Below are 72,089 nucleotides of genomic sequence, written 5' to 3' on the forward strand. Positions count from 1 at the left end.
CCCTCAATCTAGAAGAAAGTTTGCAAAGCTTCAGTGAGAAGATAATTGGCTTCTCTGACCCTGTATTCTATCGTTGCCGACCTTGCACACTCCTTGATATTCCTTAAATATGCCACACAAGCTTCTGCCTTAGGGCCATTGTACCTTCTGTTCCTTCTGCCTCTGATGCCCTTCCCTCAATCAGCCACACCGTTTTCTTTGTCACTTGGCTCAGATGACGTCAGTCCTTTGTCAGAGATTCCCTTGATCATGCTCTCCTGCCACTGGCATTTTCTATCCCTGTATCCACTTTTATTTTTCTTCACAGCTCTTACTCTCTGAAATACCAAGTTTTACTTCCTTATTTCTCTATTGCCTTCCCCACAACCCACCATGAGAGCAACGATTTTCTCCCATATTCACTGTCATATATCTGGGATGTGAGACAAAAAGTGCCTGGGAAGGAGTAGGTGCTCAGTAAATAGCTGGTGAATGAATACCTACGTCTGAAATAAAGTGGACAATTCACCCAGAAAAATGCCAGCCAACCTGCATTCTATGAAGCTTCTTTTTGGAGAAAAACCGGGGTCAGCAGGAGGGAATGGGCTCTTCACCATCAGGTCCTCCAAGCCGGTCCTTGGAGGGCCACTAAGTGCCATTGGGTGTGCACGCTGTGAAGAGACAGCACCCAGAGAGATAGGGAGAGAACAAGAGGGACAGAATCATGGGGCCAAGTCACACAGAGGGAGAAAGAGCTAGGGAGACCCAAAGCAAGAAAAAAATCAGAGAGATGGAGCAGAGGTGAAGAGGGAGCGGAGGAGGGAGGGGAAATGACTCGTGGGAGCACCAGAGGGAGAATCAGCTGGAAAGTCTCCCTCTAGTCCATCCATCCAGAGCCTGCCTTGCACCTGAGTGCAGGGAGAGCTTTGCATCATCACCCTTGGCCCTTGGGAAGCCAAACTCTGTCCTATTTACTCAGCTCTGCTGGTCAGGGCTGAGTTCCTCTGTGAGCACAGCATCCCTGAGTGCTCCCCTGGAGGCTGGGAGTCCCGGCGGTACCAGGTTGGGGACAGCTAATTAATATTGGAAAGGTCTTAGTGGCTCGTGCTAATTGCCATGGCCTCTGCAGGTCTTGATGTGCTGTTACCTCTCCCCAGCCCGAGCTCCCAGGGGCCACATCCTCCTCCAAGCGGAGGTCAGTGAACACCGGAGTGAAAGGCTCACCACATGTTTGCATCAGGTCTGGAAGTCATTACGAAGAGCAGGCAAGACGACAGACTGCCCTTCAGGGCCCAAATAGCCCTTGAGCACATAATCCCTATACACATAAGCTCAGATCAACCTCACAGCAGTACTGCAAGGGAGGTGCTCTTGCTAACTCCCCTTGAAACTGGGGAAACCGAGGCTCCCACGAGCAACGCGTTCTGAGGATGCCACAGGCAGCTGCATAAACCAGAATCGAGGTTGAGGTTGATCTGATCTCAGATGCCCACACCTGCCGCGACCCAACCCGGTCTGCAGGACAGAGCTCTGAGGCAGGATGCCCCATTTGATCTACAGGCCCACGATCCCTTTGCCGAAACTCATGAGGCCAGATGTAATTCAGAAATCAGAATTTGGTACATTTTAGGAGGTTACTATGTCTCATATACATATATATGTGTATACTATGTAACATCCCCCTTAGGACTCTGGGGCAGCAAACTTGCATTAATATTTCTGCGGCAAAATGTATGAATAGTCACACTGCATGGGAAAAAGAAAGACTATAAACAGCCCTATATTCCACTTTGTCAGCTCAGGTCAGGTTTTGCTGCCAGATAAATAATGAAAACGACTTTTGGTTTATAAGGAATTTTTGGAATTGTGACTATAACACTATGGGCCGGTACAGGCTAGGAGGCAGGAGAGAGTATCTCTTATTTTTCCACCTGACAGACGGCACCTACGGCAACCCGAAGGCCGTTCACAGTTTCGGTTTATCCACTAGATGTCATTTGCAAGTAGAACACATGTGCAGAGCGGAGAAGGTTCTGTAACAGAGCAGTGGAGGGCAGGCTGCCGCCAGCCTGGCCAGGTTCAGATGGTGCTCATGTGGGCACATCACCCAAAGTCAGTGTGCACGAGGGCTTACCCTGACCCCGCGGAGAGATAGCTTGGACCCAACAAATACCCGGCACCAGGTCTGATGCTCAGTGAACGTTCTGCACCTGGTGCCTATGATTGTCATAACCTGGAAGAGCCTAGGGACGCTCCAACCAAACCTCTATTAGATGAGTAGATGGCACGTACCCTGGACATTCCGTCAATGGCCACTCATCTCTCAAAGCCTTTCTCCAATCAAGGTCTTTGTTGGCCAGGTGGTGCATTTAATTTGGAGCCGCTTCCAGATGTGCGCCGGCCCCTGCATGGCTGTCTGCCATCAAGACTTATGTACCACCCTTGTTACGAACACGGAGGGTGGAGTGAGGCAGAGATCACAAGGACATGGTGCTTTTTCCGACTCTTTAAGTCAGAGCATCCTCTCCAAAATCCGGAAGAATCTGTTACCCGACGCAAGGCAGTTTACAAGAAAGGAGTAAGCGTCTCTCCATATTTAGACCAGCGATCTTACCGCAGGTCTGCACTCGCGTGGGAGACAGGCTATTTTGTCAAAGCCCCAAGAAAACTTCTTCCTCCTATCTGATAGGGTTGCTATTTCCTTTACAGTGTGAAGAGCAGAGGTGTGGCTCCCACCCCACCCACCCACCCCCTGCCCCTGGCCACGTGGCCGAGGCGAAGAGCAAAGGAATAGGCCGGGTTTTCAGAGGAATACCGAGGCTGTGATTACGTAACCAGGTGCAGGGCATGCCAGTTCATGCTCATGGGTGGGTGGGAAAGAAGGCAATCCTGGGGCCTCGAAGCAGGCCTCTGCCTCCCTCCTGCTTGTCTGATTCCAGCTGCTGCTCGGAGCCCAACTCCCTGCAGAGTGAGCGCCCTCTTAGCCTTTTCTGAGATGGATGAGTGTGGAGTCTCCCTGCAGAACCCCAGCTCAGAAAGGATTTGCCATCTCAGTTTGCTCATCTATCAAGTGGGCTCCTTACGGCCACATCACAGAGCCTTGAAGATGTCAGGATTTCAGGCATGGAAGGAATCTAACATATAGCAATGGGGCTAAGGAACGAACAGTTATATTACAAACATTATCTCATTCGATCCTTTCCCACTGTGGCTTTGATCATTTTTTACCTCCTTGTACCAACAGGGAGACCAAGACACGGCATCTTGAAGTGGTTTGCCCAAGATCATAGGGGTAGCAAGTGGTGGAAGTCAGGCCAAGCCTCAGGGCTGTCTGACTCTACACTCACATTAATTCCACTCACTGGGCCAGTTTTAAAACTAAAGCAACTACAAATCAGCCAATCCCTGATACATAGCAATAGAAGCAAGGAAATAATTATTCCTCAGATCAAAATGTCCAGCTTTGCAAAGAGTGGCATAGGTACATATTAGATGTTCATATCTGTTTAAAGTATGCACAGTTTTCAACCCAAAACAGACTACTAAGAAATAACTGCTGGCCTAATGTGCATCCAGATCGAAACGTTTCTGGTTGGCAGTGGAGGCTCGGAGTGCAAAAATGGACATGCCCTGAATCAAGACAGGCAGCACGGCCCCAGAGCATCTCAGGTTCTCCACCTGGTGTGTCCCTGGGGCCCGGAGGGGAGAAAGTTGACCTCTGAGACCTTGCAGAATGGGCACCTGTGTCTTTAACAGAGTCTTTGGCTCCAGCCTTTCCAGGGCTGAGTGCAGCGGCTGCCCCCTCAGGCCCAGGCTGCCTGTTTTGCACAGCCTCTGAAGCCAGGCTGGCTGCTGCCCTGGGAGTCTCTCGGCCACAGGTGAGGTTCCACGGCCCCAGCAATGCCCAGGGGGCCAATCAGGCTGGGCCTGCATGAGGTAAGATGGAGAGTCGCCCCGTGTGCCCTGGGCTCCCTCGGAAATCTCAGCAGATCAATGTCACCGTGGCTTTTAATTACCCCTCCTAGGCCTCATCATTATTTCATGGCCTCTAATACGCCCAGCGGGCAGCCCTGGGCCCAGAGATAAACAGCCACCCAGCATGACCTGGCTTCCGAGGTGGTGCCCGCCCTGGGCCCCAGCCCGGGGGACGGTGGCCTGACAAGGTCCTGGCCCTGCTTAGTGCTGATTGTGTTGACACTTCGAGCCTTTGAGGATCTTAGAGTAGCCTTCCTTTCTGCAGCATTGGTCACTAAGGACCTACTGCGTGCCAGGCATCGGACCCGAGCCTGGAGGTGCTGCACTGGGTGCCCCCGTGGCTGCTCCAGACGCCCTGCCTGCCCGGGTCCCTCTAGTCACCACCAACTCTCCCTCCATGCTTGCAGCCATTCGCCTAGAGCAGTGTTCTCAGCCCAGGATGATTTTGCCTCTAGGGGACATTTGACAATGCCTAGAGACTCTTCCGTTACCACAACTGGGGGAGTGATGCTACTGGCATCTAGTGGGTGGAGGCTGGGGATGCTGCTAAAATCCTACAGTGTGCAGGGCTGCCCTGCAGCGGAGAATGATCTAGCTATGAATGTCAACAGAGCCCGGGGCAGGAACCCTGGCCTGGAGGTATCCAACAAGCCCCTGCACCTGGTCCACACAAGGCTTCTTGTATCACCAGTGACCTGCCAGGCCACTCCTGCCCATACTGATGCTTCATGGATAGAAACCGCTCATGGGTCACCTGCTCACACCCACCACTGCCCTCCCAGAGCTCGCCTCCTGCTCGGCCTACTCCCCCCTGTGAATGCCCACCCTGGTTTGCTTCCCAGCTGATACCCATTCATGCTAGAGCCCCTGTGCTTCTCCAGGCCTGCCAGCAAGCACACCTGGCTCAGCAATCGGCCCCTCTGCTCGGGGTACCGCACGGGTTTCTCTTCCCCCCCTCTGCCTCCATCCCTCCAGCAAACCCACAGCCCACATGCTTAACCCTACGTGTGGTTATGACCATGGTTGAAATTCTGGAACTTGGGAATGGTGTGGATCTTCAAATAAATAGTATGTCAACCCTGTAAGAGGGTCTCTCTGTCTCAGGAAGGTGCTGGTACACTTCTTGGCATAAGCAAAGACCCTGTGGCGCTGGGGACGCAGGCACACTCAGCAGCCTGCCCGCTCCATCCTCCCTGGGCCCATAGAGCCATGTGTCCAGATCCATAGTTGGGACCAGTAGTTGCTCAAGAAATATCTGTTGCATGGACATGTGGACAAGCCCATCCTGTGGTCTGTAATGGGAAAGAAGAATTCAGACTAGCTGGTGCAGGGTCATCTCCCAGACGTGGGGGACACTGGCTTCTCATTCTTCAGCCTTGGCCCCTGCCGCAAGCTGGATTCAAGGACATGAGCTCCACTGACACGGGCTGTCAGGCGTTGCCCTCAAAGATCTCATTCTCACGTCAGGAGGTTGACCAGAATCACAGACACCAACTGTCCAAACTCTCATTGAAAGGCTTAACCGAGATGATCTTGGAAAACTTACTGAAGGAAAACATTCTTATTTTTCTCCAAAAGAGAAGGAAAGGGGTTAGAGGATTGGCTGCAAGTCACCCAGCTAAGAAGGGATGGGACCAGGCATCTCTGATGACATGTGAAAACTCATCCAGACCTGCCCCTCTTTCTGCATGGAGGTCAAATCAGTATATTTTTTATAATGCTCTGCTCTGCTCAGGGCCAGGCCTGGTCCAGGACACGGGGAATCAGGCCTGGACCCTGACTGATGTCAGTGTGTCAGCTCCCCTGTCGTTGAGGCCCATTTGAGGCCCCGACAGGTCAAGGCCCAGGAGGGAGCAGGATGGCCCTGCCTTGGATGCCCCCATGCAACCATCTTCCCAACCATCTCCTGAGGGTGAGAGGCTGGGAGTCCTGTCAGAGCAGCCCGGGGGCCACCATCACAACTTCTTGTTTAATTTTGCTACTGTGTCAATTAATGGATGGATGCTTGGACGTCTCACTTCAGCACTTGGATCTCAGGCACATGGGCCTCAGAGTGTGTGCCCCTGCTCTCTGCATTCGGCTGCTGCACAAAGTCCAGAGTCTTCCATGGGACTTGTCATTATCTGACCCATCCCCTGAGGCCCCCCGCTGGGGGGCCTTGTACCTGGCCTTGTGGGGGGGGGGCGTATGCACAGATCTGTCATGCGGGGTGCGTCACTTATTCCATTGAGCTCCGTGATCTTAAATGAGCGAGATGGGTAAAATAAAGGACCCAGCTCAGGATGCTGCTGGGAGGGTCGTGGCCTGGTGCCCAGGAGGCACAGAGCACAGTGCCAGGACCACTGCAGGCTTGGGATCTGCAGAGCACAGCAGCTTCTTCCTCCTTCCACACCTTTGCACACAGGATTCCTGCTGGATGCCTTTTGTTTTGTCCAGGTACTTATGGCAGAGGTGTCCAGGAAGACCGTCGCGGGGCTTCTCTGTCCCAACCCAGAGTTCCAGTGGGTTCTAAGAGCACAGTAGAAGAGATCTGAGCCAAATTCCAGGCAGGGGTTCCTCCTGGGGGCTGCTGCTGGGAATCCACCACACTGCCCCCGATAGCACAGCAGACCCTGCTGACGGTAGCAGACAGTTCCAGAAACCTTGTGTTAGACCTTTCCAACTCTCCTTATCACAAGCTTATCTTCTCACATAATCCTTGTGTCAGAGGGAACCTGGCCCGTGTGGGGCTTCTCCTGCGAATTTTAAGACTGAGGTTGTCTCTGAACATGATCATCACTGGGTGGCTGTTCCTTCTGGTTTCCAAATGGAAACCGAAACCCTGATATTTTTTATTTGGTCAGTAAGATAATTAAGTAGCTAGCTGATCCTTGATTAGTTAGACTTCTGAAATGGGGGGGGGGGAATCGTTTGTATTTATTTAGGAAAGATTTTGTACATAAAAAGCTTGCTACAAATTCAGTTTTAAAATATTTGGATTTACCTAAGGCAAATATCATTTCAGGAAGATATGCTGGAAAATTTGGAAAAACAATGTAGGAGTTTTAGATGCTAACCAAGTGTTTTTATTAAGTTTTCTTCCTCCCTTCCTTCCTCCTTCTCTCCATCTCTCTATCCCACCTTTCTGCATTCAATGTCAGAACTTTGTGCAATATTTAAGGAAGAAAGGACTCATATTTGCTGATGGTTTACACCAGGGTTTCTCTCAGGAACTTTATGTGTTATCAAATGTCATCCTCACAATAGTGCTCTGAGAGAAGTACTACTTTTCCCACTTTTGCACAGGTTTTCTGACTTGCCCAGGTTCATGGAGCTTGCAAGTTAAAGAGCTCAGTCTTGACCCAGAACAGTCTGACCTCAAAACTAATGCTCTTTCCTTCAAAGATACACTCCTGAGGTATCCAAAATAAATGAGGAGCCCGAAGGTGATCTGCTTGCTCAGTGTTCGACTGTGCTAATGGAACATTTTGAACTTTAACCTCAATTTGAAGTTTGGATTATGGAAGGATACTTCTGGAAGTTTTCCCAGAATGGGAGTGGCATACATGGTGTGTCATTTGAAGCTAGATAATCAAACCCTTGGATATTTCTTGTGGCTCCTCAAAAAAATAGAATCTCCCTTTTGCTACAAAGAGTAGAGATTGAATTCTGAGAGTCTCTGGTTGCACATGAGGGTCTCTGACTGAACTCTGGAGGGTCTCTGGTTGAACTCTGGGGGCCTCTGACTGAACTCTGAGGATCTCTGACTGAAATCTGGAGACCTCTGGTTGAACTGTGGGGGTCTTTAACTGACCTCTGGGGGTCTCTGAGTGAACTCTGGATGTCTCTGACTGAATTCTGAGGGTCTCTGAGTGAACTCTGGGTGTCTCTGACTGAACTCTGAGGGTCTCTGAGTGAACTCTGGGTGTCTCTGACTGAACTCTGAGGGTCTCTGAGTGAACTCTGGGTGTCTCTGACTGACCTCTGGGGGTCTCTGAGTGAACTCTGGATGTCTCTGACTGAATTCTGAGGGTCTCTGAGTGAACTCTGGGTGTCTCTGACTGAACTCTGAGGGTCTCTGAGTGAACTCTGGGTGTCTCTGACTGAACTCTGAGGGTCTCTGAGTGAACTTCTGGTGTCTCAGACTGAACCCTGAGGGCTCTTTGACTCACCTATGAGCATCTCTGACTGAACTCCAAGGGCCTCTGACTGACTGACCTCTGGGTGTCTGACTGAATCTGAGGGTCTCTGACTGAACTCTTAGGGTCTCTGAGTGAACTCTGGGTGTCTCTGACTGAACTCTGAGGATTCTCTGACTGAACTCTGGGGGTCTCTGACTGAACTCTTTAGTGTCTCCTCCCCTGCCTGGAGCTGAGCACTGTGTGTGCTCCTAGGCATTTGCCTGGGAGCCCTTTAAGGCCTCTCTCCTCTCCTTTCTTCTCAAGGTCACCCCTTCACATTCTGTATGTTTTGATAACACCTTTATAGGAACCCCTCACACCCTCCCACCACCCTGCAGTTTAGTAATGCTCACACCTTGTTCCCACATCTGAGCTTCCTCATGAGGCAGCAGGTCAGCAGCAATTTCCCCAGCTGACAAGCGGGCAAACAGCCTTTGAGACCCTGGGTCACTTCCTTCTCTCCTTTTATAACATTCAGCCTCTCAAAGGACTTTCTCTTTTCCACTTACTCATGTGCATTTGTTTATCTTTGTCTGATTTTGATTTTTTTTTAACATGGTAGAAGTGATGGGAGTAAAAAACACCTCTCACCTGCAGACTATAGGAAAATATGTCACCATCACTATCTCTCTCCCCCTCCCTCTGTCTTGGAGACCATTACTATTTTACATCCCAGTTAGTCACTGATGTTTACTTTCAGTTAGTCACATCCTTTGCGGATAGAACTCCTGGCCTGTGGCCTGTCAGGTTGGTAGACTCACCCTAGAATGCTCTATTTAGGAGGAAGCTCTGGCAGAGCAAACCATAAGCCATGGTGTCAACTGGCTTGACATGGTGTCAACCCCCAAGTGTCTGGGGAGGTGTCTCTTGGGCAGCCACCTGCACATCTGCTCACAGCTGGGGGTAGGCGGTCAGCAAACCTGAGTTTGAGCAGGAAATCCAGTCGGGCTTAGGAACAGAAGAAAAATGGGGGCCTGGTGCCAGCAGCCACGGCCGTGTGGCTAAGGTTTCTTCCATGACAATGTACCCAGAGGGACAAGGGGAAAACAGCCACTGTGCTCTTATGCTAAACTGGCATTTTTAAACATCAATCGTCCTTGACGTAACTCTTGGAGAGACGTCTGGATGCAGAAACAAATACTTTAAAATGTTAGGTTTATCAGGGAATTTGGGAAAGGAAATCCCCTTGAAGGTCCTCCCCAGGGACAAGCAGTGGAGCACATTGACCTTGACCCATGTTGCCCAGGCAGCAGCTGCCTGACCCTGGGTCTCCTCCTGTTCACAGGGAATGGTCCTTCCCCAGCACAACCAGCATGAGGATCAAGACAGAGGCATCCATGGAGGTCCCTGATGCAGAACAAGTGCTCTGCGAGGAAGAAGAGACAAAAATGCCATCAACTGAGCTCTTTTGGAGGCAGAGTGGTGGGAGTTCTGGACAGTAAGTACTCCTTCTCTGGTCGGATTTTCTAGACAATTTTGTATTCATTTAGGGATGTAAAAGTCAAGGCTCATGTTTGTCTTCTTCCGCAGGCTTGCTAAGTGAGGACCAGAGGGTGGCCATGTGGGTCTGGTTTGTAAATGCTTGAATCCCTCCATTCCTTGTTCTCTGTTGCCTTCTGAAGGCTCCGCCTTCTCTTGGGGTTCAGCAACTAGCCTTGGCACCTGCCACATTTGTTTATCAATGACTGCCATGGAAAAATCATGAAGAAGCAAACTGCTTTTCTGCAGAAGGGAGTCAAGGACCCATCTGCAAACCCTACTTCCTGGAAGCCAGCATTGGCCAGGCCTTTGTTGGAGGAAGAGAACAGGAGAGTCCGGAAGTCTCCAGGGTGGGTGCGGAGAGCTGCGCCACCAGCTGTTGGGCCTCTCAGGCTAGGGTGGGAGGGGGCTGGCCATTCAGAAACACTCAGCAAGTGTGTGTCCAAAGTACCCCACCCAACAGGTTCCCACTCATTTGAAATAATTAGGCTGACATCTGGGGGTGATTTATAACTATAGTTTATTTGATGCAACCATAAAACTCCACAGTTTGGCAGGGTGATGAAGGCTGCCAAGGCCGAAATGTGAACGTGACATTGTTAAGCTAAAGAAGATGCGTCTATAAATCACGTTGTACATCCTTATGGGGATTTCAGGTTAATGTTCTCAAGTTGACAGCATTTTGGACTTCAAGACCAGTTTTATGAAATGGTCATAAGGAAAAAAACACTGCACAAAGACAACAAATTTTTAAAATTGGGAGGGGCAGGAAGAAAGGGAACTTAATTGAGGGTCCCTGTCTCTGCATGTGTGAATTCCAATTGGGGAATGAAGCCAAAAGGAGAATGTTTTGGCAAGATGGATTTTAACAGTAGTTCGGGTTTGTTGAGCATTTATTATATGTCAGGTGTAATGCTGGGTACTTTTAAGAAATATCTCAGCTGATTCTCACCTTAGTGCTGAGGGGTAAGTTCCACATTGGTGAGACAACCAGAGCACAGAGAATCACATAATCCCCCCCCCCCCCCAGTTGCCAGGCTTTGCAGGCAGTGGAGGTTATACTCATTCTGGGGCAGGCTGGCCCCAGAGCCCTGTATATCTCCTTCACTGTCTGGACTGAGCAAGCAGATATAATGGAAGGGATCTGTTCCACAGGCTGGAGAAACTAACATCCTGTCTTCTCCACCAACCTCCCAACGGGGCCTCAGTGTGAGCATCTGTAGAATGGGGATGATGATACTTACGAAGTAGAGGTGTCATTGGGATAGCATGTGACTTAATCTGATAAAAGTGTCTGTCTACCAGAGTGCTTAGTGTCTAGTAGCATCTCAAGGTTTGCTAGCTCTTCCTTTTTCCTTTTTTTTCTCCTATAGTAAGAGAGCTGGGGGCTCTTGGGTGGCATTGCCTTCGGCTCAGGTCATGATCCCAGGCTCCTGGGATGGAGCCCTGAGTGGGGCTTTCTGCTCAGCTGGGAGCGTGCTTCTCCCTCTCTCTCCCTCTCTCTCTCTCTATCTCTCAAATAAATACATAAAAATCTTTAAATAAAAGAAAGAAAGTGACTGAATTAGATTCAACCTAAGTTGCTTGCAGCAATCCAGGAATTATTTTACATAGGAACACTAGCTTCAAGTGGGGTCAAGAAGTGACCGAATGCATGGGGTGGTTAATTCCTTGGCTAGTGCCCAGTTAGGCAATGAGTGATGTTTGAACCATTACACTGTGGCAGCCTAGGACCAGTGGCAAATGTTCACTTGCCAACACTTTTTAAACTATCTGGAAGGTCATTCATCTAGGGGTCAGCTAAGGTCAGTTACAATGGTCCTGCCAACTGGCCTCCATCGATGATCAGAAATTGCCCTGAGTGACCGGCAGAAAGGGACTGGGGTATATTTGCTCATTGCTTGCTGCTGCAAGCAATGTGTGTCTTAGCCCAGAGCTGGCTAGACCCAGGAGAGTGAGTTCCCAGTTGTGTTCCCAGCCTCTGCGAACAGGCTGGGGCACCCAACTTCTCCCAAACCTATCGTTTGGCCATGGAGTAGTACATCCCCTCTGCTGATACCAATGGCAGGGCACATTGCCATTCCCTTGGGATGGCCCCTGGGATTTAGTAGAGCACTCAAAATAAAATTAACTCATAATTTATTACAAATAATGTGTATGCATTATAAAAAAAAAGATCAAACAATGTAACATAGGTATATAAGGAAAATTCTCTTTCACATCAGGGAGGACCACTGTTAATTGCATTCATCCTTCCAGAAACAGACTATACATTCCCAAGAATATGTGTTTTTCCCTTTGTGTGTTACACTGCCACACCTCTTACTTCTCTACACATTTAGCAACTGATTGTTGACCCTTCTGACTCAGCACATGTACGATGACCCCATTTTTGTCACGACTGTGTAGTTCTTTTTTGAGTGGATGGATTATTATAGTAGTTAATGACTCCTGTTCAGCTGAACATTCGGGTTGTTGCAGATTTTTCCCAATATAACCAGTGCTTCAGTAAACACGCTTTTAGGTATTTTGCAGAAAGGTGTGAAAATATCTATAGAATAAAGACTGAAGCTCTGCACACTTTTAATTTTGATCGTATATTGCTGCAATGCCCTTTAGAAAGTTTGGTGAGATCTATTCTGCGTACCCTTGCCAATACTTTTTGAACTCTATGGCATTCTCCATTCTGATAGGTGACTTGTTGATTCCATTGCTATTTTAATTTAAATTGCTTTACTTCTTGGAGAGAATTAGGAATTTATGTCCATAAGCAGTTTGTGTTTCCCTTTATGTCAGTTGCCTATCCATATCCCTCGTACTTATACACGTCCTCCCCTGTTCTGTGGTTGTTAATATGGAAATCTTGCATTTTCAGGTTTATCAAACATTTCCTTTGTAGATCTTTCATGTCTTCCTTAGAAATAAGGCCTTTCCCATGACAAGATATGAAAACACACTTTCCCATATTTTATCCTATACTTCTCTTTTTATTTTTTTTATAAACTTTAAATAATTGATTTTATTTTTTTTAAACCAGTGACCCACCTCCTAAATTGTGGCGCCCTGGGTCCAAGTGGGCCAAGAGAAATGAAGACAGGCTCTAGCATTTCACTGCTTTTCAGAGGAAAGCAGGATCCCTCCTTTCTGGTCCCAACAGGATCAGCAGTGAGAAGTTTCCTGGAGAGAGGGCTTGGGTCTGCAGCAGACTCAGGATATGCCGATTGTTCCACCACCCTCCTCCCACTCCTCCTTCCCACCACCTCTGCTGAGGCTTTCTCCTGGGGAGTTATTCACGCCTTGCATTTTAGAGAGTCTTTATTTGTTGGCTGGTTTGTGAGAAACAGACTTCATCAGTGGTAGGAATCACTTGAGACGGAGTCTTGACAAAAATATGGTGTGGATGGCCAGAGGCTGATGGGCCTTGGGATTAAGGCTGAGCACCCTGGCTGGGGTGACTCAAATGTCTGCGGATGACTGGGGAGGTAGGCCCTTGCAATGGGAAGAGATAGTGCCTGGAGACTGCAGGGCTCTAGGACTCAGTATTCGCCTCTAAGAAAGCAGCAAGGCTGGTCCAGGAAAACTGAATCTGACCTTGGAAGTAGGACTGGAAGATTCAGAGGAGGCACCTGTGGGCTTTGCCATGAATTCATGGAGAACAGGAGGCTGTTGGGGTGGGTGGTTCCAGGGTCACTCTGGGAAGCCATGGAAATCAGCACCAGCTTCCAGATTCACCTCCGACCAGCCCTGAATCCCAAGCAATTCCCAGATCCTTGAGCCCTGCTTCCAACTTCACCTTAAAACCACCTGCAGACCAACTTTTGCACGGAAACACCATTCCGTCCTCTAGAGAACCAAAGGCTCTTTTATATTTGATGAGAAGGCAATTGTCGTGGCAAAGAGCAAGTCTTCCTTCCATTTCGGGAATGAGGGTAGAACTGTACTTTAGGGTCAGACCATCTTTTAGGGGCGTTGTAAGGTTACTGAGGGCTCAATGTGTATAGAAGGTGCTCAGCAACTGGTGTCTGATCATTTTGGAGTGGCTGGCATGCAAACAAGTGCTGTATAATAAAATGTAGTGAAGTGCCATTACAGAGAGATGGGGAAAGTTCTAGGGTTTTTTTAATGCTTTTTGAGGGGTAAGTGGAGATTGGCCAGAGGGGCACAGGTTTTGAAGGATGAATGGGAGTTTGGCCTGTGAGAAAGAGAAGAGAAAGAGTATCCTGGGTGAGGTGACATCACAGGCAGACAGGTAAGTTTGTAGGAAGAACAGAGAGTGTGCGAGTGTTTTGTGGGACATGGTGGGAGGTGAGAGGAAACCCAAGCCTGGGTGCCAAACTAGGGCCACAGGCCACTGCGGTTTCAGGTGGAATTGTGACAGTATACAGGGAAGAGGGGACCAAGACAACATGATGTCCCCAGGCACCATGGCTCCTCCAAAAGTTCTGCTGTGCCAGAAAATTAGAGAGGAAGACAAACCATAAGAGACCCCTAACTCTGGGAAACAAATGAAGGGTTACAGAAGGGGAGATGGGTAGCAAGATGGGGTAACTGGATGACGAGCACTAAGGAGGGCGTGTGATGGGATGAGCACTGGGTGTTATATGTTGGCAAATTGAATTTAAATAAAATATTTTTAAAAAATTGTTTCAAAACCTGCCCTATCCCTGTCCCTTCCTATGCTTCCTGCCATCCGCAAAACAGAACCATGCTTAAGAGCAGAGACTCTTGCTGGACTCAAACTGAGACCTGTCATTGTAGCTGTCTGACTTTTGGCAAGATGCTAAACCCTCTCTCTGCCCTGAATTCGGTTATCCATAAAGTGACAATATGAATAGTGCCCTGAAACAGCTTGTTGGGAACCCGAAATGGGCTAATCCAGGGACAAACCATGGAACGCAAAAGAGGAGCTGCAATTCTCCTGGCGGACATTGAGAAGCCCCCTGAGCACATGATGCTACAATGGAGAGTGAGCCTCTGCCCCGGAGAAGCTCACAGACCTGTGGGTGATGCAGACCCGGGCCTGACACTTGTCATGTAAAATTCCTACAAAGCGTGGGGAGGAGGGACGAATCAAAGGACACTCCCCATGGAAAGTGATCTGACCTGATTCTTGAAGGAAGGGGTAGTCTTTATCAAGCCTGAAAGAGGGTATCCTGAGGCCAAGTCCTTTCTGGATCTTTCTGGATCTTTCCATTATCTCCCAGAAGGCGGGGAAGGCTGAGCGTTCACGACGGGCATCTCTCCTAATCCAGATGCTTCCCCTGCCTCAACTGGCATTTAAGTAATGCAGCTTTGGTGGGAGGTGGGATGGGTGGTAGGAACTTCCGGCCTCTCCGTACCCCCTGCATGCTGGTGCCACCTCATAATGATCTGGGTTGGCTCAAAAGCAGGAAACTTGGTTCAAAATGTATGAGTTCATTTTTATGTTCTACTGAGAAAATTTATTCAGTGTGATGCTCAGTAGCGAGTGCCGTAAAACACCTTAATCCCTGGTTGAAGAAAGGTAATACCTTGACAGATGTGCGCCTCCTACTTTCCTCCCGGCCATGTTTCAACAACAAACCTTTATTTCTGCTTCTCGGCTGTAGCAGGGAAGGGAAAAAAAATGAGAAGAGCAATAAAGCAGTCAGAAATCTCAGGAGCCAGGCGGCAATGCAATCGTAATGACAGATTTTTAATGTGGCGGGAGAGATTGACAGGGAAATGTCTTCAGAGCAAACGCTCGCCAGATGGAATGCAAACGGTTTATTGGAGAAGAGAGGTACACTGAACCGAGGAGAGAGCGGGTATAAGGTGGTCTTTCTGGCTGCTGCAAGTAAACACACCAGAGAGAGGGACAGGGAGAGGAGAGAAGACAATAAATAAATAAATACGGATCAAGAGGGGGAGCAAGGCATCGGGATAGACCCCGGATATGCCTCGCAGAAAGGGATTGGTGTGTCATCAAATTGCAGCTGAGCCAAAGGCCCCCCGAAGCCCAGGCCGGGGGAGGGCCGCATCTGGAAGCAGGGAGCCCTGGATTCAGGGCCAGGGCTGCTTAAACTCATGAAGTTCTACTGAATCTTGAGGCTCAGTTTTTCTGGAACTCTGAGCCCTTCCAATGATGGGGATGCTGATTTGGGTTCTATGAACATTTTCAGCATCTATTGGGTGCCTGGTCCTGGATCAGGCCCTGTAGATGTAAGGGGAAGGCAGCTCTATTCTTAAAGGAGTCCAAAGAAATGCATGTGTATAGCATGGACTATCTGATCTCTGTAAAAAGAGTAATTATTTATTATTAAAATATCAAGTGTGAGTGTATAAATATGTGTTTACCTATCCATCCATTTATTTGTCCATACTATCCATCCATCTACCTATCCATCCATCCCTTTTCCTTCCTTCTGCGAGTTTCCAGTATATGGCTCATAATTCATTTAAAGTAGTTAAAAATAGCAGCGTTCTCCAATGGACAAATCAACAAAACCATATGATACCACTTAAAATAGGAAGAGTGGGGAAACGATTTTAGACAGTTTTGCAAGATAATCAAAGATTAATAATATGTTTGAGTCCAAAAAGATAGTATTATATGCTGGGGCCAACTTTAAAAAAAAAAAAATAGAGATCCCTGGGTGGCTTAGCGGTTCAGCGCCTGCCTTCCGCCCAGGGCGTGATCCCGGAGTCCCGGGATCGAGTCCCATATCGGGCTCCCTGCATGGAGCCTGCTTCTCCCTCTGCCTCTCTCTCTCTCTCTCTCTCTGTGTGTGTGTGTGTTTATCATGAATAAACAAATATTATTTAAAAAAATATAGAAGTTGTGATATGAAAAATAAATGACTAAGGCAAAACATAAAATTAATCAATAAGGCGTCCCGAAGAGCATGTCAGTGATGCCAATGATCAGCAGTCCTGGCTCAGGTTTAGGGATTCCAATGTTGTCATGAACCAGCTCTCACATTGAACAAACCACTTTTCTTTTCTGGCATCAGTTTCCCCAGCACGTAAAATCAGGTATGGTATATTGAATAGAGACACCACAATTTACAGATGACGCGATTCCCCACATCCTTTTGTTGCTAACATTTTAGGGCGCTGAGTGCAGGTTTCTGCCAGTGGATATTCTCGAGGCTAACAGTAACTTGAAAACAAAGCGATGGCATGACGTGCACATGCGGAATGTGCTTTTATAGCATATAATACAATAACAATACTTTTCTTAAATAATCCATGACAGATGAATTCATCTTCTCTTTAGAAAAATCTAATCAAATGTTAAGACGCCTCTTTCCAGCACCAAGAGCTACAACCCTCCTTGTCTTCGGAAACAAACAAATGAAACTTCGTGTTCCCAGGGATGGCGAGTCAAGTTGAAACCTGTTGTCACAGCCCTGCGGAAAATGTAGATCCGTAAGATTTCATGCCAGACGTTGGGTGCCAGACATCTTGCAACGGAGAGAGGAGAGGGGAGGGCAAGAAACCTAGTGGTTAAATGGGAGGACGGAATGGGAGAAAATATGATTGTACTCCTAGCCACCCAGACGGCATTCTTCTCTGACACATTTGTGATATGGATCTCAGCCCAGAGGAAAGTCCAGGATGAGAAGCCAGGCACGGTGAGCCCCCTGGGGTAGAAGCGTCAGGACTAGCGTGGTGCAAAGGGTGTTCTTAATCACTTCGCGTACGACTCTATTTTCCAGCTCCATAGAGTGTTGGGGGGGTTGCTTTAGCGTCCGAGGAAAAATAGAAATAACCAAATCAGCATGCCACAGAAAGTTGTATCTGTGCCGTGTGCATCTGGCATGTTTTCTATTCACGTTTCATCTTGCCCGGTCTTATGGTGTCCTTGGAAATAGCCTGAAGCCTCTACTGATCTGTTCAGCCCAGTGCTTTTTTTCACTTTTGTCTTAAAACAAATGTCCAGATAAACAAATGCTTTGGTTTTCATAAGCTACTGTTCTTTGGAGCTCCCACATTGTCCCGTTCAAATTTACTTCTTAAAAAAATTAAAATCCTGTTTGGCATGAGGATGTAGCTGAGTCAGGCCTTTTTTGGTTCAAGAACCGAACAAGGTGAAAGGTTTAGAAGACAGGTAAAACAGACAGCTGGAGTTTTGGAATATATACAGTGGGTTTCTTGGGGTTCATTAAAAAGCAGAAGCAAAAAGCAAAAAAAGAGGAGGAGCAGCATAATAACTTCTCTATTTGCTTTTGTACCATGTCTCCAAATTTCTGACAAGAGTTTTGAGTTCAAAACCTATGCTAAAAAGCCTTTCCCCATTCTTTCCCACAAGAAAGTACCGTGACTTAGTGTCCATGGTTTGTTTAGGCTCTGCTCCATTTCTGAGATGTGACTGTAGGTTAGCTATTTGGGTTATCAGAGTCTTGATGTGCTCTCCTAGAAACCGGGCACAGCATTGAGGTATCATGATCCATGAGAAGATCACAGGCAAGGGGCATATGGATGGGCTCTGGGAACCACAATGTGCCCTGAGTGACATCCTAATAATTATCCTAAACAATTACCCTAATATCATTGACAAGGAAGAGGACATTCTGTAACTTGCTGCTTTCCAGGTAACTCAAATGACTAATTTCTACAACACCATCTTGCTCCATACAGGGCTTGAATAATTTTCATTTGGAAATAAACTACCTCAGTCGTGGAAAAAGTTCCTACAGCCTGCAGGCTCTCATCTTCCCTCTGCCAGCATGCGGGACCCAGGAGCTCCAACTATTCTAAGGGGATGAAGCAAGAGTTTACTCAACTTTGTCCTGCTTTTGTTTAGAAGTAGACTGTCTCGTGGAATGGATAATAATTTTGAGCAGTAGTTTTTTCTACTCCTGGTGTTCTCCATCATCTTGAGACAGTGACGCTGTAAAGTGAAGTCAGTATGGGTTGAACAGGGCTCAGGTCCTGCTCTACCTCCTAGGGCAAGTCCCTAGCCCGTGGAGACTTCAATTTCCTTCACTGTTGCTGGAGATCATTTCCAAGGTCCTCTCCTTCCAGAGCCTAGGACCGAACTCTTCTTTGTCAGGAGAAACAAAATTTAGAAAACAAGGCGGCACTCATTTTATTTTAATGCTCCTCATTGTTAAGAAATCAAATCTTGAGGCTGCCACTATGGAGAGAGCAACTGATTTTTTTTAAAAATTTTTATCCACTTATGATAGTCACAGAGAGAGAGAGGGAGAGAGACAGAGACATAGGCAGAGGGAGAAGCGGCTCCATGCACCGGGAGCCAGACGTGGGACTCGATCCCGGGTCTCCAGGATCACGCCCTGGGCCAAAGGCAGGCGCCAAACCGCTGCGCCACCCAGGGATCCCGCAACTGATTTTTTAATGTAATCAATAGCTTGAGCATGAACCTGCCCTGGGTATCAGCAGTCTTGGCTTTAAATTCTAGTTTGCTTGGTTGTTGTTGTTCATTTCTACACACGCAGAAAATTTAGGAAAAAATATCTGGAAATATTTACTGTCTAGAAATTGGTGTATATCCTTCTAAAATTTTAGAAATGCATATGTGTGAATAATTTTTCTTATTTATACAAATGGCTTCACACTGCGTGCCCTGTCATATAACCATTTTCACTTCTTATAACCTGTTTTTCCCCCCGCATCATTAAATACACTTCTGCAGCATAATGTTTAATTATACATTTCTGATCTTGCCAATTAGAATGTAAGCTCTGTGGGCACAGAGATTCGTCACCTTGTACACTGTCATATCCTCTGGGTTCAGAACAGTGCCTGGAACACAGCAGACTCCAGAAAAGTAACTTGAATAAATGAACTCACAATAGTCCATCTTGTTCCTTTACCATAGCTCGTTCACTTTGGGTCTCCTTGAAGACCCATGAGAATGGGACCTGGTCTACCATATTCATTGCAACGGCCACAGAAGTTGGACTAAGGCCTGGCACTGAGTAATTTCTCAGTAAATGCTATTCAGTGAAGCCCCCAGAACTGGACTCTGTCGCTTCCATTATTTTACCATTATAAATAATAACCCGGAGAGCCTAGGGGGCCTCAGTCAGTTAAGCGTCTGCCTTCAGCTCAGGCCATGATCTCAGGGTCCTGGGATTGAGTCCCATATCTGGCTCCCCGCTCAGCCGGGAGCCTTCTTCTCCCTCTCCATGACCCCTTCCCTCTGCTGGTATTCTCTGTCTCTGTCTCTCTCTCAAATAAATAAATAAATAAATAAAATCTTTGAAAACATAAACAACAATGCGATGAACATCTTTGTGTTAAAAATTTGTTAATATCCCTGATTTTTAAAGGATAAATTCCAGACCAATATAATTGGTGGGTCAATGGGTAGGCACATGGCAAGCTTTTGAGACACACTGAAATTTGTCAAAAGTAATGTTTGTTTATTTGTTTTTGCCGATCTTCATTCCACCAACATTATAGAAAACACCTCTGTCCCTGGAGCCTCAGCCCCAGAGAAGTCTGTTTTTCGAGCCTTATTAATTTGATACATGTAAAATTGTATCTCCTTGATGTCACCTCACATTTCTTTGACTCTAAGGAAATTTAATATTTTCATATGTTATTTTAGTGTTCCTTTTTTCATTTGTTTATTTTTACTTGGATGTTTTATTTTCTTGTTAAATAAAATACGTGAAGCTTTTAGGATGACTTGGCAAATAGTAAGCCTTGTTCACCTTATTATTATAGCTACTATTTTATTTTATTTTTCCTTTCTCCTTTTTACTGATTTATGAGAATTTAATATTATGTGTCATATAAGCATATTTGTATATTATTGGTTGACACATATGATAAAAATATTTTGTCCATTTATTTTATTTATTTCACAAATATTGTATTTTTATAGTGCCACATCTACCTAGTGTTTTTTTTTTCTTCCTCTGCTTTTGCAACTAATTTGTCTTTTGAACTGTGTGGGCAACGTTTAATATACTTTTCAGACACATGAGATATTTATAGGATGGTTTGAGTTTCTTAAAAAAATGCTGGTAGGCTAAATTATATTACTTTTTAAAAATCCTATTTTGTTTGTGATCTACAATTTTCAGAGCAGTTTAATATATGTTTCTTCTGAGTCTTGCGGTGACCCTTACAGTGGTGGATAAAACATTAATACGTCCGTTGTTACTGATGAGGTAAGTGAGCTTTGGGCACGCAGGGGGCAGCATGTAAAGCCAATGAGCGAGGACTGGTGATATTCTGAATGTCATTCCAGGCTTCTGTACATTTTGGCTTTTTCTTAAGAAACCTGAGAAAACTGATGATGATGGGTGGGGGAGGAAGGAGGAATGTAACTCTAGGGCTTTATGGTAGCATTTCGGTGATCTCTGCTCACCTTACGTGTCCTCCATCCACAGCCCAGGAGGACAAGTAAGATAATGAAAGTTTCCTGAGTGTCTGTTATGGGCCAGGTGCTTCCACATGCACAATCTTAGCTAATCCCCACCACAAACCTAGGCAGTTAGAGTTATAATTCCAGGTGTCTCTTTTTCCTTTATAAAGGACACAAATGTCAGACTCCCAGCCCGCCAACCTGAGTGCCCCAGGACACACCAAAAAACAGCAGCAGAGCCAGGATTTCTGCCCAGAGAACGTTTGTCCAAGGCCTCAGGCTCGTCCCCATTCACTCCACAGCATTAAGTCTGACAAAACCAGCCCCTGACTTTGAGTGGCAAATTATAGCCTGGTTGTATAATAGCTCTCGATCTTATTTATTCACTTTTTTTTTAATTCCTAAAAAATCACGGCGAGTACATCAGCATGGCCCCCTGCCCCCCGCACTGTGGAAGTTTGATAATGTATGTCCTAACCGCTTAATTGATTGATTACCTCACTGCAGCTTCCTGAGGTACGGAATTTATCTCTAATAGCCAGAGTCAGGCTCTGCAGGCAACCGTGGGGGGGACCGGGGTCCCTTGGTGTCGATTTGCTCTTAACTGGAAAGTCATTACCACTTAATACATGTAGATTGTGTTGAAAGAAAATTATGTGTAATGAAATGAGGGAAAAATTAGTGGAGTGTTATGGGCGAAAGCAGATGTTAGGGAGGAATTATGCTAGCAGAGATAATCACCTTCGTTGGTATTGTGTGTGCTGGGGTGTTAACTGAGGAGGAGGCGGGGATAGAGCCAAATGAATGCCCTGATCGGCACAGATTCGCCCCTCAGAACCTGCAGCCAGGGGTGAACCCCCAGGACTAGGCGGCTGGGCCTCTGGAGCTCTGCTCACCCATACCTGGGGCCCTTTCTCCCCACTGTCTCCTCTTGGGATGTGGACGCAGGATGTCTCCCCGAGGGTCTGGTGAGACTTGGAGTGGAGCAGCCCAGGGAGAGGCCTCCTGCCAACCAAGGCTTCCAGGGAAAATCATGGAGCTCTAATTCTTACAGCATTCATTGAATCTGGGGAAAAGTAAAACAGAACAGTACCCCCACACTAAAAAAGAGAGAGAGAGAGAAACCTGCCACCACCCTAAACTAAAAAAATTAAAAAAAATAAATAAAGCTTAGCCTGTAAGAGGGTAAGGCTGTTGGAGCTTTTTGCAAACAGTCTTATCTCAGATGGAGGCATTTAAGAGCCTGTGCCTGTGTGTGAAGCCAGGGGGAATAAAACCTCATTGCTTTTATGTCTCAAGATCCTTGGGTACAAGAGCTCGGCATTCACAGCCCAGACCTCTTGCTTGACTCATTTGCTGCTGAAGAAGCTGAAGCCAGAAGGAAAGAAAGAAAGAAAAGAAGAAAAAGAAAGAAAGAAAGAAAGAAAGAAAGAAAGAAAGAAAGAAAGAAAGAAAGAAAGAAAGAAGAAAGAAGGAAGGAAGGAAGGAAGGAAGGAAGGAAGGAAGGAAGGAAGACGGAAGAGGAAGGAAGGAAGGAAGGAAGGAAGGAAGGAAGGAAGGAAGGAAGGAAGGGAGAGAGAGATCCTTGCCCACAGTCACAGACATGAGTGAAAGGGGAAGCTGACCATCAGCATGGGGGCAGTGAGAAGTCCAGCAGACCATGCTGCTTCTTCAAGGGTGAGCGGGTCTCACTGCCTATAAGATGTTGCAAAATGAAGGGATGTTTCCAACATTCTGGCATCATACTGATTGTTGCATAGATCATAAAGGGATGAGAGGTCTGGTTTTAAGGCTCCATTTTCTTCAAGTGGTCACTCCCATAAGTCTGTACCAACCAAAGAGTTTTCCCCTAGAGATACTTGAATTGACCCTATTTGTAGGAATCCCCAATGTAAGAGAGCTCATTCTCTGGTTCTCAGCAGCATGGAATGGGCTTTGAGAAACTAGAATTGTTTGCCCTCAACCACGTGGGATACACTCTCAAGAGTCAAGGTTAAGTTCTTATCAGGGGGGATCCCGGGGATCCCCGGGTGGCGCAGGGGTTTGGCCCCTGCCTTTGGCCCAGGGTGTGATCCTGGAGACCCGGGATCGAGTCCCACGTCGGGCTCCCTGCATGGAGCCTGCTTCTCCTTCTGCCTGTGTCTCTGCCTCTCTCTCTCTGTGTGTGTGACTATCATGAATAAATAAATAAAATCTTTAAAACAAAAAAAAGTTCTTATCATGGTCTCACGGAGTTGAAAACCTCTCAAACCAGGGTCCCATCTGTGGAAGGGGTGACTGCAGAACTTAGTTTTATGAGTTTTATGTAAATATTGGCAGAAATAATATTTACAAAGCACTGGGCACAATGCCTGGTGCATAGAGTAACTGCTCAATATTTGGTTTTCTTTATTCACATGAATAACTGTTAGATTTTGCCTGGAAGTGTATTACATGTTTGTGTGTGTGCACATGCGTGTGTATATCTATACACAGGCATATACCTAGACTCTACTGGGTTTAAAATATAGTAAATCATTTTAAGACTTTACTGAATTAGCACATCAAAATCTTTCATTCGTAAGTATGCCTTAATTAATATAAGGAACACTGTAATCAGACATTGCAGACTTTCATTTTATTGTTAATAATATAAATAAGCTTTAATTCTTAAACTGGTTGAAGGTGCCTGTTCTATGCACAAAGTAAATTAACCCTGTTTTTGGAAAAAAATCGAGCAGAAAACCCAACGACCAAGAGTTTGAATAAGTAAAGCCATGCTATCTATACCAAGGGTCCTTGGGTAAAGCCTGTTTTATCACAAAAACCATTGCTGTGCCATCTTCACAGCTCAAGTAAGGATTTTTCCTCCATCTCCTTGTGGATATTTAAGACAAGTACACTTTGGACTTTATTATGGAGACTGACATCACGGTTTTATTTAGAGCTGACAGCATTTACCAGATAGCCCCTGCTACCAAGGAGACTATGCAGTTCACCAGGTCTATGAAGACAGACAGGTGTTCCAGGACGTTTGCTTGAATTATAACAATGCTTCTGGTTAGGAGCCGGGCTCGAGTATGCCACAGGGTATTCACACATGGCCCTTTATTTGTGAATTACTAAAAAAGTCACACTCAATAAGGAAAACTTGGCAAACAGAAAGAAGCTTAATAAACACACACATGCATTTTGTGTGTGCAACCCCCCTTCCCCCCAGAGCCTAAAGAGAAGTCATAGGCTGGAGTTTACACCCTGACCACCTAACTGAGTATCTGTAGCAGGCAGACCCAGAGACACACACACAAAATTGCAAACACATCCATGATCCTTCTCCTCAGCCAACCTGAATCCACTGTTCAATTGTTTTGGGGTATTCTTTGGTTCTTTGTCTATATGTGTATACTTGTGCATATGCATGTGTCTGTACACGTATGTATCATTCTTAAGGACTTCCTGGGATGCAATTGAATAAATACACTATAATTTACATAACAATCACAATCTGTAGGATGTTCCCAGTTTGAGGGTATTTTTTTTTCCTAGCAATGACCATCCTCATGTAATATGTGGCATCTCTCAGATTCTTTGCTTAGAATAAATTCCTAAAATGCAATTCCAATGCTGTAGAGTATGATTATTTTAAGCTTTGAGAAATATTGCAGTCAGCAGGAGTAGAATGGAGTCCAGGTGGAAAGAGTCACTACTGTAGCTCACTTCCGTCTAAAAATTACATCTGAGTCTTTGCCATGCTGACTCATGGCAGCCTAATGTTTTAGATGCCACCGTTTACCCATAGTTATGCGTTCATTATATTATATGCTATGCATGACTTATAAACATATTTGAAATATCATAAAAACCCAATCTTATTTGAAACATCACAAAAACCCAATATACTAAGGATCAAGCCCTTTTGCCAAATAAAGGGGGTAATCTTTGCGCACTGACTAATCTCTAGAATCACCAGTGAAGAATTTGATCCCAATTCTATTAATGTCAATGCACAGCATGAGGAATTTACAATTACTTTGAAGTTAGACCCCAAAATGAGCCCTGGTTCTGTACTTTTTCTTTGCTATCCTTAGCACATCACTCAACTTCCCTGGGTCTGGTTATTTATTTGATATTAAGGAAGTCAAACTTGCTAGGTTATTTGAAGGATTCATACAAATAATGAATGTGAAATGCCTGGTATACACGGTTCCATTAGCAACTATTATCAGGGTTCTTACAATTATCTACACCTCTTATGTCCCTGGTAAAAGTTTTGGGCAAACCCATGTTCAGATCCTAGCTAGATGTGTGGCCTTGGTGAACTCACTTGAAGTCTCTGGCACTTTGTTTTCTCACCTGTAGAATGGGAATAAAGCTTCCTGCCTTCTTGGTTTTCGTGATAATTGATGAAAACATTTAAGTAGAATAGCCCAATGCAAGAACCTGGAACATAGTAGGACCCACAGTAGCAACATAATAAACCTTTTAAAAATCCATGACAAAACCATAAATGACTCTTTGAAAGGTATCAGTCCTTTTCCCCCAGATTCACAACTGAATGGATTTCCAAGGGGAGGCCAGCTCGCAGTCTCTATGTTAATGGATTCAAGAGGCAAGTGGGCTCTTTTGGAGCCGCTGGAAAACTATGATGAATGTTTCAGTGACTAAAAGAATAATTAAATCACTCAGAGCTGGATGTCATTAAATGAAATGACACTGCATTAGTGGCATGTAGCTGTTATTCTTTATAAATACAAAAAAGCAACCTTTCGTTAATGCTCTGGGTCTGCCTGCTACAGATACTCAGTTAGGTGGTCAGGGTGTAAACGCCAGCTTATGACCTCTCTTTAGGCACTAGGGGGAAGGGGGTTGCAGCCACATGGGCAGTGAAGAAAGGGCCCTGGGTGTGCGACTGGTTCTGCAGGTGACTGTGTGCACACAGTTAATAGGTTCCTATCTTCATCACCAATATCTCTAATACCAGAACCTCAACTTACTTTACTTGTGCAGGAAATGAAGAGTCCCATACAAAGATGGTCCAGTCAGCTCACAGTATGGGCTTTGGAATAAATCCTCCCTGAGTTTGAAACTCAAAGTGTGACTTTAAGTATGAGAGTTGCCCTTAAACCTCATCTCTCCATTAATAAAAGCAAGATAAAACAGATGTGAAAGGTTTTTAATGGTAACTGGAGGAAATAACCTGTAGGATCTCTCAGCCTTCATAGAAAGGGGGGTTGCTTTCCTTCCCTTTCTCCCTCCAAAGGCAAATTTGTTTCTATTGTCTCAATGTTTTGTTTGTTTGCTTTATTGTAAACATGGGAGTAAAATTTTCTAGTGCATATTCAGAACTATTTAATTATTCCCCAACCTTCATTTTGTATACAGTACTACCACTTGAGTAAGCAATTGTGACCTTGAGATCTGTGGGACTATTTGTCCTTACACCCATGCCCCCAGAATGCCATGATTCATCTTTCTTATGTTTATTAATTTCTTTAAACATTTTTTTCTTCTTTCTCTTTCTGTTTGGCCTCTTAACAGCCAATTCTGTAAGTAATAACACTTTGATGAGACACTTCGTCATATATACCCTTTTAAGTAAACTTAAAACCAAGTGATTCTTATCATATTTATTGGTACTGAATGGAGACCAGTGTGCAGGACTAAGTCTTTCAGTCTCCTAAGAAACTCTTTTGGTTTCCTGGCTGTGCTGTGGTGAATTGTGGCCTCAAGATGAGTGATCTACAGATAAGGAAGGTCAAGCTCTGGCTGCCATAGGGAACCAGGACACTGACATTAAAGGTTCTTTGAATTCCAATATTGGATGACTCGTGGGACCTGGTTACTGGATTATAATTAATGACAACAGTGATGTCTTCGTTGGATTTTGGATAATGAATTTATCCATATCTACAAGAGTGCTTTGTAAACCACTAAGAAATATATAATGGGAAGCATTAGATCACCTTGCTTGTGGGTGAGATGTGTCTGTTTATTCTAACTAGAAGAGCATGTTCAATGAATGAGTCCTTTCTTCTACACTATTGTTGGGGATCTGCAGTGGCATAGAGATTCTGGCCTTGACTAACACTGAGGTCTTTTAGGAATGAAAACATTGATCTGTAAATCCAGAATTTAGGCTCAGTTCAATTAGAAGACAAGGCAAAGTTTACTTCTCTTAGCATCAGATTACCATTCATAGAATTTCTTAATAAAAATGAGTATTTATGTAGAAGATCACAAATACAGATGTTTGTGTTCAGACACACACACTTGAATGACTGTTTCACATGCATTTGAACATGAAATATAATGATCATGATATTTTCTCATATGTCTATGACTACATGGTTTATATTTAAAGAATTTGTTCCAAAGAAGATTTGGAGATGTGTGTTTGGGAATCTGAAACCTTTTGCTTGCTACTGTATAACCTTAGGAAAATCATTTAACTTCCCCGAGGCTCAGTAGTCTCACCCCCAAAATGAGACAGTTATTATTCATATTTGATATTATTATTTTGAGGAGAAAATAAGGTAACACCTGTAAAACTATCTGACGCAAGGGTAAGTGCTCTCTCTACTCCCTTCTTTTCTTCCTTCCTTCCTAGACATAGATATGACATGTATGGAATTTCTGTAGTTAAACAAGCATGTGTTTTAAAATCTAACAGCATTTAGAAACTAGGAAGAAAACAAATGTCTCCCTCATTATCAGAAAGCATATATGCATGTTTAGGAAGTGTTCTATCATTCATGGTTCTTACTCCTTCAACATCTCTAACATTGGGAATGCCCCTGTCCATTTCACATGGCCTTTGTTTCATATGGGTGGTGGTTATTTGAAACATTGGGGAGGGGCAGCAGTGTGGGAAAGCTCAGTGGATGGATCTGCCTGCAGTACTGATGGATTTCTGAAAGGTTCTTCCCTAAGTGGAAGATGAGAGTTGAAGTGAAGTTTGAGGCTCATGAGGAGGGATGGAAGTAGCCAAAATCCCTGAATTTTGTTTGATAATCAACTGGCTATTCGATCTAGAGTGGCATTTCCCATCACCAAGTAACAGGTATTACCTGAAAAGACTGGCCTTTGGTCAAGTTTGTTTGGTAAAATGCTGAGATAAAGGAAAAATTCTTTATAGCAGGAAACCTCAGAGGTTTTCATATGTTAGTATCTTGATTTATTGAGTGTTGGATTCTAGCATCTCACTCTCTTTCTCTTTCTTCTTCTTCTCTCTCTCTCTTTCTCTCTCTCATGTTCTCTTTTTCATTATATAATTCTCAATGACCATATTTAATTCCAAAACAAAACAAAACACCTCTGAAGTAGTTATCATTGATCCATATTAGTTTGTCCTTAAAGACGAGGAAATGGGGTTATAGGGAAGTAAATAAATGAACCGACAGGATTTTGATCAGCACGACTTTAACCGCTTTCAAAATTTTCTGTTGTTTAGTTTAGAATTTAAAATTATTTTTAGGAATATGCACACACCAGCTTGGGAAGCTTGGGTGTTAGAGATAAAGAAGATGATAACATTTTACACTGTGGACCAAAAGGAGTCAGGTTCCTGACTGAGGACTCTAGTTACAGAGTCTGCCTGAGGCAACTCACCAACTGTATCATAAACCCAAAGATTTAGTTTAAAAATCTAAAGTAAGGGTAGCAGCAGACGGGATACCCTGTTGCAAAAGCCTTCAGTTGGAAGAATCAGTTTTTAATGCTGGAACCTAAGAAGGTGCCTTGTCCACGCTGAGCTCCTGGTAGAGAAAGCAAGTAGACTGGATGTTCAGGGTTTAATCATGGGGTCTTTGTAACCAAGCACCAAATTTGTTTTAATGATTCTCTTAAGAGTGATTCATCAAGGATCCTCGCCTGTGTCCCTTTGTGCCTGGGTACAGATGTGCATCTAGAACACATTTAGTTCTATGTTTTCAAAGAGTGGCCGCCCACTCTGTGCATATGATTAATTCTACATGCAGCTAATTATACCCACAATTGGCTAATTGTCAGTGCAATTAGCCAATTGCAGGCCCAATTGGCCACTTGTCCCATAATTTGAAGGTGCAAGTGGACAATTGAAGGACCTATTAGATGCATGCAGAGTTTTACATATTCAAAGACAAGGCTAGGGGAGTAACAGCCTTTAAAAATGTGGTCTTAAGTGCAAAGTAAAAAATCCATATGTGTAGGTCTTTGAGAAAGAAAGTTACAGTTTCATTGGACACTTTTTCAAACTTAGTACTTTGGCTGGTTTTTGTTTTGTTTTGTTTTGTTTTGTTTTTGTCTTTGTTTTCAAAATGGAGCAAACAAGGAGCTTCTATGCTGAATTGGATATTTAAAACAAATTGAAATGTTTAGTATTTTAAGTCAGAATGACCACATACCCCAAACCACCCTATAACTCTTTATTCTTATGGAATGTTCAAAGTCAACTTTTTTTCCTGAAAAAATTATAAGAAAGCAAACAGAGAAACCATCACATTTCTAGGACACACACAGCTGAAGTCAAGTTTTAAATCAGAAGGAACTCCTCAATTTCAAAGCCTATGAATTTGAAGGGTTAATAGTAAAACAAATGTGTCTCTGAGAACAGCAAACATTACCAAGCTGTGGGCCTAATATCCTGTACTTTTCTCATTTCTTTCCTGTTATTCTTAATATTCTTTATTATAAAAAGTTCTGTTCATACCAAAGGCCCTCATTGTTGGTTTGTCTTTTCTCTTTTCTGGTAGGTCTATTATCGAGGCCACCTGGAAAGAACGGCTGAGGTCACTTCTCATTTAATGTGATCACACTCAGGGATTACGACTATTGTTAGTGATTATCTGTGCAAGTGCAACTGTCTAATTCAGAGCCCCAAACCTATAAATACTCACCCTTCTGTGCATGTTTTCTTCTCAGGTGCCTCACCACAGGAAGCCCCAATCCAGAAGTAGGAGCCTAAAATAACAAGCAAGTGTGTGAAAACTGGCACATCATAGGCACTCGGTACACAGCCCTGGAAGACGAGTGTCACTGATGAGGAGGTTTAGGGCCACCAATACGGTTTGGAACTTGTACATATAGAGTGGATTTAATTACCTGGAAAGTCATTGAAGTTAGAATGAAATAAGATTGGGAAGGCTTCCCTTATATCTGCAGTTCATATTTTTAGGGACTTCAACCCTCTATAAGTTGGCCAGAGACTGAGAAGTAAACCCAGCAGACTTTTATATATCAGGAATAACTGCTACAAAGCAAATGCACCAAAACCCGGCAAAAAATGCCACTGCGCCAAAGTGTCCCAAACTGATCTTTTGGATATGAGTCTCAAGAGATTTTCTGAATGCAAAGGATTTCACGGTCAAAGATGGATGGGAACACAGCACACTATTTGCATATTTAAGGTAAAAAAACAAAAAGGTCAGCAATAAAAATGTATCTGTTTAATTCATGTTTTAACCCAGAATATGTCAATGTAATTGACCACGAGAAATCCTCTTTTTCCACAATAGTTAATATTACGTTACTGAATTAGAGTTCAATAGGACACATTTTTGGAAATGCAGCATTTGACCGTGGTTTAGAGCTAAATTGATAAGTTAATATGCACCGTTAACAAATTTAATTATTTGATTTTCAGCTCACAGAAATTTTTAAAAAGATCACTTTCAGAATTTAAGACTGGGACCTCATAAAGGAACTGAAATAAAAAAAATCAATTTGGAATCTGTATCATAGATTATTCATTGGAGGTAAGTCATTTTCCTCATTTGTAGGAGAAAGTTGCATTTGATGAACACTGAGCTCTCTCCTGCCCTGGCATCCTGGGGTACCAGTGGTTGAGCCAAGCAATGCTTTTTATTTCATGAATTTATTTTTCCTCTCTCAATCTCCAGGCCTTGCTACACAAGTAGCCAGAAGACAGACTTTCTAATTCCAGACTTTAGCATATCAGCTTGTCACCTGGGCTAAGTCTCAATTGCCTGAAACCTCAGTTTCCCTAAAGAGACACTAAGGATAATAATATAACCAAAAGAAGACTCAACAAGCTAATGAATGTAAAAGCCATTTAAACAGTGTAAAATATTCCCTGTCGGTGTTGCTGGTCTGTTAAATAGTTTACTAGCAGTTTATATTAACATAACTAGTACTTATTTTAACTACTATAGCCCAGATTCAATTATTATTCATATTAATTGCCCCAGAGCTACTACTAATATGCTAATCGTGATAATTAACCGATGCTGTGCTTGATGCATTTCAGCACCAGATTTTGTTCTGCTAAACTTGGGGTTTTGCTTGGAGGGGAGAATAGCAGTGCTGGCCTTCGGGCCGTGCCAGGAAAATGTGTGGGCCAGATGGCAATCCAAGTTGGTCTGATAGAACATTTCTATTTCTGTGGATTCTCAAAAATGAACTGACAGGCACGAAGCAAAGTGGTGACTCATAGCCTTCAGGCCCCTGACTTACAGCTTCTGAGCTGAAATTTCCTATTGTCCTGTGAAACCTATTTATGGAACGCTACAACTGGCCCCTTTTGTCCCCACCGTCATCAGTGTGGTCATGGCGATCACAGCCGACCTTCCCTGAGCACCTAGTGTGTGTGCCTGGACCCATTTGATGGTCTATTTAAATAGATCATCTTAGGCTCTGTCACTACCGCATGATGCACAGGTCTGAACTGCCAATCTTCGGATGCAGACACTGCCGGTCAAGGAGACTAAAGGACTCACCCACAATCACATAGGGCAAAGGGTGGCACTGAGATCTGAGTCCAAAACATCTCCATTTCTTTTCTTCTATGTGATATTGTATTTCCAATCGAAAGTGTCTCTACGTTCATAACCCTCCTGTGGGCGGTCACTACTGTGTGTGCCTGTGTGTGCATACACGTAAGCATGTATTTTAAGTCCACTCCCCAGGGAAAATATGGTACTACTGGCCTGGCATAGAACATCCATTGGAAAAGTGCTTGCTGGCTTGAATTTCCAACAAGTCCAAAACTTGGTCCACAGCTATGCTCTTTACCTTTGTAAATTGATTGAGTACCAATATTGGACCCCGCTTCTCAGTGTATTAATATAGATATGGGGCCTTGAACAGACCCGTCACTGACAAAATAGGCTGAGAATCTAGACCTTCTGACTCTAGGGCCAACATTTCACATACTATACCTTAATTATGGGGAAATCCATTTGTTCTTTGTCACTCTTCCTTTTTCATCTTCTGTTGCTGTTGAATAAGCGATCATTTAAGGAAAAGAAGACGTATCTACACGTTACACCCATCTTTGTCATCACTATCAAAAACATGAAGGCAATGGCAAAACCCTGAGTTTCTCAAGTTTTATTTTATTTTTTTTAATTTTTTTAAAATTTATTTACGATAGTCATACAGAGAGAGAGAGAGGCAGAGACACAGGCAGAGGGAGAAGCAGGCTCCAAGCACCGGGAGCCTGACGTGGGATTCGATCCCGGGTCTCCAGGATCTCGCCCTGGGCTAAAGGCAGGCGCCAAACCGCTGCACCACCCAGGGATCCCCTTCAAGTTTTATTTTTGTATGAGCTTGCATTGCACTGAGGATGGACCGCATAGCTGGAGCTCACATGGCCATGGGGCTTTGTATCCAATCCCCAGCCTCAGACAGGCATCCAAGGCCATCAGAGTAGATGGTGCGGTGGATACTCAGCATAGCCATTTTTAGTCAAGTATACTCGACTACAGGGATAGTCAAGTATTATTTTGTATTTCATTTTTGAAGGGATCAACTTTTTACGATATGTACAGGGCTTTCTTTACCAAATGAACATTCCATTAAAAAATATTATCAAATTAATAGCATAACAAGTTTTTAGGGGAGGTTTATTGGAGTCAAATATTTTTAAAAAGCTGTCATTGAAACAGACATAGTTGTTAAATTGAGGAGATAATTAGGTACCTGAAATTAATCAAAGTATGTTTTTAAAAATAAAATCTATATTTGACTCATTGCAAATATGTTTCAGTCTTTTCTGTTTCCCTGTAATATAATCAGAAATTGGCAATTTTGCAAACTAATGTGCAAACTGCCCTCGGCCGTTAAAATCCTGTTCTGTCCTTACCATGGTAGATGCTATAAAAGTGTGCCCCAAATTAAAACGCAAGTTGTAAGATCTATAGAGTGTCCAGTCATCAACTGCAATGTATAAAGATGATAATGCTGACTTGAATAGCTTTATGCTTAATTTTCTACTAGTTTCTTCTTTCTCCCTTTTTCTGTATTTTGTTTTTAAATTACCTTTTTATCTCAGGGAGGAAGGCAGTGATGATACTAGCCTAGTAGGTGACGGAGACTCAAGGGAAAGAATGACAGGGAAAGATTGGTGATGTCCAATAAGCAAGAAATCAGGAGTGAGTTGAAATTCATTTATTTTTTTATATTATTGAGCACCTATTACACTGTGGGTAAGAACATGAAGCAACATCTGTAAGCCCAAAGTCCCGGCTCCCATGAATTTCCATTTTAGTCAGGAAGAGATGATGTACAGAAAACAACCAACAGTGAAAGAGATGATGTGTCATGTGGTAATACATTCAGTAAAAACAGAATAGAGAAGAGAAGAAGGAGTCATGGTGGGGAGGGGTTCACGGGAGACCAAGGGGGAAGTGATCATTCCACCCCTTCATTGATGAATCTGTATGTGGTGTGTGATCTCTGGCATTTCTGCTTCTGCTCTACTTTTATTTCTATAAATGCAATCTCAGTTTTGTAAAAGCTGAGGTGATGAATGAGACAAAGATGTCTGACTCATACACAGATGATGTGATGGCAGAGGTAGCATGTCAGAGCTTTGTGCAAAGGGGCAGAAGCCTCCGTACTGCCCATTTGCCTGGAGCCCATGAGACTCAAGGATCACTATCTTCCCTCACCCCCGACCTGGAGGAAATCAGACCTCATCCAGTATAGGATGCGCTCATTATGGAGATACTGAAGTCCGGCCTTTCTTCATCATCTCGGCTAATTGCATGCATATTTTGTGAACCACGTTGATAAAATTGGCCTGCCTAAATTATGGCTTAGAGTCCTTTCTCTTTCTCGGCAGGGTAACCACTTAACCAATTCTTTATTCTCTTCCTTTTGCAGCCCTTATAGATTTAGCTGCTCCTCTTCAAAGGTCTTTGTCTTGTGTTCATTATCCCAGAGAAGTACTATTTGATGTTAGGACTGTAAGGTGGTATCAGAAGGTAATAGTGAGCTCCAGTGATGCGCCAAGACCTGGGCCAGGTGTTTTACCAAACTCTGGACCGGTTAACTCTTGTTAAAGAAAACCCAGGAATGAAGAATGTTCCTGCATTGGTGAATAATTTCAATTTCACAGAGATTGTGAGGTCTATGATGTCCTTAGAGTACATACACCCAGCCATTTGGTTCAGGACTTCAAATCTGGCTGCACACCTGCATTCCCTAGGTGCTTTAAAATATACAGATCCCTAGGCCCTGGATCCATCATAGTCTGATAGCCTGAATCTCTCGGTGTGTTGGGATTCTACACAGTTAAAAAGGAAAAGAAAAAACAAACAATAAACCATCTTCTCAGTGATGCCAAGTTTGGAAACCTTTGAGTACAATATCTTCTTTTAGAAGTGAGATCATGCAGGGAAAAGGCTTTCCCAAGACAGATCAGAGGCTGGTTCCCGAATGTCCGACCAGGCTACTCAATACTGAAACACTTCCCAGTTCTCCTTTACCTTGTTCACCAACACTTTGTTCATGATGCTCCCAGGTGACTTGCACACGATTAGGTCTGCTGCTGTGAGCCCAACTCCTAGCTGAAATGCACATTCTTCCCCAGCCAGCAGTTGGGCCTGAGTTTGCTCCTTTTACTATCTGGCTCATGGTGGGTGCTCAGTAAACATTGTTGAACTAATGATGATCTCTCCTGATTTTCAGTGAGAACTATTTCCACTGGGTGGGACCAATTTCCCCCTTGCACTGTGGGCTCTCCTTGCTCCCCAGGATTAGATTTTAGTAGCTGTACACGCTCTTGTCAGTATCAGTCTAATGGATGGGGTGAGGAAGCCTCTTTCCTCACAAAAGAGCAGGGGAGATACACAGAGATGGGGGGGTAATGAAGGAAGGTGGAGAGGGTAGGGGTCCCATTGCCCCTTCTCTGCTCCTGGAGGCCTGGTGCTTACCTTCATTAGTGGGCAATAATTGTCATGCTACCATCTCTGAACACTTGGAAATAAAGGATAGAAGGATGTGGAAAGAGATACTAGCAATAGGCTAAGCGCAAAATGGCACTGATTTTCCAGTGGCATAGACTAGGTTGGAGTCACAAGCTGGCAAGCACTGTCTGTGTGACCCTGGGCAAATCATTTCACCTCTCTGAGCCTCAGTTCCCATTGCTGTCCAATGAGAAAATAAGTCTCTAACTCACACAGCTATGAAGGGGGCTAAAATTTTTAAAATGTGGACAAAAAAATATGGACAAATTTTAAAAATATGGCTAATGGATAAAAAATTATCACTTAGGTGTTTCTACAGGCTGTGGAAAGATAATGAAGGAATGGAAAAGTCTTATTTATATATGTGTGTAAATGTAGACATAATTTGTAAAGCTACATGTGTTTATAATGAAAAATAAATTATAATATTTCATCTTTTTAAATTATAATAGTTTATTAAAGAAGAGATGCAATTCAGTTATAGGTGGGCAGCTTCCTGGAGCTACATCCCTAGTCCTTCCCAAGTTTTGACAAGGACACACTGAATGAAAGGCCAAAGTCCCTTTCTGGGGTCCAATAAGCATGGTGGGCCTACCATAAAGGCAAGAATGAGCAAATGCAAGAGGCTCAGCATATTTCTACATGTCACATAAACCAGAGTTATATGTACCAATGAAAAGACTGGAAATAGCCTCCCTTGCCCAGATCCAGTATAACCAGTACATGGCAATTAGAAGATAAAGCCAGTGTCACCTTGGGTAGCATCAGTATAGACTGCTATCAAGAGGACCCCCCGATATTATTACCAGTTGCAATAAAAAAGCACTTCTTTGAATGTTTTTTTCTACCTAATTGTCAAAACTGAATAATATTATCAGCTTTTTTATCCTTTGAGTATTTTCCTAATAAGAAAGCACGGAGATGCATTGCAAATAAAAGCAGAAGATTGGAGGACGCAAAGCAATCATGCAAAATGACTTTCATATCAGTTTGATAAGCAGCTGAAATTTAATAACTACATCTCTCCTATGGTGTTGGATGAAAGTTTAATACTTTCTGCTTTGGCTTCTTTCTTCTGCAAGATGCTTATTCTAAACTCTAGCTTCTCCTTTTATAGTAGGGAAAATGAGAGGTGGATTAATCAAAGCCTCGGGAGACCTGGCCCAGCCCCAGCCCCAGCCACACCACGGTGACTTAGCATCTGAACTCAGCCGCACCCAGCGCTGTCCATGACCTCCGGAGAAATGGGAAGAGATTTCCAAATACCTCCCCATTTCAACTGGAATGTCACTGTGGAAAGCACACGCCTCATTAAAAACCGTGTAATAAATTTACGCCTCCCCCAAATCTCTTTATGTCTTGAATGAGGACAAATTATACAACCATTGGTAATAATTAATAATAATATAAAGAAACCACTTGGAGCTGCACTGAGACCCCATATTTTAAAAGATGGTCAAATCAAATCCAGGAAGACGATGACCCTGTTAACAAACGGAATACGTCTTCTGCCTATAAACCTACATTGGGTAAAGACTGAATGAACGCGCGGGTGTCCTGATGCATGATAGAACACATGCGGTAAAGAATAAGTGAATGCGCAGTTGTTTTGCAGGTGGTATCTAGCCCGACCTCCTCAATTTGGAATTGGGGAAATTGAGATGCAGGAAAAGAGAAAATAATGGCCCAATTTGGGTGTCAAGTAAATCAGCATGAGTCAAATGGCACTGGACATCTGCCTCCTTAGGCCTTCTGCAAGAGCCTCCAGGATCCGAGAAGCCCCCCATTCCCCCTGCTGCCTAAGCAGCCTCAGTAGGGGACTCACCCTTGCTGGGGGCTCCTAGCACCCACATGACAAAAGCCACAGCCTTCAATGAGCTTCCTTGGAAAGACAGAAACCCTAAAAGGAGGAGGAGCATTTGAGTAGGATGTGATCCAGGCAGAGTTGGGAAACCAGTTCTAAGCCAGTGAGAGGCACTTCATGGATCTCTAGCTCTGTGTCCACACAGGCGCTGGGTGGGGTTGGGTTTCCCAGGCCTGGTGGTCTTGCCCCTGCTATAGGGCTAGCCAAAAATGGGCTTTGGCTGGCTTGCTCTTTTACTGCCCCCTACTGGGAAGTTTCCTGCCAAGGAGTGGAGTGGGTTGCCTTTTAAGTTGTTTTTTTACAATGGGGACAACTGAAGTCAATAGGGGATTCTAACTCAGGTGTGAAACCAGAGATCTTCTTGAAAGACATACAGTAGCACAGAAGCATGCTCGAGCCTTCTAAAGGTTACAGATGGATCTTGATAACACACCTCCCCACAAGGACTCGCCTTACCTCCTTTTGCCGAAACTGTCTGAAAGAACAAGAGCACACAGTTTCCTGGCTGTTTCTATAAGTATGCATCGTGCAGATACAAACTGAATATGTTTTTTTTTTAATATAGGTATAAACAGATAGTAATACAATGAAGGAACATCTGATCCAGTCATCAGATCTAACTGCAGCCTTTTAAAAGGGAAATGTAACTCCAGATGTCGTCTTAAGAAAATGAATCAATTAGGCAAATGAGGAATTCCCTCATAAATCAGAGGATGAGAAGCTCCAGTCCAGGACTTGCCAAGAGGAGGTGGGGGGAAGGTGGGGGGTGGCCAGGAGGCTGCAGATGCATCCGCTGCCGGTTTTTTTTCTGAGACCAGGTAACCCAGACGCCTCCCTCCCGCCCGCCCCAAGTTGGGTTTACTTTATTGAATGCTGGTATGATTTGGAAAGAGTGTTCTGAACGTTCCAAACCTTTTACCCTGGAGATAATAATGCCTCAGCCTTTGGGAGCGGGACCCAGTATAAGCTGGTGTCACTATTCATAAAATAATTGAGTTTACACAAAAAGTGATTTCAGTAATAGCTGCCTTTTTATAAGTATGTACATTTTATTTAAAATTACTGACTCAAAAGGCAAGGTAGAAAAAAAAAATCACCTCCAACAACTTCCTGTAATTGCGAATTATTGTGAGGGAAACAGAAGGAAAAGATTTCGAAATTATGAGCCATTATGCTCAAGAGAGAGAGAGAGAGAGGAGAGAGAGGGAGAGAGAGAGAAGCCGCGGAAAAAAAAAAAAAAGACATCTCGGCTTCATGAAACACAGCTGACAAGCTCGGCTAAATTACCCCCGGACCATTACAAAAATCACTTAATTGCCAAGCATTTTGTTAGGTCAATTGACTCTAATTGAAAAAATAACAAAAAGCTTATTATGCTGCAAATGTGGCCGTGGAAAATGAGTCTTCTGTTAGAAGGAAACAATAATTCTAAATTTCAGCTGCTGCTCACACTACAAAGTTCAGTGTTTCCTTCGGATAGAATCCGCCTCGGAGGAGAAAGTGAATATGCATCCATTGATTATCTTCCCTCTTCACACCCCCCAGTCCTTGCTCTCCCTGCCTGCCCCCTTCTCTGCCTTGCCCCCCGCAGGAGCACCGGCGACCCCCACCCCTTCCACCGGGGAGTAGACTAACCCACTCGGGGCTCACCCCTCACCCCCACGCGGGGCGGACTGGGAGACAAAGAGGGACGGGGTGAAGGCGCCCTCCCCCTGGTGGGATGCTGCCCTTTGGCTGCAATGCCTTCCCCACCCTCTTCTTTCCCTGAGCCCCTCACCCCTTCTCCCCTGCAGGCTGCTGCTTCACCTCCCCCTCCCCTTTTAAATATAGATAATGGAATAAGGAGAACAGCTTATGTCCACGAAATTTCTGAAATTGCCCCTCGCACGCCAGCCCGGCGCTGGCCCTCACTGACATCAAGTGCAGTAATTAAACACCCCGCCAGCTGAGGTAGGTGAAGGTTTATTTATAATTACACATTTTTAGGATGGTTTGTCCAGACTTGGTGCATTTAAAGGGACCAATCGGCCGCAGCTCTTACTGCCCCAATTATAGATTTCAATGGTGCGGGTTTGTGATGGGGTGAATCCGCTTTGCAAAAAGCAATTATTTGGCCATAAAGCCAGGGGCCCGGGGTAGAAATGTCTGATGGCAGTACCTTTGTTTGGAAAGCCGTGGCGGAGAAAGTGGGTGTCTGGCTGTGTGTGTGTGTGCGTGTGCCTGCATGTGTGTGTTTGTACCTGGGTTGTGTGTGTGTTCGCGTGTGTACATCGCACGCAGGTGTGTTGACGGGAGTCATAGATGGAAGCAAAACAAACCTTCTCTGCAGCCCCTTGTATAAACACAGGGCTGTAGATTGCAAACCCCTTCCTTGCTCGCTTCTCCTTAAAAATTACAAATCCGTGGCCATCTTCAGATCCAAGACAATGAGATCCCAGCATCCGAGAGGACCCGAGTGACCGGAGAGGACCAGTCTGGCCTGTGGGAGCCCAGGAGCCAGGACCGGGGCTTCCAGGTGCACTGAGCCGGCTCACAGTGTCTATGAAGGGTGACCATGTGGCGTCGCTGGAGATCGTCGGGTCCGGCTTCGAGAGTGCGTCCGGGCGGACTGCAGGGCTGGGCCTAGGGGGCTGGTGCCCTTGGTGGCAGCCAGTGGGTCCTCTCCTCCCACACCGCATCCCCTTGTGTTGCTGCCCCTTTTAGAGTCTGGTGTCACTTAGCCCCAGGGGCAGAGCCGGAGCCATCAGGCTGTGCATCACCACTCTTGTGGTTTCTTGGGGGCCCCCCAGCTGGAGACAATGGCAGGAGGGGCCTTGGAGAGGCCCGAGTGTCACCTGGCGTCTTGGCAGGCAGCTGAACCTGGGAGGAAAGCGAACCATCCGGGTGCTACAGGTGTTAAGATCACCCTGAGCAAGGCTTGAAAACTCCAATCAGAGAAGGGGGAGCTGTCGGAAATACTCCCTAGGGGACTTGCTCCGGGTCAGGTCGCGTGTGCCTTGGCCAGGACCTCAGGGCCAGGAGCTTCCAGAGGCAGGCTGGATGCAAAGGCCTCTGCTGGCTGGTGGGGTGAAGGAGCTGCCAGAGGTCAAGGCCGGGCACCGGGCGCCCCGCACGCTGCATAGGGAGAGGCCAGACAGCCTTGGAAAGAAGCTGGTCCTTCCGATTAAATGGCAAAACCCTACTGAGAGAAATAAAAGTGAGGAATGGTGAATTCGGTACCACTTGCCAGACCAATGAGCTTCATCAATTAATCACAGCCAAATAATCACCACCTACATTAAAGAATAATACATGAAAAGGACAAGGGCCTCGCTGTAACTTATTCAGAAAGGGCTGCCTCCCTAATCCCTCTGAGTCCTGACATGTTAACTGGGTAGCGACTAATTAGATGTCAAAAATTCATAAGCGCTCTTTAATATTGCATATATCTGCAGCCGCCGACATTTCAATATGAGAGTTGTATACACAGAAGTCACTATAGCATTAAAACACAGCGGGGTGGGAGGAATAAAAGGGAACCAATAAAAACAATGTCCCTCAAAAACCCCAGAGAGTGTGGGCTTTGGAAGTGTGTACTTTCTTATTCAGAAAAGGTATCACCTTAATAAGAATTATAGGCAAAGGGGTTTCGCTGCTCCGTGCTGCGTGGACAGAAAGAGGGAGAGGAGACGGGCTTATCAAAGACGCTGCCAGGTAAATAGTAATTTATTGTGCATGCACAATGAGCATTACCCAGTGTCCTGACACTGGGTGATAATGAAAGACATGTTATTGTGGCATCCACACAGGGAATTTCCACCCCCGCCTCCTCCCTGCTCCCTGTCTCTCTTGAGCAAAGAAGCAGTGATGGGTCCTGGCAGCTCCTGCCTGTTTCAAGCCATTTCACATAATATAGGATGCACCTGAAGTTTAGTGGATTAAGTAAGTGAGTTAGTTTGCTGGCTTGGTGATATATATGTTGCCTGCATGTGAACTTATATTTCAAATGCTGGGGACTATATTTTTATGAAACAAGCCTTTTCCTGTTGGAAGAATTATAGGAATGTGATATAATACAAGGCAGTGAGATTAAAAACAATGCATCATAGCAGGGAGAAAATGCACTGTTTTATGACTTGCATCCGTTAATTGAACCTCTCAGGAATAAAGAGAAGGGCTCTGCAGGAACCTGCTGGAAAATCATTCTCTTTTTTGACTTCCAGGGAGTGTTTGTTTTGTTGTTGTTGTTATTTTTATTTGTTTAGTATAATGCACATACATAAATATATACACACATGCACATACAACACATGCGTGCACACATATATGTACATGCTCACATGATGTGTATACAGACACATACAATGCACGCACACATCTAAACACACACGTGCACACATATAGACATTCATGTGCATCTGTCTACACATGCAACACACAAATGTGCACATGTATACTATATTTGCACACACACGCGCGTATATACACACAGAGCAATGCTATGAAAGGCATATTTTGCATTCTGTACAAAACCGTTCTTTGTCATAAGTCTTGTTTTCTTTGAACTCTCACATTTGACACAGGAGGAGAGTGAGTGTTATTGAGTATATAAGAAAAGATATGAGTTCAAATCATTAGGTGGACAATTATTAGCAGCTTACATCAATCCCGTGCATATTCTGAGCCTCAGTTTTGTCTCCTGTAAGATGGGTGAAGCAATGCCTTGCTCCCACTTGGTCAGGCAGGTTATGGGGACAACAGCACAAATGCCAAGGCTTCTGTGAGATGCCAAGAGCCCTATAAAGGACACATGTCCTGAATAACTTCCATTGCCCTGTGGCCAGGGCTACTCCTCCCCACATATATTGTGATGATGAACGGGCTTTTTTTTTTTTTTTTTTTTTTTTTTAGTGTCAGAGGACATTTTATCTTTACTTCGACCCTTGGGTGATTGTAATGATGTAAATAAGCTCCACAGTAGGTATTAATGTTCAGTTTCATGGTTTGGGAGTGATCCCTTCCAAAGACAGTCCTGAGATCCATTTCTGGTTAAGTTAAGTCTATGCTGACTTGACCTTGGAGCGTATCTCCAGACTCATGCCTGTCTCTGGAATGTCAGCTCCGAGGGAGGGGTATTCCGGAGAAGGAGGAGCAGATCCAATGTCGTCATCTGGCACAATGCCATGGCCAATGGTCAATCTTTATCTGATTATACAGGGTCTTTGATTTGGAATTCACTACATTAATTCAGGCTGAAAAAGTCCTTTATGATCAATATTTAAATCACAGTTAACTGCATCCGTTTGCTATTTTTGTACCCCTGATCCTTTCTCACAGTGTTAAATTGGTTTCTTCCTCAGCTTCAGTGTTTCTTTTTCAAAACAGGAGCCTCTATCAATTTTGACTGGTAGCTAGGAAAACATGATCTTCCCTGGTTTGTCTAGACGGTAGGAAATGAGACATTTATTTCCTTAGTGGGTTGAGTTGAAAGCTCGGGTCATTTCACTCATTCACTGCATCATCTGCCCACTCATTCTGTCACTCATTTACCCATTCCTGCATTCACTTTTCAAATATATTTTTTAAGCACAATTACCACAACCTGACTCAGTTTCCTTTTGGTGCTACTGCTAAAAAAAACAACCAAATTTTCCTACTCCCCCAAACATGTATATAGTCCAGTGGTTTGGGTAACAAGTAAACACGTGACTCAGATACAATGACACAAGTGCTTAGGGAGATGGGTGTTTGTCAGGGGTGTTTTAGGGACACCCACAAAAGGGGCACCGGAGGTGGTCCAAAAAGAGAAAGGTCAGGAGAAGCACTACATTGGGCACAGAAGGACTCGGAGATGGAAAATGAGGATGGGAGAATTGCAAAGGTGCAGAGAATAGCACATCAAGGGTCAGTACAGAGGATGTTTGGGTACTTGTTCTCCTTCCTCCATCCAACCTGGCACTGTTTGGGGGGCATCTTCATTCTCAGCCATACGATTTTAGTGTGCTTGATCCCCTTCCCCATTTTCAGGGATGGGCTCTCATGGGTTTCACCAATGATTGTTCCCACCTCTTGGTCACTGTGATTGTTCCAGAGATGAGCACATACTCTACTCAAAGCTAATGAAATGTGAGAGGCTTGGTGGAGATTTTAGGAGAGAAATGCCTCCTCTCACTTCCATAGTATCTCTCAGAACTTTCTCTCCATTTCTGGAGAGTGTGGTATGAGGTTTTGAGATCTACAGTGCTGGAAGATTCCAGAACTGCCAAGCCTGTCACAGAACATCAGAGGATAACACATTGTGAAAAGTAGTGCAGAAAGGCCAAATGGAAATGCATCCATGTGATATTGTTTAAGTTGTTGGATCAATCGTCACCTCAAGTTATATGGTATGAAGTTTACAATTTTATGAGCCAATGAATTCCTATTATTGTTTAAACCAATCTGACAAAGGATTTCTTTCATTCGAAGCATAAGGTTCTGAAATTAAGAAATCTGTGATATAATCTAGATTTGGAGAAGAAAAGAAGAAGAAGAAGAAGAAGAAGAAGAAGAAGAAGAAGAAGAAGAAGAAGAAGAAGAAGAAGAAGTGACAGAGGAGGAGGGAGGGAGAGGAGGGGGGAGGTGATTAAGGGAGAGGGAGAGGAGAGAGAGGGAGGGGGAGGAGGAGAAAGAGGAAGTAGGGAAAAGAGGAAGAAGAGAATATGGGGATAATGATGGTTATGATGATGGTGGTGATGATGATGGAGTTGGAAGTGATGGTGGAGAAGATACTGAACATGGCTACCATGCATTGTCTCCACCATATCAGGCATTGCACTCAGTCCTTTAAAAATATTATCTTCTTGAACTTCACAAAACACTGTGAGATATTTGCCCAAAGTCCTACCCTTAATATGTAGAAGAAGAGGAATTTAAAAGTATGGTCTCACTCTAAAGCCTAGGTTCTTGGCTGAGGGAGATGCTGTTGAGAAGATAAAAAGTAGGGAGGCAGGAGCCAGATGCAGGGTGTCTGCAACCCAGGCACAGAGTTCTGAGTGTGGAGCTTTGTAACAGGATGCCACATAAGTTTCTCATTTGGAGCATTTCTCTGCGCTCCTCAGGCTTGAGCTCCATACACATGTGGATTGCCCTCCACCACAGAACTTATTGCATCATTGCAATAATAGACTTCTTGTTTTTACCCCATACTTTCTTCTGCAAAACACCTGCTTCTAGAATATAAATTTTATTCTTCACCCACACACAAAACACAGGTGACCTGTAGCTAATAGGTGACTGATGAATGGCAACAAAAGGTTGGTGTCCATGACACAAGGGGACCAAGCTCATGGGGCAGTTCATACTCCAGAGCTCTCCATGGGATCAAGCATGAGTTAGATTCCCCTACAGTTACACCCTTGCTCACCTCTTTCAAATACTCTCTCCCTGCTTTCCTTCTTCTTTCCATATTTCCCTCTTGATAAGTCATTTGCACATGTATCTCCATGTCAAGCTCTGTTCCTTGAGACCTCCACTCAAAGCTGTGCAGTGAAGCAGAGTGACTACAGAAGGGCTTAGGGCTGAAGGCTTCTGTCCAGCACTTACTTGGTTGTGAGGACATAAATCTATCTCTAATGCACCCCAGGCAATGGTCAGGGACAAATGGTCAATTTCTGTTTCTACAGAACAATCCGGAGGAGGCTTCTATTTTTCCCATGCTCACTTCTTAAATCTTTGTTATTTGGGGCTCAGAGGGAAAGGCATGTGGCCCTTAGCAACAGAGTTAGGTGGATGGGATGGGCCAAACAAAGTTGAACAGAAGGAAGTTAATTCTGGTTCACCTAGAAAAGCTCACTGAAGGGATCCTTGTTTTTACGTCTTAAGGAAATGAACATTGCATATAGTGATGAGGGCTGTGTCCTTGAAGCCACAGCTCAAAGCAGAAGCCATAAACATTCAACCGATCGCAATGATGCTATTTTGGAGACCCGAGAAATAATAGTCAAATGCATTTCCTAAACTTACAAAGTTCCAATGTGTATAAAAGACACATTATTTCACCGAAACTCTCAAAAAATGTCTACTTGATACATGTTCTTATTCCAATTTTCCGGATGGAAAACTGAGTTCAGGGAGAGTTATTTACGTGTAGGGGAAGAGCTATAAAGCATGTTCTATCAGATTCTAAATGCATTATGGTTATTTGACTCTGTGTCAAAGATCAATAACTTTAGCAGCAGTTTTTTGTTTGTTTTGTTTCTGTAATATAGACATTGACAATGTAAGTGCGCGAAAAAATAGTTTCTCCTGAATGGTGCCTGGTGGCAGCTGGATCACACCCAGTCCAGCATTAACAAGGTCCTAAAAGGCAGCATGGTGACTGCTGAAGAAGTTATGACCTGCCCACATCATCTCAACAAAACTATCCAGGTACAGGAACATGAATTTTAATAGCATTGTCCTTTAAATTTCCCTGATAATTCCTTTGATTATACATATTTCACTTAGTAGATATCTTAACTTTTGTGAAATAATGTGGAAGAAAAGATAATAAATTCTAGACAAATGGTACCCAAATAGATGGTTAGAAACTATGGGAGAATTTGGAGACCAATACACACAATTTACATGAGAAATCTGGTGTGTTGTTTGTGGATAGGAGAACAGAGACTAGCAGTCTAGGCTCAGGACAAAGAAGGAATGCTTACAATGACAAGTGTCTTTCAGGGAACAGGTGGGTGGGCAGACGGGGTGTACAGCAGGGGGCAGGGAAGAGTATGCAGGGAGGAGGCACAGGTAGTGTGACTTGTTCACTCATGGGTACACTTGCCCCTAGTGTGTAAGGGATTTAGTGTCTGTTCCGCATATCACTACCTGCACGCTTTACCATGTCAGGATATATAATTGGCCTGAAGATGAACAAGTCTTGCTCTCCAGGTGACCCAGATCACTTAGATTCCTCTCTGTAGACAGGACAATGACTTTATGATAACAGAAACAGCAACAATAAAACAGCCACAGTTATAATGCTTCCCAGTCCTGGGAGTAGCTTTTCCACATGGGACATGAAATAGAAACATCTATAGACCATATCACGACTAGAAGTTTCCTTTGGCTTGGAAGCAAAAGAAAGGAAATTACTTTATCAGAGGACTTGTTTTGTGCATAGTAAGATGATTGGCGTTCTAAGTATGTGATCTTACTTAATCCTCATAGCCACCCCTGCAAGCTACAGGGTAAAGGCTCTAGGAAGAAAAAGAGGCTCAGAGGGGAGATAATTGCTTTGCCTAGAGTTGCACAGCAAATCAACGGCAGAACCTGATTCAGGTCACTATGAATTACAGCTTCCACCTGCACAGGGAGAGCCAATTCCTCATGGTCAGGAGCCACCCAACAAAAACAGGAGTGTAACAGACTCCTAGCTGTGTTCTCAAGATGCTATTTGGATCAGTGAGCCTCTCCCTCTCCTCCCTCTCTCCTCACTTTTGTAACAGAATGTCACTTTTCCTGCAGGATGATCAAGTGATTATTTATAAAGCAACTTCCAGACAGGTCATTCCAAGTCAACAGCTGGTAAACATTGTGCAGAGCCCAGGGATCCCAGCCAATCCCCCAATGATTCCTTGTAAGTTATAATGAATCTTACATCTCTTCATATAGTTAAAGAAAATAATTTAGAGGAAAAAATAAACTCTGAAAGAAAGAAATACTCCAGAGTGGTTTTATTTATAACAGATCCAAATTGGGAAGAGCTCCTATACCCAAAACAAAAACAGCATAAAAGAATCACATCCTCCATTTTAAACTGAAATGCAACTTATTATAAAATGAAAGAATACCTCTCATGGAGATCTATGAAAATAAGACCAGTGTTGAGATAAAAAAACAGAAATCAAAGGTGTAATGACTTTTTGAGAGGAAGATGCAAAATTTACATTATTGCAAAATTATTATTACCATATTTGTTACAAGTATCCACTTCAAAAATTCAGAAGAACAGAAAATCCAGTTTTACATGAACTGATTGGAGAACTTTTGAAGAACAGAAAATCCAGTTTTACGTGAACTGGAGAACTTGCAGAATTAATCACAATTAAGTAATGTGACCATTTCAAAAAAAATACTCTAAAATTCAATAGCTTTCCTATGTATTAGCAGCATTCATTGAGAAAATATCATGGAAAAACTAACTCAAAGCCAAAAAGTCTATATAATCTGTCCTTAGTGTATATAGTACCTATATGGAGAACAAATTTATTAATCAAAAAATTTATTAATGAAAGAAAAGTGGGAGGGGCACCTGGATGGCTCAGATGGTTAAGTGTCTGACTCTTGGTTTCGGCTCAGGTCATGATCTCAGAGTTGCGGGATTGAACCCTCATCAGAGCCGGACTCTGTGCTACATGGGGAGTCTGTTTGAGATTTTCTCCCTCTGCCCCTCTCCTTCCTCTAAAATAAATAAATAAATCTTAAAACAAAACATAGCAAAACTTGATTGAGATGCCTAGTTCCTATCCACCAGTTAGATTGCATCCTGCCCCAATCCAGGGCATTTGCACATACTGTTCCCTTGCTAAAAATGCTTTTCCCTCTGATATTTTCCATAGTTGAGAGTTTTTCTTTGTATCTTAGATTACCTATCATCTCAAAGAGGTTTCACTTACTTCCTGATCCAGAGCTGCCCACTATCCCCACCGTCACTTGCCTTTACCCTGTTCTTCATGGCACTTAGCGTCACATCACATTATCTCATCCACCTGCTCACTCGTTTATTGTTTGTCTCCAACACTTAAACAAAAGCTCCATGGAACATGATTCTTTTCATCTCCAATTCTGACACAGGGTAGACTCTCAAAATTTATGTATTTATTTTTATTTTTTAGATTTTATTTATTTATTCATGAGAGACACAGAGAAAGGCAGAGACACGGGCAGAGGGAAAAGCAGGATCCCTGCAGGGATCCTGATGTGGGACTCGATTTCCAAACCCCAGGATCACTCCCTGAGCCGAGATGCTCAACCACTGAGCCACCCAAGTATCCCTCAACATATATGTGTTTAATTAAATTTGAAATACATAGTATGGTTTATTTAGAAATAATGAATTTGTAAGAGTTAAATTCTGTCCCAATACAATGAGTAGTTTTCATAGCTCAAACTCAAATTTTGAATGGGCTATCTCTAGACTAGGGATTGGAGATGTGGTCAGTGATGCTAAAGGTCAGTTGGGAGGATAAAAATATAATGCAAGGGAATGCAAACAACTATTTTCAAGAGAAGGTAAAGGAGGATGGGCACGAGGGCTGGCTATATTACAAAGCTTCATAATGCTGTACTACTCAGAACAGTGTAACATAGGCTCAAGGACGGATAAACATGGAAACAGTGGAGCTCAGTAGCAGATCATAAACTATAGAATAAAATGAAGAGTAGTAACATGAATAAAGGTGTATGAAATCTTGGTAAGTATGGTAGCCAGAATTCTGGGACGGCCCCCAAGACTCATGAGCCTGGTGTACATGCCTTGCATGATTCCCTCCTCTTCAGTGTGGGTAGGATTGGTGAATAGGATGAATTCCACCCCCTTGATTAGGTTACCTTATGTGACAAAGATGGAGGAATTTTACAAATACAACTAAAATCCCTAATCAGTTGACTGAATTATAAATTATAAATTATTAGGAAAGAGGTTATTTTGGGTGGTCTTGACCTAAACAGATGAGACCTTAAAAACAACTGAGTCTTTCCTAAAGGTTCAATGTGTGGGGGATATTATAGAGGGGACCACATGGCAGGGCTGTGAGAGCAGTCCATAGGAGCTGAGAGTCCTCAGTCAGCCAGTAGTGAGCAAGAAAACAGAGAAGTCAATTCTCCACTAGGGAACCGGGTTCTGCCAACAATCTGAGGGAACTGGAAGCAAATGTTTCCCTGCAAGCCTCTGGATGAGGACACAGTCTTTGCCACCTTGATTACACCTGTGTCCCCTCAGCAGAGGACCCAGATATACTGTGCTTGGACCTTCTGACCTAAAGAATTGCAAGCTAATGACTGGGAGCTGTCTTAAGTCACTGTTTGTGGAATTTATGACACCAAAATCGAAAGCTAATGCAACGGGGAAGGGGAAACAATTCAGCAATATTACGAGGAGAGTTTATTATCTACTTGGGAGATGTAAGTATGGATTTCTGTAAAATACTCTGTAGCAAAATAAATTCCAGATAGACTAAATCATTGGATGGGGAAAAGTGAAGCCATGTATTGTCTAAGTAAATACTTCAATGATCTCAGGACAGAAACATAATTGTGGAGCACAAAAATGACAGAAAAAAATTTCAATTCGATAGATTGGAATTTGCAAAGGTAAAACTTCTTCAGGTGGAAACAGCAACCCAAATCTGTGAAAATATTTGCCTCAGAGAAAACAGATAAAAATTTGGTATCTTTCCTAGGTAAAGAACATAGAAAAGTATATTAAATATTTGTAAGTGTCTATGTGTCTGTGTGTATTCAAGCAAATGTAGAAGGAAAACACCAACAGCAAAACGTCCTCATCAAATATCTCTGGATGATGAAATTATGAGTGACTTTAAAATTTCTTTTGTAGATTATATTTCTAGTCTGTGAACAATTTCCAAATCAATTCTGTATTAATGCTGTGAATATATAAAAATAAGTATATAACACTTCAATATATAACTACAATGACATAGAACGTAATTTAGCAGGATCAATTATATTTTGTAATGTTTTTATAAATATTTAAGTGCTAAAGATCAGGGGAAATATTAGAACATTCTTGCATATGTATGCTATTAATACAACCGTGTAGAAACATTGCAAGCATAGATGGGTGGAGATGGGAAGACTTTGTGCTATCATTAAAATAGATGTTTTGTGAGGATAGTGAAAATAGGGACAACTAAAAATATCTTCTTTAGATATTTTGGATCAGATGCTTGTCTATATCTACCTAATATGAAAATATAAAGAGATGATAGATTGATAAACAGGTAGGTAGGGAGTTAGAAGGATGATAGATATATACATACATACAAAGGCTTGTCATGTGCATTAGTATTTCTAAGCCTTCTGTAACAAATTGCTCCAATGTTGGTGGCTTAAAGGACAGAAATTAGAGCTAAAGTCTCAGATTAAAGGATGAGCAAGTTTGGTTCTTCAGTGTCTCTCGTAAGTTTGCAGATGGGCATTTTCCGTGTGTGTGTGTGTGTGTGTGTGTGTGTGTTTTAAGATTTTATTTGTTTATTTGAGACAGACAAAGAGAGAACATATTTGCACACTTGTGTGCGGGCAACTACAGGGAGAGGAGCACTGGGAGAGGAAGAAGCAGACTCCTCAGTGAGCAGGGAGCCTGATGTGGGACTGGATCCCAGGACCCCAAGATCATGACCTAAGATGAAGGCAGACACTTAACTGGCTGAGCCACCCAGGTGCCCCTTTACCTTTGTTTCTTTATACTATCTTCTTCTGTGTGTGTTTTTTCCTTATAAGGACACCAGTAGGGCAGCCCGGGTGGTTCAGTGGTTTGACGCCTGCCTTCAGCCCAGGGTGTGATCCTGGAGACCCAGGATCGAGTCCCACGTTGGGATCCCTGCATGGAGACTGCTTCTCCCTCTGCCTGTGTCTCTGCCTCTCTCTCTCTCTCTCTCTCTCTCTTTCTCTCTCTCTATCTGTGTGTGACTATCATAAATAAATAAAAATTTAAAAAAGGACACCAGTCATATGGGATCAGCCCCCCCTCCTTCATAGCCTCTTTTTAATTTAACCGCCTCTTTAAAGACCTATCTCTAAATGCAGTCACATTCTAAGGTACCTCAAGTTAGGCCCTCAACCTATGAATTTTGGGAAAGACACAATTCAGTCCTTAACATGATGCAAAAATATCTCCTTCCGTAGCACTTAACTTGCATATTGTCCTTTTCTAAAGGGTGGTATTCGCAAAATTATTTAGTAGAGTGGTAATAAAATTATCACTATTAACCTTAATTTGGCTCTTTCAACCTTGATTCTGTTGAAGGGGTAAATATCCCTGTGGCCTCATATATAATGAGATTTCAGTGAGGTGATGTACCAGGAGAGTCAAGTACAGCACCAGTATGTGGGACCAGGAATGGGGCATGCCTCTTCCCTCCCCTGACACTCCATTGTCGATCCAGTGTTTCTAAGATTTTTTTCAACCAACAACTTGTAGCAGCAGGGAAGACAGAATTTGAGACAAAACCCAAAAAGGCATTCAGCAATGTTGTTCTTATATTTTCTTAAAAATAACAAAAATGTTGACCTTTTCTACAATCAATCCATATTTATTAAAATAGAAAAGTTTCAATTCCTTGTGATGTTAGCTTGCTCTGGGAAAACATGCAACACTTACCTGTGCCTTCATAAGTCTAGAGTTTGAGACACAAGCTCTGGGAGGGGTAAGACCCAGCCCTCTGGTTCTAGAATTTCTCACAGCACGTCTTCAGAAGGAGAACAAAATAGAAAATCAAACAGTAGACTGGTGTTACAAAATCACTGAAAGAAAAGTGAAAAACAAAAAAACAGACAAATATAAAAATGGGCAGACAACAATGCCAGAAGGACAAATAACAGATGGACAAACAGAATTACAAAGCAAATGCCAAGGACTAGAAGAGGCAGTAGCTGAGTTGGACAACATTATTAGAATATAGTCAGATTCAGCCAGCATGCACCATTGCAGGGCCATGCCTATAGAGAAGCAATTTAGGGAGGCACAAGATCTTTCTTATAAAAATGTCCGTCACTGCTTATTATATTTATTGCCTTGTAGTAGAACCCAGAGGGCCAGGATTCCTGCCTTAAGTATTGGAATGAGGCACCTGTCTTGAAGATTAACCTGCAGTGGGATCTTCCACGAGGGATCTTAAACATCTGTTTTATCCAAATGCTCACGCAACCCTAATCGGGTGCGTTCGTGACCCCCATGCACCACTGATGGCCATCACAGAGCCCATGCCAACAACATGCTATTCTTATCAAACAAGCTAAGCTAAACCCCTACATCAGAAGCCCTTTGTTATTTTGCAATGTGGCTCATCAGTATTTGTTCATATAAACAAATAATTTCCTCTCCCTTCAAGAACAAGTTCCATTAGCTGACTTAGAGTGTCTGGTAATGAATAAGACTCCTCACCAATGAGGGATGGGCTGAGTTGATGTATCATTTTCTGTGTTATTGAAGGGAAACCGCTAAGAGAAGAGCCAATGGCTCACAGTTCACAGTCAGGAAGCTGTCCTGAATACATGAATGCATACATAAAGTGTGCATGGAATGAAGGCTTGTCAATGGGAAGGGTGGTCTCAAGCTCTCTCCAGGACAGAGATTAGACCAAGATCTCATGCAAGGAAAGTCAAAGACATAGATGCCATAGAGATAATTAGACCAGCAGTTGACTCACTATACCCAGTGGCTAAATCTGGCCCATGGCCTGTCTTTCTGTGTCCCTCCAGTTCAGAATTGTTTTTATATCTTTAAGGGTCTGTAGAGATGAAGAAATAGAGATAGAGACATAAATAGAGAGAAATAGATTATGAGACAGAGTCCCATAAAACTAAGTCTACTGAGTCCCATAAAACCAAAATATTCATTATTGGTGCTGATACGAGTTTACCATACCCCGGCTTAGAGTTGTGATTATAAAACTGCTCACAACTCTGGTAGTGGCCCCCCTGACAGTAAGGCTTCCTGGTCACTGTGAGGAAAAGGGTTTTTAAAACATGCTATAGTCATAGGTAGTACTCCTTAATTACTTTATATGTACTTGTGATGAATGAGAGTTTTACACGTGTTAACTAACTATATTCTCACAACTCTTTGATTAAATCTCTATTTCCCCCATTTTAAGTGAAGACAATTGAGCAACAGAGAGGTTACATGGCTTTGCCAAAAACATATAACCAGGACATGGGGGGGGACCAGAATTTAAACTGGTTCAAATATGAACTGGTTAAGCAGTCTATATTTATATGTACATATAAATATAGATGTCTCTATATTTATATGTATATATATAAATATAGATGTCAGGATAGATAAACATATCCTGAAACAGTAAATCACTCACAATTTTGAGTGGCGAATGCTACAGAGCAGTTATTTAATACATAAACATTTGTGCTTGTGCTATGTGTCCACAGAGTGTTGGCCTTGTTTCTGGGACCCAGGATGCTCACATAACTTCTATAATGCTGCCAGCCATGCAACAGAAGGAAAAGAGAGAAAAATGCTTTGTTGACTTTTACAACTTCCGCTTAGACATGATGTGCCCCTCCTGATTGTATTTTACTGGTGAAAGAAGGTTCAGTGGCCAAGCTTGATGTCAATGGGGCAGGAGGTCACAATCCTTCCTCAGGAGGAACAGTACATACCTGAGTCCTGTGGCACTGTCCACTGTAGAACACTGAACAGGTCTCCCACTCATGTCCCTGCATCCTAAGACTTCAGCTAGAAGCCCTCCAAACACTTTGTAGCCACCTGATTCCCCCTAGTTGCTCTTCCCTACAAATGTCCTGAATAAGAGGATGATCAATCAATAGTAGCATAGCATCTCAGTCCTTCAATCACTGGAAGCCCCACCCCCTCCAGGTGTTCCTACTGTTTAAATCTGTATTAGGTTTCTCCAGAGAGACAGAGCCAATAGGTTTGAAATATATAAATTTAATATGTCACCTATATACTATATACATGTATGTCATAGGTACAATCATAGGTAATATCTATGTCTTTGACAGATGGATGAATATATGGGGGGGAGTTTGTTTTGAGGAATTAGCTCATGTGATTTTGGTAGCTGACAAGTTTGAAATAAGTAGGGCAAGCCAACAGGCTGGAGATTGAGTAAACTGATGCTCCAGTCTTTAGTCCAAAGACTGGAAAATCAGGCAGAGTTTCTATGTTGTAGTCTGGAGCAGAATTCCTTCTTCTTGGTCTTTCTATTAAGGTTTTCAACTGATTAGATGAGACCCACCCAAATTATGGAGAGTAATCTACTTTACTTAAAATCAACCAGTTGTAAATGTTAATCATATCTAAAGAAAGGCTTTATAAAAACATCTAGATTAACTAGAGTTTGACCAAACAACTAGCCAAGTTGACACATAAAATTAACCATAATGTTTAAGGACTACACCTCAGTGTAAAATCCTTCCACTAAAGTCCACATCACCCTCAGAGTCCTTAGCTCTTCATATTAGTTAACACTAAATGTGGTGATAAACTCCCACATATCATGATGATTCGAGTATGCTACAATTTATTTTTTGCCACATGAAGTCCAAAATAAATGTTCCCAATTGGCATGTGGCTCTCCTCCAAGTGGTGATTCAGGGACCCAGACATCTACCATCTAACGGTTTCCCACCTTTAATATACAACTTCCAAAATTGCTGAGTCTGTCTCTATCAAGCCATTGCAAGGAGGAAGAGCAAGGGAAGTTGTTGTGGATTATTTTATGCACGTGGAAGGAATTACTACCTACAACCTATTGGTGAGAACACAGTCACATGATCACACCTACCTCAAGGGAGTCTGGGAATTGTTTTTTTTTTATTTTTTTTTTTTTAATTTATGATAGTCACACAGAGAGAGAGAGAGGCAGAGACATAGGCAGAGGGAGGGAGAAGCAGGCTCCATACACCGGGAGCCCAATGTGGGATTCGATCCCGGGTCTCCAGGATCGCGCCCTGGGCCAAAGGCAGGCGCCAAACCGCTGCGCCACCCAGGGATCCCGAGTCTGGGAATTGTAATTAAGTTTGTAGGTGTAAAGAAGGTGAAAGGGATTATAAGGGAAAGGAGGTAAAATGAGTGGGAAAAATTAGAAAGGGTGACAAAACAGACACCCTAACTCTGGGAAATGAACAAAGGGTAGTGGGAGGGGAGGAGGGCTGGGGGATAGAGTAACTGGGTGATGGGCACTGAGGAGGGTACTTGATGGGATGAGCATTGGGTGTTATACTATATGTTGGCAAATAGAACTTCAATAAAAAAAGAAGGTGTAAAGAACAGGATTGCTGATCTTATAGCTGGCCTTTGCTCCAGAGTGATCTTAAATTCTAACATAGCTATGGGAGTAAGAGATTGCAACAAGGTACAAAGCTTTTCTGTACCTAACTTCTTTTTTTTAATTTTAATTTTTATTATTTATGATAGTCACAGAGAGAGAGAGGCAGAGACATAGGCAGAGGGAGAAGCAGGCTCCATGCACCGGGAGCCTGATGTGGGATTCGATCCTGGGTCTCCAGGATCGCGCCCTGGGCCAAAGGCAGGCGCCAAACCGCTGCGCCACCCAGGGATCCCCTGTACCTAACTTCTTATCTTATAAGCTGTAAACAACTCTCCTACCCCTGATGGAAGGAGCCAATACATGATGGCCGTGACAGTGCCCTGTGCACATGAGCTGCCCAACATGTCTGTTTGGTTTTAAGAAGTTGATAAAGAGCTCTGCCTCCCTAAAGGTTTGGCAAGCAAGTTTCACAGTAATTTTCACTTTCTCTAGAAGGATAAGGAAAGAGTTAAATGTCTCATGGTAAAAAATTGGCACTTTTTTAGAGTTTGCTTCCAAAGTGCCTCCGAATATCTTTATGGTGGAAGCCTCCCAAACTGAGTCATACACCTTAGAAACCAGCTCATCTTTGTTAAAATGGGTTTCATTTCTTACTGACCCTGTCAACAGCTCTGCAAAGCTAATTTGCTAGTTCAGTGGCTCATCATCAGTTCCTCTTACATGAAACTGACAAAGGTCAGCCTTGAAAAAAAATATTTGATTTCAGACCTTAATCCAAAGAGTTGCAATATATCTCTGCTTCTCTGATTGAATTAAAAAGAAATTCACCTAATTGCTTATTACATATGGAGGAATTAGGTTTTCCCTGCTGGTCCTTATCCCTATTTGGCTCCTTCTGAGTAAGACTTAAGGCCCAGTTTAAGTTAATTTATAAGTAAGCTGCTATGATCTGTCTATAAGCCAAATCCAACTTGTGATCAAGAACTTCAGGAGTCACATATTGCATATCACGTTTGTCATTCTTGAAGAAGTGGTATAGCATCCTCATGCACTAGTCAACACTTTTCTAGTCAGCTGACCTGTCTTCAGATTTTGGTTGCAATATCTGACTTTACAATCTTGGCTAAGTCACTTGAATTTGCTGAGCTTCTGTTTATTCCTCTATAAAGTGGACCCACAAAATCCACCCCCCGACAGGTTGACTTTACGATTCATTGAGTGTGTCTACAGCAAAGTTGTTGGCCACACGGAGTGCTACATCAGTTCTAGGTGTCCTTCTTTTCTCATTAGGTGTAGATCAGGTGTTCTTTATTCTATGTCATTCCATCATGCTTTATTAGTTAGAACATTTTATTTGCAAACAGAAGAAACCAACACAGGCTGAAATGAAATTGGGGTATTTGGTTTAAGGATATAGTCATGTCTCCCTGAATCTCAGGGTAGGAATACAGCCTTGGAGATCCAGTGCTTGGATAAGACAAAGAACAGCATCTGTTAAGCCCAGGGAATAGGTCCTTCTGTGTCATATCTCCTCTTCTCTTTATTAAATCCAACTTCTTTCCTACTTCCACCTGGTGGAAGATATCCAGATCACAGCTCTGGACTCTTAAAGATATTTTTTGTTTGTTGTTAGGAACTCATCTTGTGTGAAATACACTGACGAATTTCAGTTCCAAATTTGTCCTAGCTTGTGTCAGTTGTCCACACCTGGCCCAACCCACTAGGGTCATTTATAAATATGGATGCTGAAATACCTGCTCTGCACATAAGGAAGGCCATTAAGGGGGGACTGTGAATTGAACAGACACCACAAGGTATGTCTACTACAGTGGGAATTTCAGAAGTTTATTTTCATTCTAAATAAAATAGATGGAAAAACTGGAACTTTTTCTCCCTCCTCTTTTGTTTAGAATTCCAAAGACATGAAAAAACAATCATGGTTTCTGTTGCAAGTCTTTACAGAACGGTCAAACTAAGATTGTGGAGAGAAATGGGCTACATGGGTGAGCATACTGAAAACATCATCTGGAAGTCACTGGAAGCTTCTGAAAGCTTAAATGCTGATGCCATCAGAGGGAAAGTGTCCTTCACACAAAATAGACTGTGGCCGAATATGAGAACATTGTACCTGGATGCATCTTTAATGCTCTCTCTCCAGTGAAATGGATGACAAGGGTCTTTTGACTGAGGTTCATGTACCCACAGGCCAGTAAGACTCTGGCAGAGATATGGGAACTGCCGGCTTGATCAGTGATGAGCCTTCCACCAGTTCTCAGCAGGTTCCCAAATGAAAATGTCCTATACTTGGTTGAATTAATTGAGGACTTTTTTTTCCCCTATAAGCAGAACTTCAATCCTGTTTATGTGTGAAACATAATGTTACAAACACCAAATTTCAAATAAGTATTTCCTTTCTGCATATCTTAAGGCATAGTTTTTATTAGAGAAATAAAAAGAAAAAATGTTTAAGCTTGAGTTCCCTTGGCAAAAGAGAGCATCTCACAGACATTTCTTTTCTTTACTTTTTTTTAAGATTTTATTCATTTATTCATGAGAGACACACAGAGAGGCAGAGACACAGGCAGAGGGAGAAGCAGGCTCCTCACAGGGAGCCCGATGTGAGACTCGATCCCAGGACTCCAGGATCATGCCCTGGGATGAAGGCAGACGCCAAACTGCTGAGCCACCCAGGGATCCCCTATATGCTATTTAATTTAATAATTACAAGTCCATTAGGTAAATGATAGCATCCCCACTCTACATATTTTTAAATATTGAGACAAGGAAGTTTAGGTAATTTGTCTGAGATCAGGTAATTTACAAGAGGTAATCTGAGGTGTGAAACTATCTATTGGACTTTGAAGAAGGGGAGGTGGGGAGCTGGTTCAAGGATATACGCTCCCTAAGCTAAGGAAATAATTGATCATAGTTTTACAAGAATATAAAAGTTACTTATAAGCAAAAAACATCTTTTAAGGCTCTTCTTAAAGATCCTAAACATTAGTCATTTTTACAATAGAAAATGAAACCCAACTTTGATTCATGACCAGGGGAAGATGACCAGGGGAAGTAAGAGATACCAGATGTACCATCACAAATAAAATGAATACAAATAAAATAAAATAAAATAAAATAAAATAAAATAAAATAAAATAAAATACATAAATCAACAGTTTTCAAGCCTTGGACATGAGATCATGATGGACAGGGTACCCTGACATATGCAAAGCAAGTGAGATGTAGCCTGAATTAATCCCAGTTTATTGCTTAGAGAGTGTTTCCAGGCCATGGCAGAGGGAGAAAGAACCTACCAGAACTTGGCAGTCTCCCCAGCTTGAAGGAATATTGGGGGGAGGCCAAGGTGGAGAGACTTCATGGAGCAGAGTATCAGAAAGGGGAGAGAGTTGCACAAAGAATTCAGAGATCCATAGCGAGTTGTCTCGACTTTCAGCTGAAAACTGTTCATCACACGCCTGTGAAGAATCTGCATGAGACAGGGGAAGAACAACCAGGAAGGATCAGAGGAAATAATCCATAGAATTCACATGGGGCTGAGAATAGGGTATGTTCCCTTCAGCTGGTGTGGAGAACATCATAATTCACGGGACAGCAGGTAGAGTCATCAGGTTTTTCCTTTAGCAGTAGGGCCAAAATAAGACCTTGTCTAGGTGTTACTCTGTTCTTGCCTCAATAAAGCTTAAAAGAAAGACTGAAAAGAACCAGACTTGTTTCCAAGTAACTTAAGTACATCTCAGAATAACACTTAATATTTATGGGAATATAAAATATCCATCACTCAACAAGGTAAAAATCATAGTCTCTGACATCTAATAAAAAATTACCAGGCATTCAAAGATGAAGGAAAATGTGAGTCTTAATGAGGAGAAAAATCAATTGATTGAAACAGACTTAGAAATAACATAACCGATAGAATTAGTAGACAGGATATTAAAACAATTATTATAATTGTTTTTCACTGATTTCATATGTTTAATGATCCACAGCAATAAATGAGTATGTTGAGATATGGGCCATATTGAAAAGAAAATGACTAAAACAAAACTTCTAGAGATGAAAACTTTAATGCCCAGGATGAAAAGTATGTTGCATGAGATTAACAGCAGATTATAAATTGCAGAAGAAAAAAATAGTGAGAGTGAAGTGTAATACAATAATAGGAACTTTCCAAAATAAGACACAGAAAGAAAACAGACTGAGAAAAGACAAGTAGAGTATCAACAACCTGTAGGATAACTTCAAATGGCCTAAAATACATGCAAGTGGAGTCCTGGAAGAAAAGAGTAGAAAAATAGTCAGAAAACTAACAAGTAACAATTAAAAAATTCATGCTATAATTCTATAGATCCAAGAATCTCCATGAGCTCCAGGAAAAAGAAATCAAAACTAGAAATTAGAAGGAATCAAGAACAGAATTAGAAATTAGGAGGCATTAGAATTAAATGAAAATTAGAACACAATATATCAAAATTTGTACTATGCAGCTAAAGCAGTACTTAGGGGGAAATTTATGGCACGAAACTGTCTATATTTAAAAAAGAAGAAAGGGGGATCCCTGGGTGGCGCAGCGGTTTAGCGCCTGCCTTTGGCCCAGGGCGCGATCCTGGAGACCCGGGATCGAATCCCACGTCGGGCTCCCGGTGTATGGAGCCTGCTTCTCCCTCTGCCTATGTCTCTGCCTCTCTCTCTCTGTGTGTGTGTGACTATCATAAATAAATAAAAATAAAAAAAAAGAAGAAAGGTCTCAAATCAGTGAATTCAACTTTCACCTTGAGAAACTGGAAAAGTAAAATTAAACTCAATTTATTTATTTTTATTTTTTTAAAGATTTTATTTATTTATTCATGAGAGACACACAGAGAGAGACAGAGACATAGGCAGAGGGAGAAGCAGTCTCCCTGCGGGGAGCCCGATGTGGGACTCGATCCCGGGACTCCAGGATCATTCCTTGAGCCAAAGGCAGACGCTTAACCACTGAACCACTCAGGCATCCCTAACCCAATTAAAATAACCACACATCATGAATGGATAATATCTCCATCCAATTGATATATGCAGTCGCTCTTCTTCCATCCATACACAGATGCAAAAATACAGTTTGGACCTATACAGTCAAATCCTGGCCATAGCACTACTGATGTGGTCTTAGGCAAATAATTATGCTTCTCTGACCTTCCCTTTCTTTCCTTATAAAGCGGGATAATGACGTTGGATCTTGAAGACTGGGTGGGTGTTCCCTAAGAACAGAACAGGTAAGGATAACATTCCAGACAAAGAGGAATATATGCAAAGGTATCAAGACAACCAGGAATGTGATATCTGAGGCAGGGGGCACACCTGTAGTTTAATACCAGTTTAATAAGTATGAGCTTTAGGGAGCAGACAGAGGGGGCAGGTGGGGATGATCCCAGCCCTGACCATGAATGGCCTCATCTAGCATCCTGAAGACAACAGGGAGCTGCCCATGGACATGAATTCCAGCTAGAGACATCGCCAGAGTCCCATGGTTTCCGAAGACCATAGCTGTGGTTCTTCAGATAATTACATCACATGCTTCAACTGGTCATGAAACCCACATGATCTGCAAGGTAAATGAGAGGTTAGAGAATTTTATTTTACACAATTCAACAAGGTAAATGCAGGTTGATCTATTTGTTCGTATTAGATATCTGTCCGTGCCAATTCATTATATAGGCATATTGATTAAATGAGTTATTTTACCTTACAAAAATTCATCTGTAGAGTCGGTAAATAAGCCAAATCTCTCAGATAAGGATTCTTTCTTGGAAGCATTCTTAAAGTGATTTCAGAGCACCTTTTCTTTTCTTTTGGTCTGAGTCACTGGATTCCTGAAGATTATTGCCAATAAAGTACGGAAGGAAATGCGCACATATATTTTGTGGAAAATCTCCAAGTTCTAGAATGCATACAAACTCAAGCAAAGCATTCGGTGGGCTGTTGCTCAGCCAAAATTCAGTTAAGTGTGGCTAGAAATGTCAAATTCACCTGCTCTCATTCCTTTCTGAAGAAAGTGACAAATGCCCATCTTGGTCACTGGAGCACAAAATTAGCCAAGTGCCCCAGGGAAAGGGCAACTTGGGAAGAAATAAACAAGAGGTCAGAGACCCTGGCTCCTGTGGGGAATAGTAGAAATGGATAAAAGGGAAAAAGGCTTATTTGTAATGGAAATCATGCCATCCATGCAGCCAGTCCCTTTGATTGCAGGGAGATCTCAGAATTTCCCCCACCTAGACACTGATGTAGAACATGGCTGAGTTGAAGGTAACCTCTGACAACTCAGAACTGTTTATTTCAGATCGTCAGGGAATACATTGTGCCTTGTCCACCTTTATGATCACATACAGAATGCAAAGGCAGAGGAGGCCTTGGAGCTATGCCTTCATTTACTTTCTATGCATGATTTAGGAATTTCCACCAGCTGTGAATAGCAGAGACTTAAATATTTTGGAATTCTATTTCTTTTCTCTGTATAAGAGGTCCAAAGGTAAACAGCCTGGGAATGGTCTCATAGATCTGACAACACCAAATATCCAGCCTATTCTCTTATTGTTCCACCATCCTTTGCATTGGCTCCCAGCACCAAGCAATCCCAAAGCCCAAGATGGCTGTAGAAGCACCAGCTATTATGGCAGTATCCCAAGAAGGAGAAAAGTAAGGAAAAAAAAAAGTCTGTTGCTTTTAAGAAGCTTTACTGAAAGTCTCATTGAACATTTTTACTTATATTTCATTTGTGGGAACTTGTACACATGGTCACACTTCGGAAAGGGAGATTGAGATTGACAGGAAAATCATCTTCAGCTCAGCCCTTTGTCACCTAGAATAAATAGGGGATTGTCTTGAGAAAGGAGAGAATGGGTCTTTGGTAGGCAACTATTCATTGACTTTTTGACTTACAACTAGTGTAGGCAAGTCCTTATTGAAGGATGTAACCTGCTTTTCTGGAAAAAAAAAAAGTGTTTCTTATTTCTAAAACCCTCAGAAAAGAGAAAACAAGTAGAGAGAAGGAAGTAAAATATCAACCATAATTCATGCCCTGGAAGAAACACCATTAATGTTTGATGTCTTTCTTATCACTTTTCTTTCAGTTTATTTTTTAATTATTATATGACACATATAACATCATACAACACTGTATTTTAAAATGCAAACAATATTCATGATAATGAAATTAACCCTAGTTTACTAAAATCAGAAATTTAAAGTATAACAAAGAAATGAAAATTCAGTTTGTCTATTTCCAGATAAAAAGAATCACTGTGAATATTCTAGGGTATTTTAATGTTGACTTATCTTTCAATTCTTCCATTGTTGATGTCATACTGTATATAAGCCAATTTTAAGTTATGCTTAGTACAAAAATATTCATAGGTCTTAACTGAAACATGATTGGATATGAAGAAGTATAATAATAGATACAATATTTCATTGATTCTAAGACACATATTTTCACATTTTAACATCCCTGATGGGATGCATCTTATAATTAATGGCATATCATAGTTTAATTGGTATCTTTTTTTTCTTAGTGCTACATAAAACAATGATACTTCTTATGATTGATAATGAATTAGATTTTATCAAAGCAGTAATATCTGTCACTAGACAGTTGATTAGTCATTCAAATTAACTCAAGTAATTCAGGGACTCAGTGTAAAATTTAAAGAAGCAGAAAGCTATTCAGCAAATTCTCCGGCAGTAAAACATGACCATTACTTTGCTTAGTCTGTATTTGTTTTTGGAGAGAAAGAGAGAGAGAAACTAGAACAGGGTACATTGGTGACATAGCAAATCTGGCCCGGAAGGAGTCATGTTTGGGTGGTTTGGGGTCAGACCACAAAACTTCTGAGAGGATCCTGAATAGTTTAGTATTTGCCGAGATATATAATTCCACCACCAGTTTTCCTTTAGCTTGAGTGGTGAAGGGAATCCCTACTCTCAGGAGTCACCTCCTCTCCCTCTAAAGGAATCATCCAACCTTGGCCATTGCCACATTGCATGCAAACCCCTCCTGCACATGACAAGACATACATTCTTCTGCTCCATTCCCCAGAGCTCGACCTTCTTGTTCTCTTGGATCAGCGGCATAAGAGCAAACGTGACATGCATGACATCCAGGAAGAAGCTGTGACAACCATGGGCTTTCCTCAGTCTCCCGATTTTTTCTGTCTACTAGGAGAACAATGCATCTCTGGGAAGTGGCTCTTTGGTCTCAAGCCCCCTGGGGAAGACAGGCAAAGCAGACCGGAGCTGACCCACAGCACCTTATAGGTGAAATTTAATGTGACAAAAATAAGATTTCGTTGCTCTTGCATCCCACAGAGGTCCAGGGGTTGTTTGTTACTGTAGCATAGCTGACTAATACAAGAGCCCATCAGACTTGGAGCAGGATAAAAGGGGGTTGAGACATGAGCTCCAGCAAGTATATTTCTTAATTTAGGGGCAAACCAGGGTACAATGTCTAACCAGCAACGTATGAGCCAACCAGAGCTCTAGACTGGGGGTTTAAACAGAGCAAGGGGAAAAAATAAAAATAAAAAAATAATAAATAAAAATAAACAGAGCGAGGGAAGACCTATAAGTACTTTTTTTCTTTAAAACAGAATCTGATCAGTGGCTGCTGACAAAGTTATCTTAATTTTATTTTTTTTAACAGCTACTATCCCCTAGTGTTGACCTCAAGCTGGATTCATCTTCTAGAAAACTGAATTTTCTTCCCATCATTTTTTTTGCCAAGAAGGGTAATGAACATTCCTTTTTTTTTTTTTTCAAGTGTTTGAATAGATGATAGTGCCTTTCTCTTTCCTTCCTACATGGAGTAAAACTATAACAATTACACAAGTACAGACCACAATGATTTTCCTCCCAAAACCGATAGTTAACACTCCGTGTGCATGTGACATTGGTGAGAAAAAGTCTGAGGTAGTAGATTTCTATTTATTTGTAGGCAACTATTCATTGACCAGGTATATAGTGACTTTGTTTTTCATCCTTTTAATGGTTCTGTCAGGACATATGCAGGCTTTAATTTATCCTTTTTGCGTTTCCTTAATTGGGGGCTGACCTTTAACCTGACCTTTAACATTCTGGTCTTCTATACACTGAGGGACTTTTTCTTGATAAAGTTTGCACTCAATGAGACACAGAAGAAGACCCATCACTCAGATCATAAGGTCTAAAAAGTCATGGAATTTTGTCTGCATTGTTCATATGGCACTAGAAGAATTCTCAGCCTATAATTTTTTGATTAATATTCATTGAGTGGATAATAGATTATAATGCATCTTTACCTTGACACCATGACTTCTCATGTCACTTCCTTTACTCTTATCATTTGAGCAGGCACCCAGAATTTCTGTTCTTCAGCTTTGACTCTCTTTTCCCTACTGTCAGTTCTGCCTTTCTGTTTCCACAGCCCTTTTGTGGCTTTGCTGTAAGTTTAGTGTCTGTCCTCATGCTTCCAGTTGCTTCCAGGTGGCCCCCTCTCCACCCCATCCCCATCTCACCTAGGTGCTCCTCTTAAGTGTGGCTTTCCTTTCATTTCCTTTTCATCTTCCTTCTTCCTATCCCATGAGGAGAAACTGTCACTCTTCAAGTTCCTCTGGTATGGTGTCCTTCTCTTCCAGAAGACGCCTTTTCTTTGTCTCGATATTTTACTTTCAGTTAAAAAATGAGAAAGCCAACATTGGTTGACAGATGCTACAAGGGAGTTTTGCAAATGCATTCTCTCTTATTACTTCCATTCTCTCTTGCATTGTACAAAATTAGGCTTTTGGCTATACTTTTTTCACTATCAAAAGCCAGATTGGGGTCAAAAGGTATTAGCTTTATGTGGAATAAAAGAGTAGAGAGTGGTTAGAAAATTCTTTTTAAAAAATATTTTATTTATTTATTCATGACAGACACAGAGGCAGAGACAAAGGCAAAGGGAGAAACAGGCTCCCTGCAGGGAGCCTGATGTGGGATTCCATCCCAGGACCCCAGGATCACCCCCTGAGCTGAAAGCAGCCGCTCAACCACTGAGCCACCCAGGCACCCCAGGTTAGAGAATTCTTACGCTGTGAATTTCTCCATTTTACAGATGAGAGAACTGAGGCCCACAAGAACAGGTTTACTCAGTCACGAGGCTAATGCACAAAGGTTTGCCCCCATCTGCTCCATATGGCACAGCGAGTGTCACTGTGAGGATGCAAAGCTGGAGTTCCTTTTCCATCTCCATGGGAATTCTTTCTCAGCTGCAAGATTAAGAGAAAGTCCTGACCCTGCAAGAGACTCTCTTCCATCGACAATCTTCCTCTGTATTTTTAGATTCTTGGATCATGTTTCTTTCAAAGTCACAGTCTTTGTCTTTCAGATAGCCAAGTGTTTCTGATTTAATTAAGAATGTGGAGGAGGAGGAGGAGGTAGGTTAGGGGTGGGAGACACATGCCAGAATAATGTGATGGTTACGTTACCTTCTCTGAAGCTTTTCCAAGACCATTTGCCAGTGCTCCTTTATTAGGAGTCATTTTGGGCTCAGACCCAGATGCCTGCTGGCCTTGCCCTTTGCTGCCATAAAGGCATCATCCACTTCCAGGAAATGAGTCTGCACAAGCCCACAGTGATCATCCAGGGCCGAGTCCAGTCCAGTTCAAGTAGGTAAAGAACAGTTCTCTTACACAAATCAATTAAGATTTATTGCAGTTGACTTGAAGAAGGGATAAGATTTACTCTCTGCTGGGACTTTCAGAGCCCAGGGATAGCCAAGTTATGTCAATGGGCTTTAGTCAGTCCTAATGACATTTACATATGAAGAGTTTCATTATGTGAGCTTAAGAACTAGTTATTATTACCAGTCTATGGCAAAAATAATAATAATAAAAAATGTAAATTAAGGAGCTAATATGAAAATAGATGAAGTTTACATTCTATTCAGCAAGCATAGTTTTATTATTAATTTTATGCATTATTTACAGTGATAGTTAAATATATTGATCTTAGCAAAGCAGGAAGTGTTGTCACACCAACAACTAGATTTGACTAAGAAAAAGGTAATAATTATCAATTAGCGGAATTACTGCTAATAAGGTTGGGGGAAGTGCAGAAAATTTCTGATTAGGAAGAACTGACACGTTCATAGTGTTGTGTAAATTGCCAGGATTTTAAAAATACATCTGCCTCGTATGATATTTAAAAAAGAAAAAAGTGTCAGGCACATAATTGCTAGATACATCCAAGATACAAACCTTTTTGTTGTTCTTTTAATCATTTGGAAGAAGAGGAGTCATTGTTTAGAAGATTTTTGCCCTTTTCTGTGGATAACAAGTAAAATTAACCAACAACTCAATTATTCTGTTAATGAGGCAATCTGCACCCCCTTTGCACAAATTCAGTTTATCCCCCCTTCCAATATCCTCTTTCCTACCATCAATCAACTATCCATTGGGGGGAGGATATGATCTGCTGAAAGGAGGTGGGTATGGGGTGGGGGAAAGATTGAGGTTTATGACACACTGTAAAGTGGAAACAAAAAAAGAACCCATTTTACAAGGGAGGAAATGAAGGGACCAAAAGTTTGCTCGGCCAGCCTGGGATGTAGCACTGACGTCCCTGCTATTATCCAACCCTGCAGGTGTCCAGGATAAAACATGTTCTTTGTAGACCTTTGTTCCCCATGAATGTTTGGCTGTTTGTTGGTCCACCCATTTATTAATCAATAACAGCTTTTTAAGCTGCATGAGGTAAGCAATGCAAGGGGGGTAATTCTAGGCAAAAGCAAAGCAAAGGACTCTTTAGTGAGGGCAACCTCATCCATGATAAATATGAGGTTTCCTTTCAGCTTTTGGGAACACTGGCAATCTGTCAAGAGTTGCCCTGGCATCTTTGAGCAGCTGTAGAAAGATGTTCCCAGTCCGTAGGTCCCAGGGCTGAGCCAATTTTTGTTTATCCTTTTCAACTCTGACGCATGACAGTTAAAGTCCGGTGCTTTGCACCTAAGTTAGGATCCAAACAAAACTAGCCCACCTGTTCATGCATCTCCTAGGACGTTGACTTCCATTGAGCATCCCTGCCTGAAATAACCCCAACCCATTGGCTCTGATTTCAGCAGAGTTCCCACATTTTCTATTCCTTATCATTGCAACAGTAGTGTCATCATCCTGCCACTTACCAAATAAGTTCTGAGCATCTCTGTTGACCAGCCCCCACCCTGTGTGATGACCCAGTCATCTGGATTTTGTCTTCACAGAACCTTATGTATGGCCTTCTCTCACATTGTCCAAGCCCAACAACTGGCGTCCAGTTCCCCGCACACCCCTTCATCTGTTGGGTTCTTGTTAGGCTCTCACCAAGCCGCCTGCCTCTTCTCCTGTGTCCCTCCAGGTCATCTTGGGCACTTCTGCCAGTATGTTCTATCCTTGAAGCTATTTATTTTTTTCTTTAAAATCACATGAGTAAATAATAGATAAATTCTCATTGTAAAATGTCTAAAAATAAATAATACTGTGCAAATTCTAAAACATAACACCCTGGAACAGCTTTGCTCCCTGCCAATGTTCTGGACCATCTTCTGTACATTGAGAGACAGTTATAGACACATCAATTTTTTTATTTATGTGTTTACATGAATAAGAGGATTCATCTATTTCTGTGGCTTATTATTCTCACCTAGCTGTGAGATAACTCCAGATTTGTTCATATGGCTGCTATAATTTATTTTCAGTGGCTCTTTGGTATTCCAAAGATTGGGAATTTAGAATTCTTTTTCTCATGTATTGATGGACTTCAGGATTAGTTTTGCTAAGACAGGCAGTGATGCAATAAACACATCCTGAGGCATACATATTATTGGGCAGCCCACATCTTTAAAATGTTTTGAAAGTTAAGGATGCCTGGGTGACTCAGCAGTTGGGCGCCTACCTTAGCTCAGTCATGATACCGGGATCTGGGATCAAGTCCGTATTAGGCTCCCTGCCAGGAGCCTGCTTCTCCCTCTGACTATGTCTCTGCCTCTCTTTCTCTCTCTCTGTGTGTGTGTGTGTCTCTCATGAATAAGTAAATAAATCTTTTTTTTTTTTAAAGAAAGTTAACTGCCAAATTTTATCCCCAAAAATCTGAACCAATTTTTAAAATGGCCTTAGTAGCTGCCAGTGGGAGTGCAGGCTGTCCTCAGTTTGGGATTATTGTCAAAAATTTTTTGTAATTTAATTTTATTTTTAATTAAGTTAATTTAATTTTATCTTAATTCAATTAATTAACATTTAGTATATTATTAGTTTCAGAGGTAGAGATCAGTGATTTATCAGTTGTATTAAACAACCAGTGCTCATCACATCATATGTCCTGCTTTCATGTCCATCACCCAGTTAACCTCCCATTCCCCCCTCAAGAGGCCCCCAGTTTGTTTCCTAGAGTTCAGTGACTCTTATGGTTTGTCTCCCTCTCTGACTTCATCTTATTTTATTTTTCCCTTCCATCCCTTATGATCCTCTGTTTTGTTTCTTAAATTCTACATATGAGTTGAGGTCATATGATAAATGACTTCCTCTGATTAACTTATTTCACTTAGCATGATACCCTCTAGATCCATCCACGTCATTGGAAATGGTAAGAATTCATACATTTCATTTTTTTGGCTAAATACTATTCCATTGTATACATATAGCACACCTTCTTTATCCATTAATCTGTTGATAGTCATCTGAGCTCTTTTCATAGTTTGGCTATTGTTGACATTGCTGCTATAAAATAAAATAAGATGAAAATTGAGAGAGAGGCAAACCATAAGAGGCATTGAACTCTAGGAAACAAAGTGATGGTCACTAGTGGGGATGGGGGTGGGAGGATGGGGTAACTGGTGATGGGCATTAAAGAGGGCACTTAATGTAGTGAGCTAGTGAGCACTGGGTGTTATATGCAACTGATGAATCACCAAATTCTACCTCTGGAACTAATAAAAAAATAATTTTTTATGTGTATAAGTGTCAAATATATCCTTTTAAACTGTTGTCTCTTAACTTTTTATATAGCATCTTTGACAAATAAAAGATTTATATTTTTATATATTGAAATATACTGATATTTTTTTCCTGGCTTCTAGTTCTCATATTTTCTTTGGAAGACATGATCCACTCCAAGATTTTATCCATCAATCTTCTATCATCTACTTTGTTTTTTTTTTAAAGATTTATTGATTCATTTTAGAGACAGAGTGAGCACTTGTGAGTAAGTGGGGTAGGGAGGAAAAGAGAATCTCAAGCAGAATCCACACTGAGCACAGAGCCTGACATGGGGCTCAATCTCATAACCCATGAAACCATGACCTAAGCCCAAACCAAGAGTCAGACACTTAACTGACTGAGCCACCCTGGCACCCCTAATATCTATATTTTATATACACACACATGGACATATACTCACACGCTTTTCCTATCTCCAGTAATTTTACAGCTATAACCACAGACTTAAAACATGAAAATTTAAGATCTCTCTTCTAGGTTTAAAATAATATTGTCTCTCCCTTCTATCTTCTTCCTCTTTAGAATAAAGGTGGAATTCCAATGTGCTGTTAGGCCTCTCATGGCCTCTCCTACCTCATTTCCTCCTGCTTTGTCTGCCATCAGATCTCTAAAAGCTTCATTTTAAGTCTCAAAGGGCCAGGCTCTCTCATACATCTGGGCCTTTGCACGTGCTGCCTTCTCTTGCAGGATGATAGGCTGCTGGTTTTCTCAGTGTCCTTGTCTAATGAGCAACCAAGAAAAATATTGGAGTCCTCCCTTGAAAGATGAGAAAAAGGGAAGGAGAAAGGAGTGAGGGAAGAACAACTAGGGGTTTACCGTGTAGCAGGAAGTCTTACTAAAATCCTTCGGAATTGTGGTGGGAAATACAGGGAGCCAGAGATTCAGCAGAAGGGATTATCCTAGGCTGAGCTTTTCAGTGATGACTACTTATACTCCCAGAGTCTTTTATGTCCTGGGAAAGCAACTTCTGATATTCCCTAATTTTGTGCTGGCAGATCTATTCAGAGGCAGCTGAGGACCAACTCACAGAAAATGGAAAGAAATAATGTAAATTCCTTTTCTTTTTTTTAAGATTTTATTTATTTATTTGAGACAGAGAGAGAGTGCTTGAGTGTACAAGCAGGGAGAGAGGCAGAGGGAGAGCTAGCTTTGCTAGCAGGGAGCCTGATGCAAGGCTCAATCCCAGGACTCTGAGATCATGACTTGAGCTGAAGGCAGATGCTTAACCAACTGAACCACCCAGGCGTCTGAAAAGAAAGTGAATTCTTAATGATTGGAAGTCTGTGTTTGATGTTACCACTGCCTAAAATCCTCCTGCAGTCTCCATAATCTCCAAGGTAAACTGGGAATTTTCTGGCAGGTTCCAAGAACCTTCATAGCCCTCAACACCCTGTATGCCTTCACCTCCTAACATGCTTAGTCTGCAGGGTTTCTCTAGGAAGTTCCCGGAGTGGATCACTCTGTGTCACCTCCTCCAGCATATTTATAATACTTGGAGTAGTTCTGAATCCCCTTGAAGGTGAACACACCTGTACTGACCATTCCCTAGTCAGCTCGCATATCAACTCCCATAGAGGACTCCTGAGTCGTTCCTAAACTTAGCCCGCCCCCAACTAAACCCTAACTGGGACCATCCCTCTGCTCATCCCTAGCCCTAAACCTAACTTTGTTTCCCATATTTAACCCTAAACTTAACTTTATCTACAATACACATAAACTTGATGAGTTTTAGTCTCACCCTCCCCACTCTAGTCTCACCCTCCCCACCCTAACCTTCAGCCTTGCCTCATCTCACCTTGCTAACCTCTAACCATAAATCTTACCTCACCTTACTCACTCCTAACCCTAAACCCAATCACCACCCTATTATATGAAAGGTGGATGGGTGAATGGATGGACTGATAAATGAATGTACATATGGATTGATGGATAGATAGATACATAGATGGAAGGATGGATGGATGGATGGATGGATGGATGGATGGACTGAAATATGGGTGTATGTATGTAGGTATGAATGGTTGGATGCTTACATGGATGGATGGATGGATGGATGGATGGACTGCTAGACAGGTGGGATGGAGCCATGGGGGATAAGGCAGTGGACTGTATATGTGTCTGTGTGAGTGGGTATAGGATGTAGATGTATGATGAGTGATGAGGATGACAAAATGACTCACTGGATGTGCAGAGACCAAAAAAAAAATGTCATGTGAGAAGCTTACACCAGGGTGGGAGCAGAAAAAATGAGGATGCAAATATAAATTAAAGTATGATTTTTTTGGAAGTCTGTGATGTCATCAGTGAAGATATTAACAAAAAGAAATGATATGGTCCCACAGAAATTGGGAGCTTGTGTCATTCTGTGATTCATAGAAGCTAAATGTATTTCCTTAACACCTGCTGCATGTCTCACACAAAGTGGGGCACTTGGGTGCCTGTGAATGCTTGGCTGGCACAAGTCTTGGCTTCAGGGTGGTAACACTGTGGCTTAGTTCAAAGAGAATGGAGGACGCCCTACTCTAGAAAGATGCTGTTTTATTAGTAACTCATTAAGTCAGTGATTATGGTCTTCTTGGTGTATCAGAATTACCTGAGGGGATTTTTTTTGAAAAGACACATGTAGAACTCACAAATGGATGGTCTGGAGGGGGCTCAGGCATCGCCCATTCTAATATGCATCCAGGGCTGAAGACTACTTCATTCATATTAATTAATAAAATTCAATCAGAAAAACTCTTACTCATCTTTCCAAATGGATTTTGCCAATTTTTTTATACTTTTTTTGCTAATAGAGCCAATTAGCCACACTCCTCCCAACCTCCATAGCACATTTTTCATACCTTTATTGAACTATGTACCGCATCATGAGGTGTGGGTATGTAAGGTTCTGTTTCCCCTCCCCTCACTGCTGCCATAGCCAGAAATCAGCTGGCTGCATAGGACAGAAATATGAGAAACCTCAAGGAATCCTGTTACCAGAAATACCATATAGTGTCCTAGAAAGTAAAAGACACATCTCATCCCTTTGTGCAGCTACATTGGTCTCCCTGCAAGTTTTGTCTGGGCAAACAATTAAGACTGTTGAACAAACAATCATTTTTGATATCCCCAAGTCTTTGTGGCTCAG

At 42.7% G+C, this 72,089-nt stretch overlaps 1 long non-coding RNA gene across 1 annotated transcript; it reads left to right on the forward strand.

Annotated features, from left to right (window-relative positions):
* The first annotated feature begins 17,051 nt into the window (after positions 1-17,051).
* On the forward strand, positions 17,052-30,602 carry LOC129496237 (uncharacterized). Its single transcript, XR_008661696.1, has 3 exons — positions 17,052-17,188; positions 29,776-30,260; positions 30,497-30,602. It is a non-coding gene; the product is annotated as an uncharacterized LOC129496237 (long non-coding RNA).
* Positions 30,603-72,089: the final 41,487 nt, after the last annotated feature.

The sequence above is a fragment of the Nyctereutes procyonoides genome, unplaced genomic scaffold (genome assembly GCF_905146905.1).
Source record: "Nyctereutes procyonoides isolate TBG_1078 unplaced genomic scaffold, NYPRO_anot_genome, whole genome shotgun sequence".
Classification (NCBI taxonomy): Eukaryota; Metazoa; Chordata; class Mammalia; order Carnivora; family Canidae; genus Nyctereutes; species Nyctereutes procyonoides.